Genomic DNA, 72,089 nt, shown 5'->3' on the forward strand with positions numbered 1-72,089 from the left:
ACTTTTTATATAAGTTTATTAATTTTAATTGCTTAAAATTAATTTTAAAGACTGGAGCTAATATTTTTATGAACTCCTTAATCAATATTTTGAGGGTATTATTATCAAGTTTTAAAAGATAAATGTGAAATTAATTCAAGGTACCATTTTTTGTTTTTTCTCTTCCCCCGTGAAGTACATTTTAATTGTCGACCGAGAAAAAAGTATATTTAATGTTGTTATTTGTTTTTGTTTCTTTTCTTTCCAAAGTTTTAACTTATTAACTTCTGTATATAGTACATCGTATGTAACATGGTGTACATAATTTTAGTTTAATTTTTAAATTGTCCACGTTCCTAAGAATCTTGTTGGATAAACATGATTTTTATTATTACTATTATTATCAATGGGGCTAAAATTAGTCCAATTAAGCATCTTAACTAAACAAATCTCATGTCATTTTATCTAAGAAGGGATATAAGTTGGGGAGAGGAGACAAAAGATCATCATTTAGTACTTGATAAGCTTAATTAGCTAAAAAGTAATACAATAATTAGTCTCTTTGTACGCATGTTATAAAATAACTATTCTACAAAATTAAATTAAATTCTCAATCTCCAAAACTAAACAATATAACATGTATACAAGGGGAATATGTGAGTTAAACAAATGGACAACCAATTCGGAGTCCATTTCAATAAAAAATTCTTCCTAAATTAAGATTTGTAATTAGTTTAAGGTCGATCAAAAGGCTCTAAAGTTAGCAAATAACATTGATCCTTTTGACAAGTGGTTTTTAGTAAAATCAATTTGAAAATTATTTTATTTATATTTAATGAAGCCCTCATAAGTAGCCTCTATGTTAAGTTTATAAACATATTCATCCACATTAAGCTTGAATATGTAGAAACGAGGTGCAATCTAGCCGATCGAGAATTCCTTTTTTATAAGTCCTATAAATTATGGAGTGATCCAAAACAAAATCAGAATTTATGTAATTCACGTATCTATGCATTTTATAAAGAAAATCCTTCAAATCTATTGTTTTCTTATTAAAAACTCAATTATTTCTATTTAATCATAAAACTCATAATGCAACATCAAAATAAATATTCTAGTTATAAAATCTATTTAAATTTTTTTACTCAAATTATAAAACAACTATCTAAAGAGAACGAGGCTAAAAAAAATGAACACCAATTAGTATCGGAAATTAACATATTCCACATATCAAAAGTAAAATAGCAATCTCTAACAACCTGCATCACAATTTTGAGACCAACACTTCGAGACAATACTACATTCAATGTAAAAATCAAAATTTGAAATTCTTTTTTTTTTCTTTCTTTATTTGTTAAAAATTTTCCATGGACCACCTTCTAAAGAAAAAGCTTTATTTTTAGAAGGACACTGACATTTTCAAATTAAATTAAATAAAACAAAATAATAAGTAGGCAACAAAACAGAATCAAACATAAGACTATAAATTGTTTTTAAAAGAGAAATTTTCATTTGTTGAAGGTTACTAGTTAGCTAGTTCAAAGTTGACAAACAGTTAGGAAGGAATTAACTTGCTAATTAGATGACAAGATTTTCATATGAATAAAATGAATAATTTTCACCTAATCTCATTGATTATTTGAAATAAAACAAGTCACGTGAAAATTTAAATAGGATTCAAGAATCCTAGAGTCTGGAAGGTCATCTAAATTGTGGATTCCTATATTTCAAACATCACTCCATAATTTAACTTTTAAATAACTCTCAACTACCCAAAACAAATCTTATTTAAAACTATCCAATATCCTAACAATCCCTTTACAACACAATAGAAACTACAATGAGAAATAATAGGGTAATTATCAATATTAAAATTGTATTTCACTAATGATACTTTCACCCAAAAACTATTAGGATCTTTTTATTAGATGTCAACTCAATTTTATCATATAAGTTAAGTTATCCTAATGAATATCTTTTAATCCAAATTCTCCTTGAGATTTGGACTAATAAATCTTTTTTTTATGAAATTAAATGACACTTCATATCAAATAAAAATCCTAATTATCTAACCAACTAATTTCTAATTCAATTTCTTATTATTTATATATCAACTAAATAAAAAGAAAAACAATTCAAAGGAATCACTTTACTAATTTGGTATAAAAAAATTTACTAAATAAAAAGGTCTTTCCTACGTATGTCGTTATATTTAATTTTAGTTACCATCAATTTTTTAATTTAATTTTATTTTAATTAAGTTTAAAGTTTATTATTTCAAATTTTTACTCAATATTTGTATTTTACTTCTCAAATGTTTTAATATATTAATAGTTACAAACAATCTTTATTTGTTTACACTGATTTTGATTGTTTAATAAAAGAATATTACAACCTTTTGATATATTAAAATGAAAAAAAATATTCAAAGTTTTCAAAAGTAGAATGTTATATTTTTAATATTGTCCCCAAAACTTCAAATTTCTAGTTCCATCATCGTATCTAATGACATTTTACAATGGAGTTAAAATTCATAAAACGAACACGATGTTACTGCTATAAAACAAATTGAGAAGGCTAAGTACTAAAATTTTATTTCTTAACTTTAAAGACTAAATTAATTAAATGGTACATATAAATTTAGGAACTACATTAAATGATATCTGTAATTTTAGGATTAAAATAATTAATTTTTTTATCATTTTAAAGATTAAAAAATCTTTTTCAGAAATTTAGAACTAATAAATATTTAAATTTTCATGAGTAAAAATGACTAATTTTATTAATTTTGAAAACTAATTTTTTAATATAATTTTAGAGAATAAATAGAATTTCTTTTATATGATGTAAAAGTGTAAAAATTTTATATTATCATTCAATAGATTATGATAGGAGTGAAAATTATTAGTTTTTATAATAATTAATGTAAAAAATTCTACGTCTATTTCAATTATTTAACAACGTATTAAAGTTAAATTCAATTAAAAATATATTAATTTTTAAATTATTTTTAACTGTTTAATATAATTTCTATTTTAAATTTCTCTCATTTATCACATGTGTGGAAAATATTTAAAAATTAATAGAAATAAGTGCATAATTTAAAATAAAGCAATTCATTTTATTTTAAAGTTTCAAAAGAACAAAAACAATAGAAAAACATCTTTCATAAACATACATTATTATATTAAAAATACAAAATTCATTTAATATTTATTTTTCCCATAACATATATTACCCATAAATCTAAAATAGAACCATAAATTTAATTACAAAATATAAAATATTTTTAAAGGATTTTACTAACGTGTTAGTGATTAGTTGAGTTCTTTCAAAATATAAAGACAACTGAAATAAAATTTCCCTATTAAGTAAAGAATGCATTATATTAAATCTTTTTAATTGTTTTGAAAGAAATGTGAAATAAATTTGCATTTTAATATAATCTATTTATTTTTAAATTAATATATTTAATATGAATCTAAGTTAGATACACAATTAGTATAACTTTTTTTTATTTTTTACATTATACATCTCTAAAATTTTATCAGTAAAATTATAGGCACTCATCTGGTTAGTTTTTAAAATTATGATAAAAAAAATCAATTTCTAAAATCTTTTAAAAAATCTTAACCTCTCCATTAATTTCCATCAAATTAGTATAACAATATGTTAGATGTGGTAGATTAAATATTAAGGATTTATTTTATTAAGCGTTAACTTGACGCTACATGACTATCTTTGTTACTAAATAGCATAATTTTATTTTATAAAAAGTATTATTAATATAATATAACTGTGCCAAAATTTTTAATATAATTTTAAAATTTTTTAAATATTTTTATTCATTAATTTCTTATTTAATACAACATTGATAATTAATGAATATGATCCTTTCTTTTATTTTTAACATCATAAAGAATTCTTTATGTTCAAGGGAATTTAATTACAACATTGCCATATATTATATATCTTACTATAAATAAAAGGTAATGTGATTAGTAAAGAAATTAATAAATAAATATTTTTTAAAAAGTAATTTAGACATATTTTTAAAATTTTGAAAAATATATAATATATTTAATAAAATATTTTAATTTTTTTATAGTATTTAAAGCATTTAATAGTATTTGCCTAATTAAAAAACAATTATACTTAAAATTAAAATGAGAAAGAGGATGGTTCGGTTATATTATAAATTAACGAGTCAATGTGACAGAACAGAAACCGTCGTCGCCGATTCCCTTTGTCTCTTCCGTCGAAAAGCTTCTTCTTCTTCTTCGTCGTTTCACATTTGACGTTTCTCCCTCATCACTGCGCGCCGAAAGCCATGACCAGCTCCTCAACTTCCTCTCGCAAGGTTTGCCCCATAACTTCCTCAATTACAATTATTGGTCTCTTCATTTTCATTCTCATTCTCATTCTTTTTGTTGAAACTATCACTGCATCAAAATGGTGTTCAGAATCTGAGTAAGATTGCCTGCAATAGGCTCCAGAAAGAGCTCGTGGAGTGGCAGCTCAACCCTCCTACTGGTTTCAACTACAAAGTTTCCGATAATCTCCAAAGGTATTTTGCATTTTTGAAAATCATATTTTTATTTTTATTTTTTGTATATTTTTCTATGATTATTTTTATGTTTGTGAAAGGTGGGTTATTGAAGTGACGGGTGCTCCTGGGACACTTTATACGAATGAGAAGTACCAGCTTGAGGTGGATTTTCCAGAACATTACCCAATGGAAGCTCCACAGGTTAGTATTCAGTAACAAGTAATGGGATTTTCTTACCGCTATGTAACTAATTTTCTTATGGTTTTAACAGGTCATTTTTTTGCATCCCGCTCCGTTGCATCCCCATATCTATAGTAACGGACATATTTGTTTAGGTATGTTGTGTCGTTCACTCTTTGTTTCATCGTCTAATTTTATTTATTCTATATAATGATGTTCCCTTGGTTATCGTTGTTATTAATTATTATTTTTTTTTGGATGTTCTATCACAGCCTTTCATTGCAGGGTTCTGTTATGAATTTAGTGTCATTTATGAATTTGTTATTACTTGCTAAGAATTTGCGAGTGATTGATGGATTTGAAATTGAAAATAAAAATTCACTCCTGAAATTGAATATTGAAGCCTATGTTTTAGAAGTTAATTAACCGTAGAAAATGTATGGAGCGAGTGAAACTTTTTTAGCGAATGGCTTTTTTATTTTGTGCAAATGTATGTCTTCCTGTGATTTTTCAATTTTGAATATGGTAGCATTGTGAATTGAGTGTAACTGAGCAGGGTTTAGGAAAACATTAAATGGGCGTCGGGAATGGTTGGAAATTTGGGTCGTGCATTCCTTTGCATTACCTGCATATCTTGTTTTGCATTTTTAAAATTATATTTTAACCTTAATAATCATCTTTATGAGTGTCTACGCTTCTGCAGGGTAAATTTGGAGAAATTATTATGTATTCATGGAAGGATACATCTCGCTAGAGTTTATTAAACAGTTAATTTGATTGCATGGATTCAATTTCTGTGTCACATGTTTTGATTGGCTGGGTTTATTTCTCTCAGAATCCATAAGAATTTCTTCTGAATTTTTGTATGGAGCTTCTTTTCTTGTTTTATTGTTTCTCCCGATGAGTTCTGGGAGGAATTGAATGACAGTTATTACTACAAAGTGTTTAAGAGACTTTCTAAATGGAAGATGGATGTTTAACTTTACATGGTTGGCCAATATTCAGTCAATTGATCTTTGTTATTTTCTCTGTTTTTGCTTATTTGAAAAGTGCTAGTTGATTATATTGGGATGTTTTTGTCTGGATTCTTTTTTTTTCATATTAATTGAGATGGAACTATTAAGAAGGGTAACAACATACAGTGGGAATGGAAATTACAATGCGTTGTTATTTCCTTTATTCCTTCAAGCTCTTCTTATCCAGTCTCCAGATATTGATAAACAGTATCATGTGGTTTATTTTTTTAGTAGCATAGCATCTGGCATTAGTACAATACCCTGTTTAGAGAATAGTTCTCTCTATCACTCTCTTGGAGACATGTCATGTTGTGAGAGAAGATAACTGAAAAATCCCGTTGAATTTTTGTCTATTATGCTCACAGGTAGGTAGCCAAATATAGTGTATGATTTGAACCCACTTTCTGGCAACAAGCTAAAATTTGATGTGCGTTATGAAATTATGCAGATATATTATATGATTCATGGTCCCCAGCCATGACAGTCAGTTCTATATGCATCAGCATTCTCTCAATGCTTTCAAGCTCAACTGTAAAGGTGTGAATCTATTCTAGTTACTGTTTCATTTGTTTTACATGTTCTTTAATTTCAAAGTTTCTATGTGGCGCTCCAGTGTGCATGCACCCTAGCAACTACAATAATCCCGATGTTTGAAGGACATCTATACAGTTTTTTTGGGTCATATATGACATGTAATTAAGTTACATGTGAATTCAGGTGTGTTCTATCACCCAATGGGCCTTTGTATCTATACTTATTTAACAAATTTAACTTGGTCTATTATGCAGCAACGCCCTGAAGATAATGACCGCTATGTAAAGAATTGCAGAAATGGAAGATCTCCCAAAGAGACAAGGTGGTGGTTTCATGATGATAAAGTATAATAGCTGGTAATGAGTTCACAAAATTAGAGTAGACATTATCCTTTCAAAGCAAAAATGAAGATATGGATAGTCATTTGGAGAATCTGGGACCCATTTCAACGCATAGTAACTCCTGTAAATTGGAACTAATCATCATATTTGATGAGGAAACAAACTCAATATTGCGTTTGCCCCTCATATCTGATAGCTGTTCGTTTTTAATGCTTTTCTTATGGTTTCATGTGGTATATATCTATGAATTGCAATATGTATTACTCATTTCTAATCTAAGTAAAGATATGGTAAAAAAAACTAAATGTTACATCCTCTGTCTCATGGATGATGCAGGAGAGTAGGTAAGCATACTTTAGTCATGTGATCTTGCTTTTGTTTTGTTTTTCTATTTTCATTATTTCTTATACCAACTTCTACAAATAGGAAATCAAATAAAAATAAGGTGATAATTTTATAATTAAAACTAGAACATGAAATATAATTATAAAATTAAATGACCCACAACTTTCCTTTGGTCATTGTTTTTCTTTCCAAGTGACTAGCTCTTTTTACTCTGTCATTATCTTGTTGAAATTTAAGCATTAAGTTTTTGTCAACTTAATATGGTCCAAATGAAAGTACTGTTTCCAATTGAGTATAAAGTCAATATTTAACTGGGGCTTAGCTCCCCCCTCCTTTGTACCAAAAGAGGAGCCCGTATCTAAGATATGCTGCTCTTACAAAACTTGTTTTTTATTTGAACCTCATACTATTGTGTGATAATGTTGTAAATTGTAATAATCTAGGTGTTTTGAGGAAAATTCTTTGTAAAATAGTCTATGTAACTTGTGTAAATATATTTAATCCATAATCAACACATGTAAACTAATTATATGAGGCATTAATTTATTTAATTATTTAATATAAAACAATAATGTGCAAATAATTGATTGGTTGAGTTTACTTTATTTATATATTATATATAGTGTCTTCAAGTATTTTTCATGTCTAGGATATGGTATGTTCATTGTCAAAGATCCTAGGATCAGTGAAGTTTTAGCATTCCAGTCATTGTTGTTGCCTAATCGGGCCATGCTCAGCACGCATTGCAAAATTAGCACATTAAAAGTAAATACTGATATTCGAAATTTGTTTATTTACAAATTACATTATGCTAGTTTATTTTTAACTTTCTTAAAAATTTGTTTAGTAACCCTTAAAAATCGTGCATATTCAATCTTCTTTTTAGTTTTAATCTTTCTTAAATCACAGGAATGCCATTTTTCGTCAAACTTATCTATCACCCCGGGAGAGAAATTTACGGATTTAATTTTTATGCTCTGACTTTTGTTAAGTTAATTTATTGTGAATAGATTTTATATAAGTAAATTTATGAACATATATTAATGTTATTAGATACGAATTGCATTGTTGGTCTAAAGTTTTAATATCATTTGAACTAGAGAAGCTTATGTAATTACGTTCTCAACTTGCGTTTTTTCTCATTGATTAATAGGGGCAACATGGATAAGAAGTTAGACGATAAAAGGAGACATAACATTCTATTACCTAAAAATAAAGTTGAATCTCCAATGATCTAAGGCCATCTCCAACAACCGTTTCATGCATAATTTCTTAAAATGAGATGTGAAGTATTGTATTTTTTCACTGTTGGACCAATCTGACATGACATTTGCAATTTCTTAAATAGAATATATATTCTTAATATAAAGAACGATTTCTTCTCATGGGCGGTCTCATCTCTATGGCGACACCTCTATCTGCTTTGCCTAGTTCTTTTGGAAATAAAATATATAAAAGGTGAATTTCTTGATATTTCTTACCATTGGAGTGAAATTGAGTTTGAGTTGCTTAATGTTGACGTGTAGGGACCATAAAACACATATTTCAATGCAAGAAAAAACTTTTTCATGAAATCAATTAAGTATTCTTTTAGCTATGTACTCTTTTGATAAACAAACAACTGATACTCTTCTTGAGTAACGTATTTTTTAGACTAACAAACAAGGAATACTTCCGCTAATAAGACATTCTCATTATTAACAAAATTAGAATACTCTTCTGACTCAAATTTTGAATAGTTTTTAGAAGAAACTTAGAGCATGCTTATTCTTTATTTTTAAACTATTTTTAAAATGGAAAATAAATATACTCTAAATATCAATAATAAATATCTAAAATACAAATTACTTGAGGTTAAAGAGTATTTATCAATAATGACAGTTAGCATTTAGGAGTTATTTCTCTGTTTCAAGCCCCAACTATAAATAGCAGTTGGGAGAGTGAGTTAGGGATATTTTTTTAAAGTTAGTTTCTAAACTTGGCAAAGAAAATTCTCTAAAGAGCATTACTCCAGGATACAGGATTGTACACTGAAAATTCACCAATTCAATAAAGATTGTCTTTTCTTCCCTCTTTTCTTGTAGACATAACACTATGACAGAACAAGTCATACAGAATAACTTATACAATGTAATGTTTACAGGAAAAATAACAAGTCTTATCTCATTAGGTAAGGTTGGCTATATAGATTACATGACGCCATTGAGGTCAATCAAAAACTAAATTATTAGAAATATTATTTATCAATAGATATCTTTTTATAACTCCTAAGGTTTTGTCGTATCTCCCCTTACTTTTTATTGAACTAAAAGTCACATCATCCACTGTCTTTACTGGTACCTTCAATGATTTTCTTTTCATGTGACAAAACTCCCTTAGACAATTTTCAATAATTTTTTTTCATTATAGGTACAAATTTAATATCCTCGCAGTATATGATTATTTCTTATCATGTCATTTCTCGTGTAACCACTCATCCACCTTAACATTCTTACTTCACCAACGTTCACTTTTTTCTTTTGTTGTTCTTTTAAAGTTCAATATTCACTACCATATAAAAATAGTTGGTCATATTACAATATGCTAAAACTTCCTTTCATCTTAATTGGTACATTACGATCACAGATAACTTATAACGTTTTTCTTCACTTTAACCACTCAACTTGTATTTTATGAGTGACATCTTCAATCATTTTTCCATCCTTTCATAGAATCATCTTATTTTTGCTAAAATTGAAATAAATATACTCTATCTTGCTTTTACTCGAACAAAAACCCTTATATTACAAAATCTCTATCTATAACTCAAGTTTAACATTAACTTATTTTTTAATTCTTTAACCAACACTTATCCATAAAGAGCTTACACTTAAAGATAATCTTTTCTATATCACTCGTAAGCATATCTAAGACTAGATTAAACAAGTAAGAACCCAAAGGGGAGCTTTGATATGAGTCCTTAGATATACTTCCAAGAGTTCTCACACATGTAGTTACCCACTCATACTTGTCTCGTATAGCTTAAATATATACTACATAAACCCTTTTCTTTTTTAAAGCTTGCCACAACACTACTCTTAGTACACAGTTATATGTCTTTTTCAAGCCAATAAAAATTATATGTAAATCTTTTTCTTTGTAGAGGTATTTTTTCATCAACTTTCATAAAAGATACATAACTTATGTTGTAAACCTGCTATTTATATCAATAACTTCTCGTCATGCATCAATAAACCACGATTAGATGAAGTAGAATTGTGAATACACACTATTTCTTTGACCTGAGACTTCAAAATTATTGAAATTTATTATTTTTCATTTTAACCCAAATCGTGTGGCATGCATGAAATGAAATAAACTTTATGTATGAAAGTTAACAATAACCAAAATGTACATGCAGTTGCTTGAAAGTTAAATTTATAATAAATTCACTCTCTCTTTCTCTCTCTCTCTCTCTCTCTCTCTATATATATATATATATATATTCTGGGAACTCCTTTTATTAAAGCTCTTTTCCCACTTCAAATTTCAAAAGAAGATATTTCTACTTATCATTTAGGTAAGCAGATAACCTTTAAATTTTCAAGCAAACCTTTTACCAAAAATATTAATTTTATCCAAAATAAGATTAATCAAATTAATTTTCTGAAAGAAAAAGTTTCTTTTGCTAATATTGAAACAATTGAAGAATCCATCACTATAGAAGAAGATTAAATCTCTTTTAGAAATTATTCAATCTTCTATCTATTCTGATCTGCCGAATGCATTTTGGAATAGAAAGAAGCATATTGTAGATCTTCCCTATGAGCTTGACTTTAAAGAAAGTCAAATCCTTACCAAAGCGAGACCCATTCAGATGAATAAGGAACTCCTCCAATACTGTCAAAAAGATATTAAAGATCTCTTAAGCAAAAAGCTCATTAGAAGAAGCAAAAGCCCATAGTCTTATTCTGCCTTTTATGTTAATAAACAGACAGAATTAGAAAGAGGTACTTCTAGGTTAGTCATAAACTATAAACCACTTAACTAAGTTCTTCAGTGGATTAGGTACCCTATGTCCAACAAAAAGGATTTTCTTAACAGACTCAATTCTACTAAGATTTTTTTAAAATTTGACATGAAATCTGGATTTTGGCAAATCCAAATCTGTGAAGAACACAGATACAAAACTGCCTTCACTGTCCCCTTTGGACATTATGAATGGAACATAATGTCCTTTGGTCTTAAAAATGCTCCTTCTGAATTTCAAAAAATCATGAACGATATCTTCAATCCTTATTCTAAATTTGTCATTGTCTACATTGATGATGTTTTAATCTTTTCCCATTCCATTGATCAGCATTTTAAGCATATAAATAGGGATGGCAATGGGTAAAGTACCCGATGGGCACCCGCAAAATTTACTCACAATGGGCAGAGTATTTACCCGCTATACGAGTACGGGTATGGGTATGGGTAAAAACCCGCAAATTTTAATGGGGATGGGTGCGGGTATGGGTATCTAAGTACCCACCCCGCCCCATACCCGCATATATATATATATGCTTGAACTTTATTCTACAATTATGCATTAAATTTTTGTATTATTATATTACTTATGTAAAGTTATATAAGATTAATATAAAAATATATTTAATAATAAAGTAAACCAAAAAATTTATTTTAGTTTATATTTTTAATAGAAAAATTTATTTACTATTTTATGTCATTTAATTAGGCTAACACAATTTAATTATTACATAGTTAATATGAAATTGACTTTTTTTAAAATATTATTTATATATGACACACATAAAATATTTTTTAGACAAATATTTTTGTTAATAAAATCATATTGATGTTTAAATCATAAAGTGAATGATAAATAATAAATATATTATAAATATTTTATAAATTTTACAATCACCTACTATTACCGTAAACTTATTATTTATTAATAAAATTTAAATTTTATTTTTTATATTTTAATTAAAAATAATATTTTTCTATGCAACATATGTATTACAAGCACAACTATAATCTATTGAATCTAAATAATATTATTCTTACTATTTATTCACATTCAAAGAAGTTTTTGAAAAGATATAAATATAAAAAATTATTGTTAATTTTTATTTGTTAATTTTTTCAGATAAAAAAGTATAATTTTTTTAATATACAGGTATATTTCTTTATTATAAAATTTTATTGTAACTATTTATCTTTTATTCAAATTCTTTCTTTTAAAATTTATATACATTATAAATATTTAATTCACAAAAATAATTTTTGAAAAATTTATATTTTTGATAAAATACTTTCGTATAGTATATGAGTTAAAAAATACTAGTATTAATATATATATATATATATATATATATATATTAATTATATTATATTATTTTAATTAAATCTATTATTTTTCTTACAATTTCAAATTCAAAAGTTAAAAAAAAATATTTTATGTATCCACTTTCTGTTGTTAGTATTGAACTTCTCTACTCTAACTCTATTCTCATTCTCAATGTCTGTCTCACTAAAACTTAACAACTATGAAACGTTATTCATTAGAATTAGTTGTCAATGTCGTCACAAGAAGTTACTAAGTGATACCACACGAAGGGACAACCATTGTACAGATCTATTTCGTTGTTGCTCTGACATTACCAATCAATCAAATCTCACACAAGATAGGATTATCACTGACAAATAACTTGTGTGTTTAGTTTTGCTTATTGTTTCTAAGAATTTTAGTTTAGAAAATTATTATATTAAGATACATTTAATGTTTATGATCTTTGAATATTTGTTTGTTATCTATGTTTGTACCTTGTTCGGCAACTACATGTTAAATTTTTGTATTATTATGCTACTTATGTGAAGTTATATAAACATATTTTTCTTTATAAATATTTTTTTCTCAAACAAGCGCAGGTAATGGGTACAAGACGGGTATGTGGGTACCCAGAGGGTACGGGGATTAATGTTCATACCCACGCGGGTATAGGGCCGGGTACGAGTATTTTTTTAAAACGCGGGTATGGGGATGAGTACTGTAGTACCTTACCCATACCCTACCCATTGTCATCCCTACATATAAAGGTGTTTATAAATGTTGTCAAGCAAAATGGACTTGCAGTTTCCAAATCTAAAATCAATCTCTTTCAAACCAATATAAGATTTCTTGGTCACAATATCCAACAGGGAACTATCATTCCTCTTAGCAGATCCATTGAATTTGCTAATAAGTTTCCTGACAAAATCCTTGATAAAACTCAACTTCAGAAGTTTTTAGGATGTCTTAATTATGTAGGTGAATTTATTCCTCATCTCAACAATATAAAACCTTTACATGATAGGCTTAGAAAGAATCCTCCTTCCTGGACAGACGTCCATACCAATGTTGTTAAAGATATTAAGAATAGAGTCAGAAATATAAACTGTCTCTATCTTCCTATTCCTCAAGCTTTCAAAATTGTTGAAACTTATGCTTCTGATATAGGTTATGGTGGCATTCTCAAACAGAAAGTAGACTCTCATGAACACATTATTGCATATACTTCAAAACATTGGAATTTTGCACAACAGAATTATTCAACTATTAAAAAAGAAGTTTTAGCAATTGTTTTACGTGTTTCAAAATTTCAATCTGATTTATTAAACCAAAAGTTTCTTATTAGAGTAGACTGCAAATCTGATAAAGAAATTTTACAAAAGGATGTTAAAAATCTTGCCTCAAAACAAATCTTTGCAAGATGGCAAGCAATTTTAAGTGTTTTTGATTTTGATATAGAATATCTCAAAGACACTTCAAATTCTCTTCCTGATTACCTTACCCGTGAATATTTACAGGATAAGTGAGATGCCTAAAAAGGCAACAACTCCCTCTAGGGGTGGCGGAACATCCGGAGGAAGAGTTAGGCGAGCCCTAACTCTTAATAAATCAAAATCAAAGTCTGCCTCTGCAGACTCTTGTTCAAATTCTTCGGAGTCATCTACTCTTACTGAGTCATCTACTCAGAAAACTATCCAGATTGTAAAGTCATCCACTCAACAATCTGCGATTCCTAAAAAAAACTCATTTAATAAGGCTGATTCTTCATAAAGCCAAACCAAAATTGTTAAACAATCTAAAGCAGACTATGTTTTTCCTATTAACACTCTTTTAGCTATCCAACAAGGAAGCTTGAGCAATTTACCAAAAAAAAATCTTGGGCAGATATTGCTTTTGAAGACGACATGAAAATAGATTTAGCAAGTCTAAACACTATAATCCAGTCTTTCAGCCAGACTCAAAAGACAATCAGTCTCCCTGATAAAACAGAGAAAACTATTAGCCTTCAAAAAGACAAACAAAAAGTCTCAAATACTAACCATTATATGGCAAAAAGAAAATTTTCTTCTGTTATACAAATGGAACCTGAGTTTTGAGATAAAAATCCTTACAAAGCCATCACCAAAGTTTTTCCTCCTGGATTTCAATTTAGACCTTATGCCATGAACAAAACCAGACAATTCTATGAATTTATTTTAATAGATTCAAATTCTATTTCTATCAAACATTATAAAGATAAAAAAGATCCTTCCATTATCACCCACTCCACAATTCAAATTCTTAATGTCCTTACGCCAAAGAAATTTGGAAAAAATTTAAATTCTTATAAAAAATTCACCCAACCATTTGACCCAGTAGGATATAATTACTGGGATTATATTGATGCTTGGACAAGAACTTTTTAGTTTCAAAATAAACTCAATCAACATTCTTGGTTGATATATTTCAAAAGAAATCAAACTTATGATTTTTCAAATTGGTTCCTCCAATGGTGGGACTATTTCGGACCAATTGATGATATACTTCCTTCTCCTGTGAAAGAGGGATATACAATATTCAAAGAAAGAATTTTGCAAGACTCAAGAATTCCTGCAGACCTAAGATATTTTTCTGATTTTGCTTTGACATGGGTATTCTCTTGGCAGTACATATATAGCAAGACAGAAAATGAAGAAACTCTTCCTCTACTTCACAGATATTCCTTTGTGAAATGATGGAACCAATTCAATGCAGATCATGCTGGACCATTTGGTGTTGCTGAATACTTGAGAAAAAATCCAAAGTTATTAAAACTTGCCAATCCAGCAACATTTCAATTTATGAATAAAAAATCCAAAATAGCAGCCTTCTTGTCAGGATGTGATTCAAGAGAAAAAATGAAACAAAATTTGAAGGATGTTCTTCTTCTCCTAAATCAAGAGGAAGCTGAATCATCTACCAAACAAGAAAATCAAGATGACATCTATCAAAATGAAGATGAATGTTTCGAAATAGATATTCAAGAGCTTTGACTTATACTATGATTAATAGTTCTAGTAATCAACCGAAACTGTAGAAATAGTATTTTAATTTTCTATATAAGGAGTCCTCGACCATGTTGTGAGACACCCTTTCATTTACACATTCAAGAGAGTTTTAGAGAGAAAAGCTCTGAGTGAAATAATCCCTGTAACCCTTTCCTCTTTGAGATTTTCAATAAAAATTTGTTGTTTCAAATTAATTTTTTCTCTTCTCCCTCTCATCCGGTTCTGTTTGGATTACCGTCGTCCGACTTTCTTTTCTTCTTCCTCCACTAGATTTGTGCTGGTTCTATCGCCGTTCTAGTTTCTTATGTTTTAATATTACATCTTTATTTTTTGCATTTTTCATTCTGCATTTCATTTAGTAGTAATCCTACTACTGCCTACTTTCCTTATTGTACTAATTTTCTTCCTTTGATCCACTTTGGGAATTCTGCATATATATAAAATATGAAGAATTAAATTACACTTGATATATAGGCTTTTTTACATAAATAAATTAAAAAAATTATTATACCCTAAATGTTCTAAAAAAAAATTTATGTAAATATCTTAAAAATATATATAATAGAAGTTGATTTAAATTGAGTTTTATTTTTATTTTAAAATTTTTTATATAGAAGTCGATTTAAATTAACTTTTATTGTAAATTTAATTTTTTTTTTACATACAAATCGATTTTTATACTGCTTTTGAAATTTTTTTATTTAGAAGTTGATTTGTAGATTGCTTATTTGCATTGAAAAGGCTTTATGTACTAATGTATTTCGCATCAAAATTTTAAAAAATTGGCCACGTATTGGTGCATTTATTAATACTTTAGTATGTCAAATTCCTAAATATTGTCAGACGAATGAAGTAATAAAACTAATAATTCTGATGGTTGTCTATTGGCTTGGACAATCAAACAGTGAAATGGATCAAGTAGTTCTGCCTATCCCATTGCGCAATTACAATACTACTGTTGGATAGCATCTCATTATGAATTTGGAACAGGATTTGATATATATACTTTTGACTTTGTCATCATATGTAACCAGGTTGTTGAGAGTGAAGGCAAGAACATAGAAGTTGCTGTAATGACTAAAGAGCATGGTCTGCGTCAACTAGAGGAGGCTGAAATTGATGCCATCAATTTCTATATAAAAAATAGAATGAAAATCAATTTAAATTGAATATAAAAAATTTCAAAAGTAGTATAGAAATTAATTTAAATCAATTTATGTGTAAAAAAATTTTAAAAGCAAAATAAAAGTTGATTTAAATCATTTTTATGTAAAAAAAAAAATTAAATCTACAATAAAAATTTGATTAAATTATTTTCTGTTTAAAAATTTTTAAAACAAAAATAAAAGTCGATTTAAATCAACTTCTATTATAGGTAATTTTAAGATATTTATGTAAATTTTTTTAAGACATTTAAAAAAAATATTTTTTTTAATTTATTTATGTAAAAAAGCTTGATATATAAGTTACATTTGTATTTATATTATTAAAATTTTAATATAATTTTTTTTATTAATCTAACTGTTGAATTATAATTATATATTCTTTGATTATTCATTTCAGTTGAATATAAATATAAAGAATTTAATTAATATATTAATTTTAATATATAAATAAAATATCAAATAATTATGAATTTATCTAAAATTTTGTAAATGTAATTTATTTGATTAAAAAAATTTATCTAACAATTAATTTTGTTAATACATTATTCAATAAAAAGTTATTAAACGATGTAATGTAACTTACATGAAAAATAGATAAACGTCTAAATTTGATACTTGAACTTAATGAGTCTTTATATATATATATATATATATATATATATATATATATATATATATATATATAATTTAGCTGGTTGAGTACTGTCTTAAAAAAAAATTACATAATTTTAGATATAATTAATTTTTAAGGAGTTTTTGTATGATTCTATCATAAGCTTTTGATTGACTCTAAATTGCAATAAATTAGGCTTATGACAGTAGTTTTAAGGAATCAATTATTTATTTATCTTAAATAAAAATGAGAATGAGTTAGATCGAATGTTAAATGAGTATGTTCTATTACATAAAACTAGAGTCTGAGTTTAGGTTTATGACTTGACATAGATCAAATTTTTAGGTTTGGCTTGACTTTTTAGAAGTATGACTTGACTCAATAACATATTTAATAGCCTATTTAATACTAAAGCCTTCAAATAGCACTAACAATTTAAATTTAAAGCTAGGAAGCTAATGAGCTAGTAACTAACGGGTTAGCAAGCCGAAATACCTATTATTAGTAAAATAGAAAACATATAATAAATAATTATATTTAAATACTATGTTTAACAAAAAAAAAAAAAACATAAATAGCTTCACAAATATCATATCTCAAGATGACCATAGGAATATGTCAATATTACGTAATATCAAATACAAAACTAACAATTAAAATGTTTATTACGAAAAGAAAACAAAAAATGAAACTAGAACATATAACCCAACGAACACTTGCCAAGCCATTGAGTAAGATATCAAATTTTCAACATGATCACTTCAAGTTATGTATTTACCTTGAATACTCTAATAGTATAATTATAATTATTATATTATTAAAGTATAAATACTAAACTATGTTATACATTACATAATATATATATATATATAGGAGAAAGATCTTCTTACACTAGTATAAGTATAAAAACTCTTACATTCAATATGAGTCTTTCATTTAACTTAAATCTAACGGCTAATATTTATATCAAATTGTTACAAGTAAATAAATAATATAATTATTTAATTAAGCCGGCTCAATAGATCTGAAAAACTTTTTTTAAAGCTTAAGTCTGACCTTTTTATTTAAATAAACTTTTTTAAAAGTCTAAACCTAACTTTTTTAATAAATAAACTAAGCTGGGTTAAGTTTTAAATAGGTTAGGCCATAGGCCTCCGATGAGTGGCCTGACCATTCTTATCCCTAATATCAAATTATAAGTCTTAAAAGTATAAATCAACTTATTATTGAACTTGACTTGTTAAATGATAAATTAGACTCATTTATTTAATTAAATAAATAAACACAAACTTAAACTTAAGTTTAATTATTTAAACGAACCAAACTCAAAATTTACAAGCTTGACTATCAAAACTCATGAGTAGCTTTTATATATATATATATATATATATATATATATATATATTATAATTATAATTTAATTTATTATATCTATAAAAAATTAAATTTATTATTATTATTATTATTTATCTAGTTTTAATTTTCAATAGTTATAACAAGTGGCCATAATTTTTTTAAAACTTTTGCTCCCTATGTAATTGGTTTTAGTTTTGATATTGTTTTGAATTATTGCGGATAACTTTTTGAAGGTATTATTCACTAGGTTTTGGGTATTCACTGTTCATGCTGAAAAACATGTATGCGGTTTCACATTGCAAAATTTATTTCTCTCTCTTTCTTTAGAGTGAATTTTAGACGTTATACATGAGTTTGTGGGAGCACTCCCATGAATTTTTTCTTAAAAATAAATGTGATTTTAGCCATATTTTATATAAAAAAAATTATGCTATATTAGTTTAATATTATTAGTATTATTTGCTTTGTATATTAGTTGAATAGTTATCCTATATTTTCTTTTCTTTAGTATTTTATAAAATGTATATTGGTTGTAAATTTCATAAAATGTTTTGTATAAAGATAACAAAATATATTTTTGCACAAGACAAAGGTCTACATGCATGCTTATACATAAGGGTGGCAAGCTCGACTTTGAAGGTAGTTTAGAAGTCCGATTGCTCAGAGCTCAAGCTTGAAATGGGTCCAAAATAAAAATCGTGTTATACTTTTATGTGGAAAAAAAATTTCTAGTTCTTATTTAGAGTTTGCAGTTGAAAAAAAAATAGAAAAACAAAAAAGACTCTTCAATTCTTCACAATTCACTTGTCATAAACATAGTTGATTCCTTGACTTCTCCATATTCAAAATTTCATTTAACTCTCAACTTCTACTTTTTTTAGCATTAAAACTCATGGAAAATTTTAATTTTCTTCAAAAAATTAAATAGTTCTTGAGTTAGTTAAATTTATAAATTGCTATCCAAATATTTTAATTGGTTATAGTTTTTTTTTTTTATAGTTCCTGTAACATTAGCTGAAATAAGTTTTTTAAAATTAAAGTTGATCTAAACCTACCTAAGGTGATCAATGTCATAGGAATAGTTGAATAGTCTCACAATTTTATCGATTGAGAAGAAATTTTTAGAAAAGATTTATATTAAAGTTATTATTAATGATTTTGTATTTCAAAATACTTATAGAACTTATTTTTATAATTTTTTGTATTTTTGTAGTTGATTATAACATAAGAATTGTTTAAATAAAAGAACATTTTATTTTTTATAATTTTATTAGAAAATTGTATTCACTTAAAAAAAATTGTATTATTTTAATTTATTTTATTACATTTTATAAATTTTTTTTTTGAAAGGAGTCTTAATTTTTTATTTCGCTCAGAGCTCCAAAAAAGACAAGAATGGGTGGATAGTTTAATCACTTGTTTGATAAATATGAATACATAATTTTTTTTTTCTTGTAATTTTGTATTTTCGTTGTTTATTTAGTAAACATGGCATGATAAGTTTATACCTATAGGTTTATCTTATTTTTCTCTCTAGCATACATTTTATTTTATAGGGGGTCTGAGTTAGAAATGGGCAGGATGTTACAACACATTAAAGCTTTCTTATTATTTTGATATACAATAATTCTAAAATAAAATAAAAGTCTATTATACTTTTATACTGTCATTTTCTTATTCAACTCTCAAATTTTATATTTTTTTTATCTTAAAAAAATTAAAATTTTGAAGAGACTTGATGTCTAATCCACTACATATATCTTAGTAGACCCATAAACCAAAGGATTTTGACTCATAAAAATTGAGAGTTGAACTTGTTTTATGCAATTGATTAGTTTAATTGTTATAGATTTATTTATTATTTTTGTTTCTAATGATCCGAGTTTTAGGGTATGATAAATAGTGTGTTATAGATTATTAAGTATGATGCATGTTATTTTATGTTGGTGCATTTTCTTGCCCACCATGATATTCCTATTGATTAATTATGGACATAATGGTTAATTATTGTATCTTGACCATGGAAAATCTTGATACGGTAATTGTCACAATTATTTGACATTATTGACTGTATTTGTTGGGTCAATTTGAAGGTACCCTTGGAACATTTTTTTTTTAATTATGTGGAACATAAATAAAATCAATTGTTAACTACCAGTTTTGTCCAAAATCTGTCAAATTTGTCCTTGCTCTAGTACCACAACGAAAACCAACATCACAGGTGTTTTTTTTTTAAAATTAATCAGATGGTGTTAGACAGCATTGTTCTGATTCTGAATAAGGGTAGCACTTAGCCTCCTTGATTTTGCAATTTTATCTTACTATCTGCTGCAAATCATTGGCATCCTTGTCCCAGCAAAAACATTAAAATTTTCCATGCTAGTTGAATTAATTCTTTATTCCTTTAGGCAATTTATTGGTTATAAATTATAAATTTATTCTTTATACTTGACATGTTTTTCTAATTGGTCCCTACACACACACACAAAAAAAAAACACTACAATTTAGTCTTTACATTATATTAATATTTGCTATTTAAAATTATGTTGATAATGTTAGATGAAACAGACCAAAATGTTTTTTAAAAAAAATACTCATATAGAAACTAAAATGTAAGTTTTAACTATAGGGACTAATAAAACTAGATGTGTATTGTAATAACATATTAAAAAATTTGACTTGTTTAGAAGAAAAAATAAGTACTAAACGAAAAATTTTCAAAATTTTAAGAGACAAAACTTATGTCATCAAGCAAATATCTAGTGTAATTTCATATTACAAAAATATCAAGTCTTTTCTTTTTTATAAATAAAAAAAATTCAAATATTGATGTTCAATAAAAATAATAACACTAATATTTTTTCATTCATTTGAAGATATGATAAAAAATAAAAACATAAAATAAAAAATGTTAATTTTAGTCCTTAGAACTAAGTTTAAGCAACTAATTATAGTAGAATTTCATTGAAAGAAAAATATTTACTATACTTTTATAATTTTAATATAATAACTGCATTCTTTCTTAATAAAAACTTTCTACTTTTATGCTTAAACTCAATCTTAAGGATTAAGATTTAAAAAATCCTATAAAATAAGTATTTTTTAGTTGTTAATTAAAATCAAATGTGTTTTGAAGATAAGATTGAAGTGTAATACAAGTTTTTTTTTATTTCAACCAAGTATGGTGTTTTGTATTCTTGTAAAAATTACTATTAATTATAATACATATTTAGTTCTAATAGTTACACTTATTAATAAATTAATTTTATAGTTAAAAAAGACTTAAATTTTAGTCTTCATAAAATTTTTGTTTTTTACATTTTGGTCCCTCTGTCACCGTCTAATACTGATCATGTGTGTTAAATAACAAGAGCTAAATTTCTAACTTTTTTTTTTATAAGAATCAAATCAAAACAATGTGTAAAGTATATAGACTAAATTTATAATTTATCTATTTATGTATGATTCAGCCGTGCAGGAGAAATGAGAAAAATTAAAATTCAAAACGTTTGACATTGTTAGATAATATGTAGAAATATCCAATCATTGGCAAGAAAAATAAAGAGATACAAATGCTTGCTTATTACAATGTCAAGTTGATATTCACTACATGTGCTTCTTTTGCAAATAGGACCCTTGTTCCTAATTTCCCATGACTCATATTCAGTCACAACAAAGCCTAATGCATTTTGAGTCAAACATGTATTTGAGAAATAGAAGAGCACAGTGGTGAAGTATTGACATTGATCTAGTTGTCTCTTTTCAAGCCCAGTTTGAAGGCCAGAATGTGAAGTATTAGTGCAAAGTAGTTCAGCCTGTATGCCAATCTGAGGAAGTCTTGCTTGAACTTACTCCAAGGAGGGTACCTTGGCTCAATTTCAAGGCATAGGTTTCTATGCAATACAGCTTTTTCATGACTGAAAGTGTCAAAAGAGTACTTTCCATGGTACCTTCCAAAACCACTCTGGCCAACCCCTCCAAATGGTAGTGTATCACATAGAAACTGCACATCGAATAACCCTATTAATTAGACTTGATTTCTTTACCTTATATTTTTCTTGATAACACAAAAATTAAGTCAGGGAAGGAAAGGAAAATAAAAGCAGTACTTGAACCAATGTGTCGTTAAATATGACACTTCCTGAGGATGTTTCTGATAGAATCTTGCTCTTGAAAGTTTCATCTTTGGTGAAGGCATAAATGGCAAGAGGTTTTGGCCTTGAATTGATAAATTCAACACTATCCTTAATTTTATTTATCTGTAGAGGCCAAGTTTAAGAGTTGATTGAGACAATGACACAATATATGGAAGAATTGAAAACATAAAAGGAGATTTTTGATTCTCACTGTGATTATTGGAAGCAGTGGGCCAAAGATTTCTTCCGTCATTATCTTAGAGTCTAGTGGAGGATCTAACAAGATTGTAGGCTCAATGAAGCTGAAAAGTTGTAAGAAACTGATGAGTAAAACAAATTTCACTAACTAACCACTTCTATTTCCTTGCAAGCAGAAATTACATTCTAAAAAAGTTATTAGAGTAGAAGATATAGAAAGAAACAACTATTACAGGTTTTCTTCATCGATTGAACCACCATGAACAATGGAAGCCACGACAAGAGGATCTTTGAGAAGATTGCATAATCTCTCAAAGTGTTGCTTGTTTATTATTCTTGAAATTACCTTTGACTCTATTGGGTTTTCACCATAAAATCTTCTGATTATCTTCTTTAATAGTTCTATCTAGAAGAAAACCAACAACTTACAATTAGAAAATAATTTTTTATAATAAATAGCAGCTTGTGATGTGTAATGAATACCAGAGCCGATGAGAACTTTTCCTCAACAAGCAAATAGTCTATTCCTATACAAGCCTGTCCACTGCAAGGTCCCCACTTTCCTCCTACAATTCTTTTGGCTGCGAACTTGATGCCACAAATGTACAGAGAATAAACTGAATTAGTCCTCAAAATTGAATGAGGCAAGCATAATTAATCACTTGTGAACTACCTTAAAGTCTGAAGGATTGGGAAGGGAATCAAGTATGGCAGGGCATTTTCCACCAAGTTCTAGAGTAACAGGAGTTAAATTCTTAGCAGCAGCAGACATGACTAAGCTTGCCACACGTGGACTTCCTGAAAGTTTCAAACATCATGGAGAAATTATTCTAGAACCAGAAAGCAGCTAATATTTGTCTTTATATAATAATATTTATTCTTAAATGAGATTATAAGCAAAGCACAAAGCAACAGGAAATGAGTGTTCAGTCAATTGAATCAATAACATGTTGGATATGGTTTGGATGCCTCAAACGCATGTCCTGACACTATGAAACACCACCAACTTATGTCGGTGTTGTGTTGGATGGAAAATTTTAGACTAAGTTTACTACAAACTTACTTTGGAGATAAGAATTTCTAAATATAAATCACTTTAATTACAGCTTACTATTAACCACAATTAAATTTCCCAAATCAAAGTTCGTATAAAGTCAAGTTTATAAATGTTCACTCGGACACACAGTAAGTTCGATATACGTAGTAAACATAATGTATATACCACAATTTATAGAAATGTTTCCTAGCATGGAAAATAATACCAGTGAAGAATATTTTGTCCCATTTCGCTTGCAGTAGTTGTTCGCAAACATCTGCTCCGCCCTCAATCACCTTGATGGCATGAAAGTCCAAGTATTGAGGAATGGTATTAGCAAGAAAAGAAGAGCACGCTGGAGCTTGCTCTGAAGGTTTTATGACTACAGCATTTCCAGCAGATATTGCCCCAATTAATGGATCCAATGCTAACACTGCATACAGTAAATGTATTTACATTTTTGCATTAATTTTTAAAACACCAAAATATGACAAAAATTGAGGCATTCCTGAGCTTATATGGTGCTACACAGAATTTTTGAGGCAGATAATACCTTAATCTTTGATCATTGATAATTCCATAAATGTAGAATGGATTTCACACTTTTGCAATATTCCCTTAAATACTAAAATATTATTTGTCAATATTTTGTAATAAAAATGAAGAGATGTGCATGAACATGCCTCTAGCAAACGTATCTACTTTAAAGGACGAACATGGAAACCGATTCATGAATAGTCCTGAAACCTAACAGATATATAAACAAGATGGGTTGATAGGAATTTTAAGACTCACTGATTGGGAAATTCCAAGAAGAAAATATGAGAACCACACCAAGCGGCTCTGACATCACTTCTCCTTTTGCTGGGAAGAAAAGCAGGGGAATATGACTCTGCAATAATATCCAAACACGAAAAGAAGTTACCAACTGACACAAGTCCAAACCATAAAAGTGGGGAAGAAGCAGCTGAAAACCATGACTAGAACAAGAACAAAACACACACACACACACACACATATATATATATAAACTTACACTTCTTTGTGACATTATAATTTAGGACAAAACTTAAGCGCAATGCAATGCATAGGTACTTTCGATGTTATTCATTTAAGATATTCATTTAAGATTAAAGTTTCGTCTTAGCGATCTATGTAATAAAGGTCAACATTAAAAGTTGTCACATATTAAAAAACTTCGATCAATATAAAACATGTATAGTTCTGTCCTTATATACTTTCCAATCAAGTTTATATAAAAAATTCCAACACCTCTACTGCAGTTCTGATAAATTATGCAAATTTTGAGCTATTGATTCTGAGACCGATGCTCAGATTACATCCATTTGTCAAATTACGTGCAAAAGAAAAATGAGAAATAGTCACAATGTTAGTGAGAAATTAAAAAGAAAAAAAAATTAGTCAACCTTTTTAGGGGCCATCCATTTTTCAACGCAGCTCAAAGTGTTGGTGGCTGATTTTTCTACCCCTCCAATCTGCAGAAAAGAAGCAATCAACAAGCAAGAATAGAATATAATAAATCTGATTGTAATTTAAACTACATTTGAAATAATTAAAATTGCAAAAATTTTGATGGTGTTTAATGATAACCTCATCGCGGTAAGCCTCAGCAGGGTGCTTCCCAAGATCATGGTGAAGAGCCTTAAAAATAGCATCTTCATTGTCATGAATAAGGTCTAAGAGAGCTGTGAGCTGGGTTTTCCTCCACGTTACACTTCTTGTTCTTCCAGTGTTGAAGTATTTCCTCAACTCTCTCCCGGTCTCTCTAACTTCCCCACCAATATCCATCTCAATTGAACTACCAATCTTGCTCTACCAGCACAATTCTATTGATTTTCTTTTATTTTAATTGTGATTTTAATTTTCTCAGGGATGTGAAGTTTTCAAGTCTTTTAGTGCAGGAGTGGTGGTCTCATTAAATGCAAGGTTGGTTGGAGTTGTCAGTTACCTAACTCAGTGTTTGGTTGTTTAATTAGTGATACAACAATCACAGTGAAAACATGCATATAAAACAAGATAAAATATTTAGGTTAAAGAGAAATGGTGTCCACATATTTTTGGGTTTCCAGTTATCCGAATTTAAGACAAACGAGGCTTATTGAAAGGAAGATTGTGTTCATATGTGTGGTTAAGTTTGATCTTCGTTCCATGCGTACCAGTTGAGATCTGAATTGACTGTTGGATAGCGTGTTTGGATTTACGCTGTAACGTACATTCATTAAACATTATACTCGAAAAAACTACGTTACAATGCATGGAAAATTGGGAAAGAGAGCCTAAACACGGTTTTGTTGTGTTCGTTGCTCCTTTTCTATTAACGTCGGCAAGGAAGCAGAGATTTTTTTATTTTTTTTTATAAAACTTAAATACAGTATTATATTATTATATATACTAGTATCATAAATCTATGTAACTATTAGATATAAATTAAATAAAAGATTTATATTAAAAATAAAAAAATTTATACTTACTTGAGAAGATTCTATCCTTAGTATTATTCTTTAATTAAATTTAAAATTTTATTTATATAATGTGTATAGGAAAGGTTAATTCAATAATATAAAAGGCCTAACACATGTTAGCGTCTTAACGAGATGAAATTTAAAGTTTTTTATTTTGGTATTTTGAAGTTAGGAAATGTGCAATAAATGTATGGAACATGGTGGAAATGGAGTTACATGCATATAAAACAAAGAGGGTTGCGTGGGGGAGTCACGTTTTGATAAGACGATTAGGTCTCTATGATCACTTCCAACTGTCTAATGAATGTGGGGGACCATGCTTGGAAGAAATTTTTGACAAGAGGAGACAAAATGTTATAAACTATGCAAGTATGTTTGGTAGGTTTATTTTATTAATTAAAATGTTTGTTTAAATAAAGTGGATTCTTTTAGTAGTTTGCAATATTTTTTGAAATGTCATTTAAAGTGACATTTTATTTTTCAATTTTTTATTTATATTTTTATAATATTTTCTCTATTAATTTACTTTTAGAATTTTTAAAATAATAATACAAACTCATGTATATTATATTATTTTATTTAATAAAATAATTATAAATAAGAAGAATGTTAAGAAACTAGTATCTTATTTTTTAAGACGATAAATTATTTAAATATATTAAAATATGAAAATTTATATCATTTAAAAATATATAGTTTCCAAAATTTAAGTTATGATCCAGTAATTAATTATATTTTTAAATGTATTTTACATTTACTAAAAATATTAATAGCTATTTTATCAAACATCTAATTTAAAATTGATTTGTCAATTTTTGTTTAACTTAAATTACTTTTTTAAACTTTCAACTATAATATTCATTGATTTTGACAAATAAATGCATAATAGATGACATGCTCTGACTTATAAGTAGGCATTTGGTTTGGGCCTGGTAAGCCCAACCTCTTTCAATACTGTTTGGAGTTTAAACCTTCTGTCGAATAGATATTTCGGCTCTAACTATCAATTGAGTTGGAATGTCGGGCCACCATGAAAAGAAGGTGCTTTGAAGAAGTTTGTAAGCCAGAAAAAAAAAAAAAAGAAACAAAGAAGTTCATAAGGAGCTTATAAAGATTCGGGGTCGATAAAAAATAATATAGATTTATGAAAGTTGTTTAGTTTTTGACTTTGTTATAACTTTTTTACTTATTTTAATATGTTTTATGTAATCAAAATTAGTTTTTTAATCAATTTTAATAACTTGTATTAAAACTAGGAGGAACATGCTAAAATTGTGTATAGAAAAAATGGTTAACATCGTGGGCTAGGAATATTTAATTATTTATTTTTTGTTATATTTTTTCTTCAGTTAATTATTTTTGTATATCTATGTAAACCAATTAAATTTGTTTTACTTAATTAAATATGAAATACAAAATTTTTAGACTTTTTATATTAAATTTTTGGACAGTTCTTAGCACAAACTTTCAATGTACCAATTTTGATAAAGCTTGATAATGGCAACTATTTGATTTGCCAATAGTAAGGGAAGGTCGTAATTCAAGAGTTAAAGTTCACAAAATACACTTTGAGCTATTAAATTTTCTCTAAATTCATCTCAACTAAACATAAAGAAAATGACGATATTAATGAGGATTACCTAAATTATGAGAGAATCAAGATCAATTCCTAGTTACATGACTTTTGCATTCATGTCACAACATGCCATTGACAAAAATTGTTGGATTAGAGTTTTCACACTAAATTTTGAATAAATTACAAGTTCATTTTGCCTTGTCAATAAATTAAAGTTGCAATTGCAAATCGCAAAGAAAGAAAATGAGGTGATCTAGTTTTATACACACCACTATGTAGTTAGAGATCCCACCCTTAACCATTGTCTAATGACTTAACATTAATTATACAAATAATCACACTAATCACTTCATTATTATTGAACATCAATAGCACAGAGCTAGAGGGTTACTAATTTGATGTCAAATATGGTTGTGTCCATTTAGTGAGTGGCTTTACCTTAGACTATGCACCACAAGCATTATTTTCACCTTAGTCAGGGCCACTCCAATTTGACTAAAGACTTACACAACTTCATCATACGACTAAGTAGGTATCTATAGGACATATCCCATCGGTCAATATGTATCATGCGTTTAACTCTTAATTATCGAAGGGTTTAACCTCCTAAAACTTAATAAAAAGTGTCCAATCACAGTAAGGGATAAATGATTACGTGATAAAAATTAAGAAAGTTGTTAGTTTCTATCTCCAATTAGTGCTTCAATATCTATTGAAGATCACATCAAAACAAATCTTGATGACTTGCTTAAGGAGCATGATTCTTTTGTTATGTCAATCACTTTAAGATTTGATTTTTATTCATTGAATTTGATTGAAACATTCCTCTTATACAAGAAAATCTTGCTTTAAGTCCCTCTCATGCTTATGGCATACCTATGGCAGAGATAGAGGAAATCAATTTCAACATTATGTAATTGGATTTGTTGTCATGTATTTATCAATTTTGGTCCAAGTGCCACCATTTTTCCTATGCTAGTGGAGATTTTTCTAGCACGGTGAAAAACAATATGTTGTGGTATACCATATGTTCTAAAAAAAAGCTAGGGAATGATAGGTTTTTTAACTTTCTACACATTTAAAATGTCACACTTATAGTTTTAGGTGTCATTAACTTGTTGGGGATGATGTTTGTTTTTTCTTTTTTTTTGTGCTTGAAGTTAAATGAAAAATATTTAGAAAAAAAAATGTATGTATGGTAAAGTTGAGGAAGAAATTAATGTTATTAGAGAATTACTAACGAGTCTTGAAGTTAAGACTCTTTCTATTTTATTTTATAGTTACTTTCTTATATTAAGTAATTATAGGCTTAAAATTTTCTGCACTCAAGGGCTTGTCTTGTAGGATACAATGTAGACATTTTTTTTATAACAAATATGAGAAAGAAAAAATGTATTTATATGATTAAACTTGTAAAATTTTAACAAAATGTTACATTTTATTTCAACAGTTATTAATTATGTTTGGTGCAACTACCTCAAAGTTGTAAATTTATAATTTATAGTTGTAAATCTTACTTTATAATATTCAAGGATAACCAATATCTTATCAACTTTCTTGAACCTTATAATTTTAAAATACTTTATTAAGTCTTTCATTAACAATAAAGAATATACTATCTACTTTCAAACAACTCACAATGATGCCCTACTTTTTTGAAACTACAAAAAAAAATTAAAAAATAAATCATATTTTATATAAAATATTATAATTTAAAACTCTCACAAGATAACTTAGTAGAGATCTACTAAAAAACTATTTCATTGATACATTTTTAATATGTTTCTCATATATCTTTCACATATTCTCCTCTTAAGCTCATGTGTTATAATAGGTATGCGACCTAACCATGTTAAATAAGATAAAATAAAATAGAACCAGATAGTTAGTTAGAATTTTTAAGTTCTTACTTTAACTAAATGATTTAAACTTAGTTTAGATAAACTTTTGGAATGTTCTTATTAAACAAAAAGATCAGTGTAAAATGAATAAAATTTATCTTTTAAATTAAAAATAACTTATCTTCTCAAATTGTAGAAGAAGTTAAATTAGAGAGTTTTTTTTTTTAAAAAAAAAATATAGAAGTATAAGTTGTTTCTAATTTATATAAGAAATTTTATTCATTTTTTATACCAAGTCTTGTATTTTATAATGACTTCTTTAGAAGTTTACTTAAACTAAGCTTTAATTTATTACAAAATTGTATAATTAATTATTTTACTTATATAATCTATTAAGTATATAATGGGATTAGTTAATTTGAATTTAGAAGTTTCTAAAATATAATTTTAGAATAAGGTAATCAATAAAAATGTTATAATTGATTAAATTAAGGAACAAAATGTTAAGTTTTTGAATCTTTATTATGTAATTTGGTGCATTACTTTTATAATTAGTTAAATTAAATCATAAAGATTCATAGAAGATGTAGATTTGATGAATTGTAGCACCAAAAAGGTCAAGATATGCAAAAGGAACCCCACGAAGAAGATGATCTTGCATATGTAGGAAGATATGTGTTTTGGAGATTTGAAAGCAAATCAAGAATAATAATACAATGGAATTTTGTTGGCTGTGGTCTAAACAACTTACTAGATGGCATCCTCCTATGAGCTTGCAACTAAAACTCAATGTTGATAGAGCTATTTTTCAAGCTGCTAGGATGGCTAGTTGTGGAGATCTCATTAGGGATAGTCATGGTAAGTTGATTGCTGGTTTTCACAGAGCTTTGGACTTGTGCTCCCCCTAGCTGTAGAGTTTTGGGGAGTTTACCAGGGTCTTCAGTTTGTCATATCCAAATATGGATAGAATGTGATTCCAAGAAGGCTCTTTCCTTAGTAATTAACCTCTAAAGTTATAATTATCATCTTTTTCCTATAATCAGTGAGATTAGAAGGTTGCTAAAAGAGATTACGTTTATTAGATTTAATCATATATTAAGAGAAGTCAATCAAAGTGCTGATTGGATAGTTAAACTTAATGCTGAGTGTGGGTTACCCTTTCTTTGTTTTGATGAGTCACCTCCTTCCTTAGTGCCTTTATTAATATTGGATTTCTTAAGTATTTGAATCCATAGATTCCTAATCAAATTTGTTTGTTTTAAACTTAGCCTTCTTTATCAGTAAAAATAATAATAATAAACTATGAAGGAAATACTTTTGTTTTGTAATCTATTGTCATTTCTTTTTATTTTATTAAGTCTAATAACTACTTAATATTTTTTACATCCTTAAAAACTTAATCATTTTCTAAATCAAATTAATATTTAAGTTTTCATTAAAATATTTTTTAAATTATTTTTAGTTTTTAAAACTAAATTCTTTAAACCCTCTAGGGGCATTAGGTAGGGGGACTCCTTATCTCCTTACATTTTTGTTCTTTGTATAGAGAGATTAGCTTATATGATTCAAGATAGGGTTTTGAGTAGAGACTGGTTCCCTTTCAGGTTTGGTACCTAAAGTCTCATTATTTCTCACCTTTTTTTATGCCGATGACCTCATTTTAGTTTCAAAAACTGATGTTAACCAGGCTAGGATTATTAGAGATGTCCTTGAGGGGTTTTGTGCTGCTTCAGGTTTAAAAATTATTACCAATAAATCTTCTTTATTTTTCTCAAAGAATTATGACCTTTCCTTAGTGCAGTCCATTTCTGAGTGCTTGAGTTTTAATATTTTCAATCAGATTGACAGCTATTTAGGTGTTCCCATCCTACACACTAAACTTACTAGCAGGCATTTTTCTTTTCTCATAGATAAAATTAGGAAAAAAAACTCTCCTTGTGGAAAATGAATTCTCTTTCCTTCGCTGGCAGGGTAACTTTGGCTCACTCCAGTCTTATGAGTATTCCATCTTATGTCATGTAAACTACTTTGATTCCTCCTTTTGTCTGTAATGAAATCAACAGTATTTGTAGGAATTTTATTTGGGGTTCCCTAAGTGGAGAAAAAATGTAATTTGATTAGCTGGTAGAAGATTTGCAAACCTAAAAATGAGGGGGGTATGGGCTTTAAAGACTTAGAGCTACTTAATAAGACTTTTCTAATAAAACTTTGTTAGAGATTAGTCACATCTCCTTCTAATCTTTGGGGTCAAATTATTAAACATAAATACAGATTTATCCTGGGCCAAACTCCTAGTTTTAAGTCTAGTTAACATGCCTCCTGTCTCTGGAAAAGTATAACATCTATTTGGCCCAAATTTTCTCACGGTCTTGCTTGGTCAGTTAAGAATGGTTGGTCTATTAAATTTTGGACTAATGACTAGATACCTAAGGTTAGAAATCTGGTAAATTACTCTAAATATCATGTCTCTGATTTAGATTTGACTGTCCTTGTGACCTTGTTCTTTGTTGATGGACACTAGGATTGACCCCAAAATTTGTAATGCTCTTCCTGAAAGTATATGTAATTCTATAGTCCTGGATACTGGTTAGTCCTCCAATCATATCTAGTGGATTTGATACAATATTCTGGTCTCTAACCAATAATGGTATATTTTTCATTAATTCTACTTAGATTTTGCTCTCTGCTCCTTCTAGTATTCCTTCCACAAGTAATAATATCTTTAATCTAGTTTGGAGCTAGAAAGGTCCCTCTAAAATTGCCTTTTTTCTTTGGAAAATTAGTCATGGAAGGCTTCTCACTAATGAGGAAAGGTTTAAATGGAATATGTCTAACTCTTCTACTTGTCCTAGGTGTGATAAGACTTCCGAGTTTGTTATGCATGTGTTGATGGACTGTGTTTTTGCTAGAGATGTTTAGGATTATTTAATTTTCCCTAGTCAATGGATGTCAATTTTTAGTTTGGGTTTGTCTGAGTGGTTAAGGCTTAATCTATCCAACTCTTCCCCAAGCTATTTTTAAAACTGGAACTATTTATTTGGTTATGTTGTTTGGTTCCTCTGGACTAATAGAAATACTTTTATTTTCATGAATCATTCTTTTCGGCCTAAGGCCATTGTTTATAGGGCTATGTATGAGACTAATTACCTTATATATTGTTGCAGGTTCAATTCCAGAACCATTCCTAAGCTGGCTTCTGATCCCAGGTGCTTTAAATAGTGTCCTCCTCTAGTAGAACAGTTCAACTTGAATGTTGCGAAGTGGCGGCCAAGTTTGGATTTGCTTGCTCTGCTTGTGGTGACCTCATTCGTGATGATCGGGGGCAGTTGATTGTTTGTTTTTACAACAACATTACTCCTTGCTGAGCTTTGGGGCATTCTCTTAGGGATCCAACTAGTTATTCAATTTCACATTCACACAATTTGGATAGAGAATGACTCCAAGGAAGCTATTGGTCTCATTCTCAACTTGCAACAATCATCCCATCCCCAGTGACATATTATTAATAGAATTCGGGACAAACTTAAATCTGTTTGTTTTATAAGGATTATGTACATATGTAGAGAGACTAATATGTGTGCTGACATGTTAGTCAAATTAGATTTAGAAGAATTGTCTCCCTATACTGTTTTCACTGTTTCTCCTAATTTCCTCCTTCCTTTTTTGTTGCTAGATGCTAATGGTGTGTGGCATCCTAGATCTGTAGCTTAATTTCTTTTTGTTGGGTCCTTTGACCCCATTTAATGTATATAAAAAAAAACTAAATTTTTTAGTTGATTAACTTTATTTAACTTAGATGTTAATCTTTAAAATTGAAATTAGTTTAACTTTCGAGCATGTTTTAAACTATATTTTAGGAGAAAATGTGTCAATTTCAAATAACTCTTACGCAAGTAAAATTTTATTTTATTTCATTTGACTAATTTTTACATATCAAAATTATTTTTAAAAGTTTATAGTTAATTCTACTAAACTTTAAAATAAAAAAATTAGCAAAAGTAGATCTATAATCTCTTCTCTTTTTCACCCTGCTGTAATTAGCTTGAAAAAAATTATTAATATTATTTTATATAAATTTTAATGAAAATGAAATCATGATTTCAAAAAATCAAAAGTATAAATGCGGATAAGAATAAATTTATTCAGTTTACGATAGTTATAATTTTAGTATAATAAAATTGACTTTAAAGCATTTATCATTATAATTAAATATATATTAATTTTGAAAGGAAAAACTTAAAGAGTTCTATATATGATAACATTTCCTTGAAACCAATTAATGTTATAATTAAATATATATCAAATTTGATAGGAAATATATAATGTTTGTTATTTGAAAAATTTGGATCTAAGGTAATTAATTGTATCGATAAATAAGCATTAATTTTTTAAAACGAAAAGATAATTATTTCAATTGTATACATACATACATTCATAATTGATAATATTTTTATTTTAAAATTTTTAGGGAAACAAAGTAATGATTAAATTAAATTATAATTTACGATATGAACAAACTTATTCAAGTTAATAGTTATAATTCATGTTTAAAAATGTTTCCTTGAAAGTAATTATAAACGTCATAAAATATCTTATTTGAAAAGGAAAAATAAAATAGTGTAAGTTTAATTAAATAATTAATTCTAAAAATATTTTTTTATAATATATATATATATATATATATATATATATATATATGATTTAGTCTTTTTTGCCAGGTATTAAAATCAGATGCTTATTTATATTTTTTATGAATTAAAAAAGAATGAAATTGTTATAATATAGTATATTTTTCTTAATGAACTTAATCATATTTTTAAATATATACTATTTTTTTAATCTATGGAAATAATTATATGGATCAATAAATTTAATAATTTTTAAAATTTATTCATTAAATTTGCTGATTTATCTTTTATTTATTGCATTGCATTATAATTTTTGACGGTTGAATAACTCAAATAGTATCAATATTTTATTTATTGTATTTAAAATTTTATATAAGTAAAACGATGTTAATAAAAAATAACAATGAATAATATATAATAAAAATATTTTTTTCTTTGTGAAAAAATAAATAAGACTAAAGGAAACATATTAATTAAAAAATAAAATATTTTATATATGAGTTGTTGATATTTAACAGTGACATAATATTATATTCAATTATGCATAATTTAAATATTTATAAATATTATTTAATAGTTTAAATTTATTTATATTTAAATAATATATCAGAGATTATAATAAAGTAATGTGATAAATTATTTTAAATTTTTTATTTAATATAAATTTTTGTAAGTTTAATTTATTTAATAACAATATTTAAACCACGGTTGATAGACATCATAATATTTAGTATTATCAGATCATGACCTTATATATTACTTCTTTTGGTTCTGTTTTTTTTTTAATAAAAAAAATACTAATATTTTTAGTTGAAATTATAAAAAATAACTATTTATTTTAGATACTTTGATTTTTTTTATTTTTTTATTTATTATAAGATTTGTATTAATAAAACATTCATTTATTATATATTCATTTATTTAATGTGTTAGTTACTAATTTGACCATTTATTATTATAAATATTTTTAAAATATACTATAAATTTATGATATATAAAATATTTTTTCTATCATTTTTGGTAAATTAATTATTTACTTATTATAAAAGGATTAAATGGAGAAACAAATTTGACTAAAATGTAATCAAATATATTAATAAATTATATTAATTTTTTAAAGGTGAAATAATTTTTTAATGATAACGAATATATTTTTTTATAATATTTGATGATGCTATTATAATAATATATTTACTTTGTAAAATTAAAGTATAATATATATTTTGTCCGATGAAATTATATTGTTTTGCTTTAGGAGGTCTTCTAAGCTGTCAACTTCGAAATGTGAGATTATTGGTAAGCTGCATCTTATGCATCAATATGTTACAATAAGCATTTAAATTGAAAAGAAAAAAAAAAGAAGAAAATTGCATGTCCCAACGGTGTTTGAGGAGAATAAATACTGAATTGAGCAACTGAAAGAAAAGGAAGCAATATGTTTTGCCTTTTTAGGCCAATAGCCAAATAAGTCAAATACTTAAAAATCTGAGGAGTGAGAGAGAGAGAGAGAGAGAGAGAGAGAGAGAATAATCTTGAGCATTAAAAAAAAAAGCTTTGAATAATTGTGATGGTACTGCGGCAGCAGCGGGAGGAGGGAATCATTTGTGCGAATATGTCGTAACAATGGGGACGATGGTCACGAGGTTGTGAAGTGCGAACCCACAAACACACACACACGTTGCCCCCTTACCCGCGCTCTTCCCCTTCTCTCTCTCTCTCTCTCACTCACTCACTTTAACTACTCTCCCCACTTCGCTTCTCTCTCTCTCTCTCTCCCTCCCTCCCTCTCAATTCCAAACCATGGACCCTGTGGAGGTCCTCCCTCCATGGGTTCCCGAAGACGACCTTCTCTTGAAGAACGCCGTCGAGGTATTCCTCTCTCTCTCTCTTCTCTCTCTCTCTCTCTCTCACACACACACACACACAATTCTCATGAACCCTAACCTCTTCTCCCCTGTTCAATTTCTGCTTCGTGCATGTTTCCGAAACATTAACTCAGGAAATTAATGATTATTTCTTCGTAATAAGATAGATTAAATACGGAATTGGCAAAATTAAATAATTATTTTCTAAAACAAGCTTAATTAATGAAACGTCGTACTTGAATGTTTTGTATAGGCCGGTGCTTCGTTGGAATCGCTGGCCAAAGGAGCGGTTCGGTTCTCACGACGCTATTCCGTTACGGAATTGCGAGATCGGTGGCGCTCTCTGCTCTACGACGCTGACGTTTCTGTTACCGCTTCCGCTTCCATGGCGATTTTGGAGCTCGCCAAGTTGAGCGGAAGCGGAAGCGGAAGCAAGGAGGGTTCGGGAGAAGGTAGAAAGAGGAAAGTTCAAAGCATTCGGAAGCAGTACTACGCGATGCGGAAAAGGCATGGCAGGTGCAGGGAGGGCGTGAATGTTGAAAAGAACGCGGTGGTGTGTGACGGAAATGGAAGTGTGGTGGTTGATGGTAATTTAAATGATGATGTGAATAATTTAGTTAATTATGGGGATTACTCGGGGTTAGAGGGAGTAGGAGTAGGGCAATCTAATTCGATAAGTGATGTTCCTTTGTGGAAAACTATAGAGGATGTTTCTGTGCCTGATATGCCTGTTCAAGTTAATGTGCTTGAAAGTGAAAATCGTTGTTCTGAAGGGAGAGAAATAGTTTCCCATGGTTTGAGTTTGGAAGGTAAGTGTGAGAATGGTGGGGTGAATGCTCCTGATGCTGTGTTGGGAGACGATGCTGTGCGTATTTCTGATTCTCTCTTGGACTTGACTGGGGATGAACTTATTTATGTGGATATAGATGGGAAAGATGCGACAGCTGCGGATAAGCCGTGTTATGATAATGTTGATTCGCTGTTGTTAAGTTCTCCTTGTGATGTTCAGGGTAATCATGTTGCTGGTGTTTGTGAGCCACAGAAGTTGGATGCGGAAACTAAATTTGCTGTGCGTTCTGGGTCATCTTCCACCGTGTTGGAGGGTGTTGCTAGCTCGTTAGGCAGCAGTCGTGGTGATCAACATTTTGTTTCTGATTCTGGAAATGATGTTGGATCGTCTGTGGCAGCACAAAGTTCTCACCCGGAACTTCGTGAGGACAATATGTTCTGCGTATTGAATACTGAGGACCCTGTGGTCCCATGCAATGACCATATAACTTTATCCATTTTAGTTCCTCATTCAGTTGCCCTGAAATCCCGACCAATTGTTAAAGAGGTGGGTTATTCAGAATCGGTTATGAATAATCAACGAAGAAATGAACTGGTTGGAAGCTTGAATAAAGAAGACGTTCTTTCTCACTCTTTTGCAGCTTCACAGACAGTTCGACAGGGGTTACTGTCTAATATAAATTCAAGCTACCCACCTGTTGATCTTGTACCTAAATCTGAAAATCCTGGAAGAAACTCTATTTCTGCAGTTTCTAGACAGAGTAACAATGTCAATGTCAACATCAACCCAAGTCATAGCAGATTAGTTAGTGCAACTGTGATGCCTGCCTCAGATAGACATCTAAAACAAGAGGTTAAATGTGTCGATTCCAGGATACTTCATAATTGGAAAACTTTTTGGGGAACTAACTTAGGATTTTACTTTTATTAAGAAAATTTCATTGAAGTTGTATGTTATAAACAGGAAATTGTTGCTCTGACTTCTGCTGAAGTTTATGCACATACAAAGGTTGAGGAACATAAGGTTTTACCTAAATCAGAAGCAAAATCATTCTCTCTCGATCAGGAAGAAGGTGATGTTGATGATGATGATGACGATGATGAAATTCCTGACTTTTCTGATGCTGAGGCAATGGTAAGTATTATATGTTGCACTGAATGGTAATAATTCTCTATAGTTAGTGGTGTTAGGTTTTCTCTGACTCTCACATATTTGATGTTGCATGCTCAGATTCTTGAAATGGATTTATGTCCAACTGATCAAGATACAAATGCAAGTAGAGAAGGTAAATCATCTGACAATAAAATAAAATTGTCACACTTCTGTTTAAGGTTTTCAATTTAAAAAGGAAGCCAGGAATTCGTTCTTGTTCATGAGTTTGGCTATACTTGAATAAGTATTTCTTGTATTAATGATATACTGGTTGGTCTCCACTAAAGTTTCAAATACCAATAGCTGTGGTTGTTTGTCTTCTAATATTATAGTCTTTTATTACAGTCTTGAGATATCAACATGAAGAAACTAAGAGGACTATCATGAGATTGGAGCAAGGTGCTCAGTCCTTTATGGGAAGAGCCATTAAATCTCAGGGTGCATTTGCAGTATTGTATGGGCGCATTCTGAAGAAGTATATTAAAAAAAGCGAGGTATATTTATGAATTTGGACCTTGTTTCCCTTTAAAATATATAAGAATGAATTCTTCTTTATATTGTCTTCCTCCAATGCCACCATAATGAATCTTGTGAATTTTCCTTGCAAAGAAATGTTTGCATGCCTTTGTGATTTCCACACTATGATTTGTTGTTTTGCATAATAAGGTTTGGTTATCGTTGCAATATCATCAATGCATAGCTCTGGTAATTGGGGAAAAAAAATTGAACAGACTAGCTTTAAGTGGTCTTGTGACTTGAGGATTTTAATATTTCTTTCTAGGAGTTTCAATGTTCATTGAGGATCTCATTTTAGTTGTTCATTCCCTTTATAACTACCTTGGTTTTAATTTCAATTTTTTTCTAAATCAACAGATTCTGTGGTTGCATCTGGATCTCTGATAAATTATTGGCCTTTATTAGCTTGAACTGTAATACAATGAATGACGACGTCCTTTGAGTGTGCCTTAACACTGAATATAAAATTCAGATTTTGGTGTTTGCCTAATTGGTGCTGTTCTATAAATTTGTGATGTTTATGCATGGTATAAAATATAAACGATTTCGCTACATTCTCTTTCTATTTCACAGGTTATACTTGGCAGAGCAACAGATGATGTACATGTTGATATTGACTTGAGAAAAGAAGGGCAAGATGCTAACAAAATATCTAGAAGACAAGTAAGATTTATCAGAAGCCTTGTGTGCAAAATTCCATGCATGTTTTGATTTTAAGAATGATTTAGGGTCCTCTTTTAGTTCACATATTTCTTTTTTGAGGAGCAAGGGGAGTTAGGAAGGCTTTGTTATTGTTTGAAAAAAAAAAAAAGATGTGTCTTTTCTAGTAACTAACTATTAAAGGATTGGTATATTTCTGGAGCAAGACAAATGACAAATTTTTAAGATGTTCATCCATTTGGAATGTGATGGTGTTCTTATGAATCTTTTGGTAATTGAAATAAATAGTGTTATAATGATGTCTGGATCTGTATCATTTTCACTATGCATGGGCACAATACAGAGCAAGGACCAGAATATTTGTTCATGGTAGAGATTTTCAGTTATATCCATTTAAATTTCCTCTGCTGAATTTGTAGTGTTATGAACTATGAATTACTTATTATCTGATAGGCTTTAATAAGGATGCAAGCAAATGGTTCTTTCGTTATTAAAAATCTTGGCAAGAGGTCTATCTTCTTAAATGGCAAAGAAGTTGCTACAGGACAAGTGCGGGGTCTTAATGCTAGCAGTCTGATCGAGGTACCTGTCTTTCCTTTCTATTCTTAAATAACTTTTACATTACAATGCTGCAATTTTGTTCCTTCCTTGAAAGCAAAATAATGTGTTAAATGGCTTCTATGCAGATTAGAGGCATTTCGCTCATCTTTGAGATCAATAATAGGTGCGTGAGGAGGTTTTTGGAAAATGTGAATGAAAACAGATGAAGATACAGAACACATTTACCTTGTTTGCCTGATAGAGGGTCTGTAAGAAGAGAAATGGCGTCGAAGGTTGAGTGTTAAGGATTTTAGGTAGCGTTCTCATGCCAGCCAAAAATAGAAGTTATACCAGCTATTATTTTGTATTAATTCAGAATCCAAAGTGTACATATAGATAGAAGATGAAAAAGCATTATAATAGATATATGATATGGCTGCTGCGCTATGGGAACTTGTTAGCCTTTGTATGTTTCCTTTTTTCCCCCATAGGGGTAGTGGTTTTTCTTTAATGCAACAGACATCCCCGGGTAGGAGTTGTCATCAATCAATAATTAATTTATGGAATGATTTCCAGCAAATTTAACAAGTCTCTCAATTTAATATAGGGTTTTCGATTTCACCTTATTTTGTTGCAGTTTTCCACTGGCAATTCTGGAGTCCTCCCTTTTTATCAATTGATTTGTAGGACTGAGTAACGATTTATAAACTTGAATTTGAATGAATTTAATTTTATACTACAAATTTTGTTTTATAAAGTAAGGTTTGGGGGATTGATTTATGTTAAAAACAAATATTATAATAAAATTTAGGTTAGTTTTTTATTTTAATTTTAAAGTTATATAATTTACGATTTTTTTAATTTGTATTTCAAGGTATACAATAAAATCTGTATAATTTATCATGTCTATTTAACAGTAAATTTTACGGCAAAGATTTTATTTTGACTTTAGACTAATAATTTGGCACAATAATTAAAGATAGTATTCAACAACGTGATTTTGGAAATGTAAACATATTTTCAACTACACGAGGAATCCAACATTCTTTAAGCCATTGATTTATTAGTACAAAATTTGATGATTAGGATAATGTTTAGATTTACCCAATAATTAGGTAATTAACAGTGTTAACTATGTCACTTTAGTTTGGGCTTTTGAATTTTTTTAATATTTTTAAAAAATGAATTATTAAAATAATATTTTTTTTCAAACGAATTTTATGATAGCATTCTTTGTCAAAAGAGTTATGTATAAATCCATGACATGTGAGGCAATTTCGTCCCTGCAACAGCCGAAAGTTGTTTAAAAAAAAAAAAAGAATCAGATTCTGGAAAAGTGTGTAAGTGAACTAGATGACTCCCAGAGGATCCCGGTCCCATTTGAAGGTTTATGGCCTCTCTTCCACCTTTTCAGAAGTGGAAACGAATACAGCAACAAAACAATAGCTTTCATCTTCTAGTCTTCCATTACTGAGAAGGCAGATGAAGATAGATGAACCAATACCAGTTACCAGAGATGCTTCAAGCCATTTGGGAATTGAAAAATGGAAGTTGTTCATTCTCTTCTTTCTCCCTTAAACGGTGGCCCATGGCCCCTGGCTAATTGCATTTTCACTTTCCCCTTTTTGTTTCCTATTTTTATCTAACTTTCTCTTCCTCTTCCTCTCTGGGTATATAGGATGGTCTGATGATAACACATTTACCTCCATGTAACTCGAAAACTGCACTCCTTTTTGTTTTTTGTTGCTAAACAAATTTCTACGTTTCCTTTTAACATCCGATCTTCTCCCCAGTGACAACAAAAAGTTAAGGTTTGATGTTTTTATTTTGTTATTAAGCTATAGCTTTTTATAAGTAAAAGTTTCTTAATGACAAATGAGGCCTTGTTGCAATATCTTTGCATTTTATCAAGATACAAGACCAGTATTCCCACGAAGCTCAACAATACTCCCTTGAAACATGAGCTAGTCACACACATAATGATTATAAATGAAGAATAGACTTGACATTGAATAACATATGCCATTTGGAGTTCGACAGTGAAGATAAATGTATGAGTTTATTATTCCTATGATAAATGTCGTGGATTTATTGTCAGAAAATTTAAGATGCATCCAGATATTAAGGAAAATATTATAATGCATCAATTTTTGTATGCAATGGAGAGGATTTGAGGAACACAAAACATTTATAAGAGTAGATAGATGAAGGAAGTATAAATTAATTACTTATACTAAGTATGAAGCAAAGCTTGAAATATACTTAAATTATAAGACGTCAAAATGGAAAGTGATATTTTTTGTGGAATGTAATAACCATAATTTAATACCTTCTAAATCTGTGCACTTAACTCCGTTGATTTAAATAAAGCTCAAGTAGATAGATTGCATTCATATGTTGTTAGGAATTGTCACATAACAGGGTACTTATTTCAAAGGGGATGGAGGGAGAGAGAGAAATATATAGTGGGTTTGTTGAAAAAGAACAACTATTTTGACCTAGAAACATGCTAAAATTAATGATGAGAATGTATGTACTACTTTTAAACCATCTATAGTGCAAAGTAAACAATGTTACATATTTTATTCAAAATATACATCCATTAAAGATGGTAGATTGAAAATTTTTTTTTGGGTCAATAGAGGTAGTAACGTTTATTTTTAGTATTTAAGTGATGTTGTTGTGTTTGATATAAGTATAAAAAGATTTTGATGATTTTTTTTACTACAATCATCATTTACACCTGATTATATATGATTGTGCTTTTGTTTGTTATGAAACAATTGAAACATATAAATGAATTTTATAATATTTTTTAAAGTAATGTGCAATAAATAACAAAAAAGAATTGTAAAAGATAGTGATGGTGCTATGAGAGAGGCAATCAAATGTATGTTTCTTGATGCATCACATCGACTTTGCTCATGACACTTGCATAATAATGCATGTGAAAATGTTAATAAATCTCCTTTTCTACAAGAATTTAAGATAACTATTTATCATAATTTTACTCTAGAAGAATTTGAAGACTATTGGAAGAAGATTGTTATGAAATATGGAGTAGTAGAAATTACAGGTTCCTAAAATATTTGAGAACAATCACTTATGCGCTACTACATATTTTCGTGAAAAATTCTTTGGACATATAAGAACTACTTCATAATGTGAAGCCATTACTTCATTAATCAAGACATATCTTGGGAAAAAGAACAATATTCTTCAATTTATGCATAACTTTAATTAAGCTTTGAGAAAACATAGAAACAATGAATTAATAGCCAACTCGAAGTAATTTTTTCCCAAGACATGCGATGACCACATTTCTTTATAAGATTGAGTATGAGGCTTCCAAAGTTCACACATTGAAAATTTTTAAACAAGTAAAGCACATAATAGAGGAGATGTGTGCCTTAATTGTTGTTCAGTTTAGTTTCTATTGTTTATGATACAACAAAGTCAAATTTATTATGTAATTGTGAAATATAGAATTTTGATATTTGTGATCATTTTTTCAGTCACACTGAGATGATTTATATTTTATTTTATATTTTAACAATGCTAAGATGCAAAGATATTAACTTTGTTCCTTAATTTATTACATTTATAACATTCTCTTAATTTTTTCAATGAAAGTAAACTGAGATGTTGTCTTATATTTTCTAGTTTAATGGAGCTGAAATATTATCACTTATGTGTAGTTCCTTTATTGTCTGCACTTATCATCTTCTCTCTATTTTTTTTAATAACGGTATACTGAAGTGTTGTGTTATATTTTCTGATTTAATGAAGTTGAAATACTATATGATTGGTACATTGTTCCTTAATTGACTATAATTTTCATCTTTTTTTTTCTTTATTTTTTTCATGATGGTAAATTAAGATGTTTTGTGTTTTATTTTGTACTTTCATGATGCTAAAATGTTGAGATATTAGGTCTATTTCCCTTGAGATACTATATTTATAATCTTCTTTTCTCAATTTTTTTAATGATGGTAAACAAAGATATTTTTGTGTTTTATTTTTAATAATAATGATGCTCAAAATGAATTTTGGTTATATTCTTTGATTTACTACATTTATGATCTTCTTCTCTCAATCTTTTTTTTTTCTTTTCCTGATAGTAAACTGAGATATTATGTTATGTTTTCTAGTTTAATGAAGCTAAAATGTTATGATTTGTGCTTACTCCCTTTTTACTCTACTTCACCTTTTTGTCTCTTTATTTATAATATTCTTTTCTCAATTTTTTAATGATGGTAAATAGAGTTATTTTTCTATTTTATTTTAAAAAATAATGATGCTCAAAACCTAAGATGTTAGTTATATTTCTTGATTTACTACATTTTTTATCTTCTTCTCTCAACTTGTTTTTCGATGATGGTAAACTGAGATGTTGCATTATGTTTTCTAGTATGAAACTGAAAATGTTATGATTTATGCATTGCTCTCTTTTTTACTCAACCTCTCTTCTTTGTCTCCCTAATTTTTTTCAACGACGTTAAATTGAAATGTGGTGTTTAATTTTGTATAGTAATGACCTCAAAATTTTAGGATATTGTCTCATTCAAATTTGAATACTCATTTCTCCTTAATCTTTACCTATCCTTATTAAATTATGTGATAGGTTGAAGTCTTGTCTTCTCTAAGTTACTCCTTAGTGTTCTGTAGTTTGTTGTTAGTCCTTACCTATCCTTAGTCGTTATTTGTTAGTCCTTACCTATTCTTACTGCCTAGTTGTTACTACTTATTCCTTAAAAATTACAATTTAGGGATGTGTATAGATAATGGTTTAAGAATTTAGGAAATAATTTTTAAAAATTTAAGTTCATAATATGGTAGGTAATGTTTGACTAAGACCTTTTCATTGAAACAGTAATGGAACAACTTAGTCTAAATTTTTCTCCTACTTTAACTAAACAACCACCAAAATAAACAAAAACTGAAGGGGTTGTTAATTCCATCAATTCTACTACATCAGTAGCATTTGGTGGTGGAAGTCAGCCAAATGATGTACTTGTGTTTAGTAGAAGTTAGCCAAATGATATACCTCTAGAAAATACAAAGAAGAGAAAATCTAATGCTAGTGGTCGTTGAAAAGCATTAATAGCTTGGAATCACTTTATAAAAATACCCTAAAAGTCAATATAAAAAATCAATGACAACTTGTAAATATTGTAACAAATTGTGTCATTGTGATATCGAGGTATCAAGGTACATAGTACTTCAAACATGCTTGCTTACCTTAAAATTTGTTTGAAATATACATATGCTATTAGTAATGACCTTACACAAACAATTATCAATTTTATAAGTGGAGCGAGTATTGTAGTGGCACTAAGTAAGAGGTTTAATGTTGAAACTTTTAAAAAGACATTAACCATGTTTGTGATTATAGATGAGTACCCATTTAGTTTAATTGATGATGAGAAGTTCAAGTATTTGTGTAAATAGTCACCGTCACAATTTACAGTACCTTTTAAGACATACTTTGATTAAAAACTACTTTTTAAGCATCTGTGAGAAAAAAAATTTAAGTTGATGAGATTTTTTTTAAAAAAAATCAAATTGCAATGGGTTGCATTAACTATTGAATAGAAATATCATAAAATAATAATTAATTTCTCCACAATTCCCAGTGTCAGAGGAGCATCCATAGGCAAATACGTGGAAATATGTGGAGCAGTTTCAAAAGAATGAGGTCTTGGAATGTGTTTACCATCACTGAAATTTATCCTATTTCATTTGCGTTTTATTATTTTATTTTATAGCATAGAATATTTGTAATTTGCACAAGCTTGAGTAGCTTCTATTCAATTCACATTATTACATATTTTTAAACTTTAATAGCTTAGAAAATAAAAATAAAGGGAAATAAAAAGTATGTTTTAATTTACTATTTAAAAGGGATGCTGTCTAACATGGTCATGTAATTCAGAACCATGATGGTCCAATTGATCAATAGCCGTGAGATATAGTATTGTTTATTTGATTGGATAGATGATTACTTATAACATTCAGTTACTCCCAACTTTATATAATTATGTCAATTAGTAAAAGTTAAATATAATTTTGTGAATATTTGAGTGCTACCCGTACATAGTTACGGGTATTTTTCTTGTGACGAATTTTTATCTGCAGATATTTACGGGTGTAGGTAACTTTGTCATTTCTGGTTTTCATGGGTGTTATTAAATAAAAATATTTTTAAGAGTAATTTTCAATAGAGATTTTTTTTTTTTTTTTGCTAAAATAGAGAAATTTTTTAATCATCATACCATGTGATTTTTTTATCTTAAGTATTTATTTTTTGATTTAAAATTAATTTAAAATTTAAATTTTTACACTTTATATTTAATTTTATTTAATATAATAGACTAATTAATATTAATAATTATAATCATTACAATTTGAAATTATAAAATTTATTAAATTTAAAAATAACCATACACTGTATTTTTATTATTTATGTTAAAATTTAATTTAACTTAATAATGCCGTGCAATATAAAAGAATTACTAACATGATAAAGTCATGGTTCAAAAAAAAAAAAACAGACAGACTATTTAATAGCAATAGATTAAAATAAGGTTTAAAGTAAAATAAATAACTTATTTAAATAATTTAAATGAGTTACTTCAGTATGAATAATCTAAATCTTTTAACATGTGATCTAATGTGTAGTAAATATCTTAATTAAATCATCCAATCATCTATCTAATCAACTAGGTAAAGATTTTGGACAAGTAAATTGGCATAAAAGTTTTCTTTATCTTAAACTTGAAAACAAACTTTTAGTTGGAGATAATTAGAATGACGATTGGATTTTTCTGGGACTCCTTTTCCAAATTGAGAAACATCAAATATTTTGACCTATTATTTCTCAGTAAAAGTAACGGAAAAAAGACAAATAGGGTATGGAAAGAAAAGTCATGTTATAACAAAAACATTGAGAGAGAAAATAAAAAGACAACTCATTGTTATATTTTATATTGCAATTGTAGATTGATTTACCATTAGAACATTTTATTTAGTTGGATCGTTAAGAAAACTTTTAGAAAAGAAAAAATACCTATTGCAATTTTATACTCTGCAATTTTAGTTTTTTCACCTTCTCATTTCTTATATGTGAGTATTAATGTTTTATTTGCTTTGACTGCTTGTAAGAATAGTTTGTGCACTCTGCAAAGACCTTCTTGTATCCTTTACTGATTATAGTAAATTATTTCTTTGCTTTAGACAACTTGTATTTATTTATTTTTATCACAAGGGGTTTTCACATTAACAATTATTTATTTTTTGTGTTGTTTTTGTAGTTCTATTTTTTGCTTTATTTTTGTTAGTGTTCTACTTGTTACTCGTCTATCTTTTATTACGTTTGTGTTAATGCATTCACATTCCACTCTTAGCTATCCTTGTCATTTTCCACCAGACTTGGAAACATCAATATTCCTTATAAATGATGGAAGATATAATTATTAAATCCATATTATAAAAAACTTGTGAGCTCCAAGAATCCTAATGCCGTCATGCTTTCTTCTTTTTCAACTTTTGTTGAAACCAATCAACTAGTGTCCAAGCCACTACCTTCCAACTCTTGAGGTGGCCGTTAGAGGCACATGGCTTGTCAAAACGGTGCATGGAGCATGATTCAATAACCCTTACGCTCTCCTCTACAATGACATTAACATATACACCAACTAGTTGATGGGTTTCAACTCAACTATAACCATTTTCAATTCTCAAGCAGCTCCAAATGGCCAATCATACACTGCGTGAAGCCATCATCATGTTATTGATCATGTTCCTTCTCCCTCTTTGGGAGGCCTGCCACGTGGTGGACAAAGAAGCATTACTAGAATTCAAGAGCAGGATCAGCTCAGACCCTTCAAAACTGCTTCATTCTTGGACATCTTCCTCGGACTGCTGCCACCACTGGGAAGGCATCGAATGTGGTTCCATGGGGAGGGTCATCAACCTCACTCGCAATGGCCTAGTTGACAACATTGACGCTGACTTCCCCATTGAAACATTCATGTCTGGAACATTATCACCTTATCTAGGAAACTTGTCCAAACTCCAAGTTTTGGACCTTGGCAATCTGAAACAGTTGCACGGTCCAATACCTCCAGAACTCGCCAATTTATCTCACCTAAGAAAACTTTTCCTCTATTCGAACAATTTCACTGGTGGCATACCAACATCTTTCAAGAAGCTTTCCCAGCTTGAGAATTTGTACCTCGACAACAATCACTTATCTGGTAATGTTCCTTCCTCTGTCTTTTACTCCTTCAGGTATCTTTCAGAACTTGGTTTGTCAGGGAATAAGTTTTCAGGGGGAATCCCATATTCCATTGGAAGCATGGTGTTTCTCACTAGGCTTGATCTTCATAGAAACAATTTCCGTAGCGATATTCCTTCTAGTATTGGTAATCTTATAAATCTCAAGGATTTGGATTTGTCTTATAATGGAATTAGTGGAACCATTCCAGAATCAATTGGGAGTCTTTCACAATTGGTTTTTTTAGATCTGATGCATAACCACATTACGGGAAGCCTCCCTTTTTCTATTGGGGACCTAAGTTCCCTAACATTCTTCAGGTTATCAGAAAATAAGGTAACAGGCATTTTACCTTATTCCATTGGAAGGCTCAAGAATGTGCAAAGACTAATTCTTGAGAACAATAAGCTCACTGGGAAGTTGCCTTCTACTACTGGAAATTTAACCAGTTTGACTGATCTGTTTCTTGCAAACAACCGTTTTGAAGGAAAAATTCCACCTTCCTTTGGCAATTTGATCAACTTGGAAACATTAGATTTGTCAAGAAACCAACTTTGTGGTGAACTTCCTTCTCAGCTTGCTAAATTAAAGGCATTACAGACATTAGACTTGTCATTCAACCCACTAGGACTAACCAAAATACCCAAATGGTTTTCAAAATTGAGAGTTTTTCAGTTGAAATTGGCTAAGACAGGGATTAAAGGTCGACTTCCAAAGTGGCTATCATGGTCCTCTATAGCAACCCTTGATTTGTCAAGCAATGCATTCACGGGAAAACTACCATGGTGGATTGGAAACATGACTCATCTTTCCTTCCTAAACCTGTCAAATAATGGGTTTCATTCGTCGATCCCAGTGGCATTCAAGAACCTTTCTGCTTTAATGGACCTTGATCTTCATTCCAATAAGCTTACTGGCTCCCTCAGTGTGATACTTGAAAAAGAGGTACAGTTTTCACTAGGCCATTATAATTCCGTTGACCTGTCTAACAACATGTTTTCTGGTCCCATTGATGCCAACATTGGAGAAAAGGCCTCGATGAGTTCAATCAAATACCTTGCATTGTCGCATAATGCATTGGGAGGATATATACCAAATTCAATTGGGAAACTGAGGGAATTAGAGATTCTTGACCTTGAGGACAGTGAGCTCTCAGGTAATATACCTGCCGAGCTTGGTGATGTTGAAACATTAACAAAGATTCACCTTTCAAGGAACAAGTTAAGAGGTAACATACCAGAAAAGGTCCTAAATTTGAAGAGCCTTCAAGAGTTCGATGTGTCGTGGAATCGACTCAGTGGGAGAATCCCTCCACATAAGGCCACGTTTCCGATATCAGCTTTTGTGGGTAATCCTGGTCTGTGTGGCCCACCCCTTCTTCCTTGTAAACTTTCTTAGTATATATAGATTTCCTCGTCACAGTTCAAAAATATTGTTTGTATTTGTAACAAAATAAATGAAACCATGAAAAGTACAATCAATGACGTAACTTGATGTCACGACCATATCCCCCACTCAATGACGTAATTTGGCTGAGATAGACGAGTCACATTTGCATACCAAAAACTCCATATACATTCAAGGATTAAAGGTTTGTTACACACTTCGTTTTAAGTGAAACATCAAATTCGAGTGGTACAATAGTACTTGCCACTGCACAAACCCCGTTTCCATTATGAAATGGTAAGCTTCACTGTCTCAGAATTTACTCCAAACTGAAACTACATTTGGATGAGTAGTGCATTCAGTGATAAGAAAATTAAAATTGTATCATCTTAAAATCAATTATGAACATCATCAAACAGGACCCAGAGACTATTTATGCTTGAAGTCGAAAATATAAAGTTCATGATCCGATATTTTATAATAGTCTGTTCAATATTACATATGATAAGAAATTAATAAATAGTAATTTTTGAAAAAAATTCTAATATTTAATAGTTATACTGATTTATTAAGTTATATTAAATTTTGTAATTTTTAATAAAATCTTGTTATATATAGAATCTTATCTTATGCAATATTGTCCTCAATAAAAAAATTGTTTTACAATATTCTTCTCTTAGCAACTTCATAAAATACATAATTAAATAAAAAAATATATTTGATACTTTTAAAGAAATGCACTTATTTTTCTCTTCATTCAAAAAGTAAGACTTTGTGTAAAGATGTGGATTTTTTGCCTATATGTGGTGAATGGAGAAACAATTTATCCAAATAGTGTGAATGTGAAACAAATGTCATATTTGGGGTGAAATAAAAAAGTATCATAAAATTTTTAGCCGACACAATACAGTATCGGCTTATGATATAATGACACTAAATTAATTTAATATAAAAAAAAGGTGTCAGCAAAGAAATTACTAACATTGATTTAGATTTTTGCCACGTGATAAATGTGTCGGGCTTACAGCTGACACTTATGTGTCGGTTGGATTTTTTGCAACACCTGTGTGTCGGTAGGTTGAATTTTGACACTTACAATGTGTTGGTTACTTTAACACTGACACTTATCTTGTGCACCATACAGTAACTCACGGATTTATCTTGCAGTTAAACCAAATTACACTCTTTTATCCACAAGTTTTTACCCAATTTAAAATGTATATATATATAGATCGATGGGTGTGTATTGGTTGCAAAAAATTTAGAAAAAGCTGACGAGTAGGAGAAGTTGAAGGTTATAATTTTATTAATTTATTTAATTTTTGCAATTAAGTTTGAAATAATAATATTAATATTATTATGATAAAAATATTTGTGGTACTATGTTAATTTATTTAATGTAAATATAAATCTCTTTTAATTTAATATTCTTGTAATATTTTCTATTAGTATTTGTTTAAGTAGCTAATTTATTTTCGTAATATTTTTTTTGCATTTTTTAATTTGATATGCAAAATGACTGAAATTGTGGTTATTTTATATTGGAATAGAAGAGTATATGAAGGAAATGAGGTTATAATGTTTGAAGGAAATAAGAAGATGATTAAAATAGAACGTGAAATTACTTTTGTGATGCTGAAAAAAAAAAGATACATACAAAATTGAGATTGTGCAATAGTATTATAATTTCTAGACTAATTTCACGAATTTTAGTTGATACAAGGAGTGGAAACCATACAATTTTAAATGTATGTGATGATGAAAACATTGACTGTATGATAAGTGCATGTTAACAATAACATCAAAAAAATGTAGTTGACTTATATGTGGATATTACAGTTGATGAAACTTCTCATGTTGTTGAACAATTGTTAGGTTTAAATTTATCACTCTCAGCTGTTAATGTTAGTGACAATGAAAAAGAGTATGCAACGGAAAAAAAAAAGTAATGTATAATATTTATTTAAATAATATAATATTTAAAATTTACTAATTTATTAATAAATATGTGCTGCTGCACTTACAGATAAAGAAGATGACTACGACGATGACTATGAAGATGAAGAATAAATTCCTTTAGACAATTCTTTTGATACTGATTTGGATGATGATTTTGATTCAATAATCAATATTCCAAACATTGAAAGAAATAGCGATATGCAAGGACAATCAACAGGTATAATTTTACATAATACATAAATTATCAATTTTCTTAACCAACATTAGTTGAGTTTACTATAGATTTTTTAATACCTTTTTGGAATATAAGTTCACACTACACTGCTATTAATTGAGAACATCTTGATTAAGAATTAGATTTTTATGAGTTGCATTCATCACAATTATGGATACAAGGAGATGCATTCTACGTTGGACAACACTTTGACTCTAAAGAGGAGGTTAAAATAACGATAAAATACTATGCAATGAGAAAACATCAAACATTTTTTGTGGTTGAGTCAAAAGCATCAACTCATGTTGTCAAGTGTGTGAATCATAATTTCGGGTGTCTTTGAAAAGTAAGAGCATTGTTACCCAAAAATTCAACTAAGTGGAAAATTACAAAATGAGGTGGTACGTATACCTGCGTAAATACTATGATTTCTCAAAACTACAAAAAGTTATATTCAAATTTTATTTGTTAATGCATTTTTGATACGTGAATCTCAATTGAGGTTATTTTGTTTATTTTTTAAAATGATGCTAAATTGATCATTAGCTTAGACACATTATTTAATTTTATTGACAGGTATGGTCAAAGAAGAACCATTAGTTCCCATTTCATTAATCTAAGAGAAAATAATTGGACAATTTGGATATGTAATTTCATACAAAAAAGCATGGAAAATAAAACAAAAAACAATTGTGACAATATTTGGTGATTGAGATGAATCATATGCAACATTGACAAGATGGTTAGAATACATGCAATTACATGCTCCGGAGTTAGTTTACAAAATTGAGTCCAATGATTATGTTAGAGGTAATGTAGTAGATAATAGATCCAGAGTCTTTCATCGATTGTTTTGGTCATTTAGGCAATGTCATGAAGCCTTGAAGTTTTGTAAGCTTATAATACAGGTAGACGATACCTTTTTGTATGGTAAGTACAAACAAACATTGTTAATTGCTACAACTTAAGATGGCAATAATAGTGTACTTTCTATAGCGTTTGCCATTATTGAAGAAGAAACATTATCAGCATAGGAATGATTCTTAGCAATGATTCGTATGAATGTTACTAAGAAGACTAAAATTAGTTTGATATCTGATCATCAAAGTATTAAAGGTGTTGTGTCTAACTCACACATTGGGTGGCAACCTCTCAATGCTTACCATGTGTATTGCATTCATCACATTGCAAGCAATTTCAATAGAAGATTCGAACATATCACTTTGAAGAGTGTGCTTATCAAGTTAGGTAAGTTTTTTTACAACATTTGTGTATTTAGATTAATTATCAATATATACTTATTGTTCACCATTAACCTTATGACTTATTTAAATATAGCATATACACCCTACAAGCAAAGATTTGAAGTGAAACTTAATATATTTCATTCGTATTCCCCTGAAATTCAAATTTGAATTGACAACATATCAAAGGAAAAGTGGAGTTTAGCTTATGATGATGAAGGACGGTGTTATAGCCATATGACGACTAATTTGTTAAAGTCAATCAATAAGGTTTCAAAAGAGGCAAGAAATCTCCCAATTACTGCCCTTGTTAAAGCAACGTATGTTAAATTGGTCAAGTATTTTGTGAAGTGTGGTGAGAGCGCAATCAATGACATGAACAATGGTAAAATGTATTATCGTAAATTAATTTAAACTATAGAAAAAAAATCAAGAAGAAGCATCTTCACATCATGTTTGTCGTTATGACATACAAAGAACAAGATTTGAGGTTGAAGAGACTTTTAATCCAATGACACAAAGGGGTGGTCATAAGTGAAGTGTGATATTATGTACACAAATTTGTGAATGTGGCAAATTTCAGACATATCAATACCCATGTTCACATGTCATAGTTGCTTGTGCTACTCTAAGTATAGACTTTTGGCAATATGTTGACCTGTTTATACTTTGCAATATGTTGTAATGAAAATAACACTTTACAAAATGATGAGTGAAACACGAGGTAAAGGACGATCAAAGGCTTCTATAATTAGAAATGAAATAGATTAAGTTGAGTCACAACCGCGACAACAATGTAGGTTATTTCGACAACCAGGTTACAATCAACGTCATTGTCCTCAACAAAGCAACGCTAATAATACTGATGAGTAATATTGTCACCAGTTGGTAGACGATCTTTACGTTTTATTTATCATTGTAAACATATGCTAGATTAATTAAAGGTACGTTGTCCTTTTAGTTTACATTGATGTTATGTCACTTATTTAAGCTACGGACAATGTGAGGAATGTGCAAAAGTATAAATCATTTGTGCATGTAAACTAAATAAACCATTCATTAACATCATCTAAAGTTATAACAACTAACAAAAAAAAACTAATCACTAAAATAGTCAAAATGACGATGTTTTCTAATATAATATGATAACATATTCTCAATCAAAATCTAAGGACTGTTCATGAGGTCCCTCCTCATGAGGTGTGAGAATGCACTGTCGACAAAAATCTTGAGCTCCGCAGTAAGGGTTACGTCTCACATTAGGTCCTACTACATCTGAGGCTCCAATGAATTCAACATTAAGATCAATTCCACGCTTCTCCCCAGGTAGTAATGATGTTGTTTGCCCACCATGTCCACTTTGATAAGCGCCTACATCGAGTGCATTCAGTGTGAAGAATATTGGCTCATATAGAGGAGGTGTCATGAAAAGGGTAGCATCAGGAACATAGTATTCATTAGTGGAAAATGGAGATGCAGGAGGGACGTAGTGTGTTGTGATGAGTGAACATAAAATGATTATATCCCTTGCAAAGGGTGAAATGAAAAAGGTGGAAGGACATAATAAACACCATCTCCTCGTTCAGGCAAAGCGGGTAAGATAAAATATGTGGCCTGCAATTTTAGAAACCGAACAATGTTCAATAAATTAAAAAAAATTATTTACAAATGTTTAATGAAGCATAACAGCCAAATACTTGAACTGACGTTTGCCGACGTTGCAAACCTCTGCCTTTTTTATGTTGTGCACCTATACCAATGAACAATGTTCCTGCTCATTTTGCAAGGATAACATTGTCTCATATAACTCCTTCATCTCCTCAAACATTGCAGTATCCCTGCTCATCCACCATTTGGTATGAGTTATGTATCACCGCATGTGTTAGAATTCAAACTCAATAGACCAAACTGCGATTCATTACTCACTATCCAATCTAACCTCCTGTCCCAATGCTCTACTACGTTCTTGAACTTGGACTCCCAATTGTCATCGGTCTTCCGTCTAAGAGTAATGTTATGTAGTTGGTCTGGCTGATAAGGAGCATGAGGAATATGTTATACCATCCCAAATTGACGCATGACACAGTCGGGTTGGTGTCATTCACATATATGAAAACAAATAAGTGGAACAATTGCTCTCCAAATATGCATGCCCTCAGTGCATATGACAGGCAAAGTATGCTTTAAATCCATACTATATAGTTGCCACACAATCTACAAGTCAAAAAATAATTAATTTAGTTATTCATAAATATTCATTGATGATAACATAGATCATTAACAATTAACAAAATACCTCATCACGTTTCAAATGATCAAATTTGAATCTAAAGTATGCAAGATCCTTTCTCCTTTTCCTATAATTTTGAAAACCTAACTACCTATATAAACATAAATATCAGTATGAACGGTTGTTACAAAATACTTTTGTATAAATATTTAATAAAAAAAAAACATTGTAGGCATATCGTGCATCATAAGGAAGATAATTCCATGTGTAGGGGGATTATCCAAAACTAGAAATAGAAACCTATCCCACGCCCACATCATCACTAGTGGAGTCAATCCTCCAATACCAGACCGATCAATATTTGTGGACATGCATAACTCTCAGTAAAGGAATGCTAACGCTACAACTCCCCAACTATATTACCCAGTGATTTTCAAATCCTCAAGTAATGGAAGGTACCTAACTGGGATCTTGCTACTAGAATGATTAGCTAACATAAATCCACCTATCAGTCTCAAAATATAAGTTCTAACAAACTGAGTTAGCTAAAGGGCATTTTGGTTGTGCAATCCAACATGGGAAAAATGTTTATCCAACCAAGTAAGTTTCAAGTTGTTCCCCATAAATGAGAAACTAGGTGATCTAATTATCAACAAATCCTCAATAATCAGTGCCCTGTCACCTCCTGTAGGGGCAATAACTGATCTTTTATCAATACAAAGACCTATTTGAATAGAAATGTCTTCAAGAGTAATAATACACTCTCCAAGAGGCATGTAAAACGTATGAGTTTCCAGCCTCCATCTTTCTACCAAAGTTGTAATCAACTGCAGTTAATATGAATACTAGCCAACTATGCTACTTTGGCAAATCCTGCTAGTGTCAAATGAGAAATAATCTCTACTAGAACTCCCTCCATGCTAGCAAGTATGAAATGACCTCTACTCACTCTTAAAATTAGTTGTTCATGGTCATCCCAAATATGCTCTGAAACATGAATAGACTGATAGCACAATAATGAGTCATCCTCACAGTTGAGATTTAACACCCTACTACGAAACGAAGATGATGCCATTTGAAATCTGTTTAAACAAGTAAACCATAAACTTCATATTTTCAATATAAGCAACAAAATTTAACAAAAATAATTTTATTTTATTATTAAAAAATTTCTACCTTGAATAGACTCTATTAATTATTGTATTAACAAAAATAACTCTTTTACTAAATGTACCTACAATTAGTGAATCTATAGCACATATTTCAATAATAGCTTATAAAAAAATTATTTATTAAAAATATTATAAAAAATATATTAATATTTATATCAAATATAAATTAAAATAACTTTTTCTTACCTTACAAATTTTTAAAATAGCAAAATCCTATAAAATGATATCTTCTTCTACTACTATGCATTTTTATTTTTTTTTTGGCACTTTCTATTGTTTTCTCAATGAAGAAGATGAAGCGGAGAACAAGCAAGGGAGAGAGGAGGTGTGCGAGAAATTTATTTGAAAATATGCCATGTGTATCAATTAGCGATGTGTCGATCCTTAACATGTCGACATCCATGTCATCTCAACCAGTGCTGACACCAAAGTCGGATCTAAGCCGTCTGACATATTAGGAAATCTCTACATGTTTGGATTGCAGTTGTAGATCAATTTTTTAAAAATCTTCTCGTTATGGTGTATCATTTCAAATTTTATAATATTGTTTGATTATTGATACAAATGTATAAATTGATGTTTGAATGTGTATTTGATTGTGTAATGATTTGGATGTAAATATGGTTGTTAAGATGTGCGTATATGTGGTCAAAATGTGATGTGGACTTGTGCTTGAGCATGATTGTTAATGGTTGACTTGTAATTAGGCTGGAATCATTTGAAATGTAAGTTGAGTATGTGTTGCAAAGGCATTCTTGCTGTATCGAGAGTGACCTGGACAAAAGGTGTGATTCTGTTACGTTCTCGCTGTAGTGAGAGGCCCCTTGCGAGAAGGCAACAAAGAGAGATACATTTTTTGGTACAGTCTCGCTATAGCAAGATTTTGCAGAAATCAGAGTGTAATTTTCTCTAAGATTCGCTGTAGCGAGAATGTCGTGACCAGAAGGGTATTTGAGGGGTTTAAGGTCTGGGAAACACATCCTCACTCTTTCCTCTTCATCTTTCTTTCAATTCTCTCTGTTCCTAACCTGTTCTTACTGATTAAACTGCCTCCAAAGTCGTTCGTAAGTTAGATTGAAGGCTGAGATTTATGTTTAGGATGCTTGGAGGTAAGTTCTAAGAGTTACGGTTCTGTTTTTCCATTCCTGTTTCATGTGGGAAGCATATTCTTTGTTGATTTCGTGTTTGGGTCTTCGATTTGAGGTAAGGGAGGACTCTACCCTATCTCCATTTATTTTGAAATCTAAATATTTTCTACGAGTCACAATGTGGTTGAGATAGAATGTAGGAATGTGTGTGTTTTAATAAAAGATTCTAGATTGATCTTGATGAAATGAATATTAGACATGTGTGAGTATAGAATGGATTGATTGTGGTGAGATTCTAGGAAAATAGGATATTTGTGTGTAATGTGATTGGAAGTGGGCATATGTGCTGTGTGTGAAAGTGAATATTGTAATGTGATTGAGATTGTGGATGAAATTATGTGTTAGCATACAATTCCTGGATGTTGAATGATTTGAATGGTTGAAAATTTGTGTGAATGGCATTTTAGATGCAATTGTGAATGTGTTTGAATATGTTGGACAGCTATGAATGGTTCAGCGATATATTGAGGGTGTGATACATGGGGCGGTAGAAATACATTGGAGAATAGAGGGTGGTAGTAACACCAACAGTGAGCGTGGGTGCACCACAAGCCACACACTCTCCTCCTGACTCGGCATCTGACTAACACATTTGCTAAGGCCCGTGACCGCACACGTATCCGTAAGGCGGGATTATCCAGCAACCATCTATAGTGTGAAACTAAGTAAGTCTCTGAGGTTGACGACATTAGGTATATGTGATCATAGTGCCACACTGAGCATGGCTAGCGTGCAGTGAGCGCACGTGGGTGTGAATTGTTTGATTGTGTAGTGAGCGCACCTGAGTGTGAATGAAAATGAAATTATTGCTTTGTGTTGTGTGATGAATGATTTATATTATGATGTAAATGTGTGGAAATATGTTAAGTGAGTCTGTATGCTTGTGCGTGTTTGGTAGTGTACAGTACTCACCCTTACATTTATTTTTCAGGTGAACAAAATGAGCAGCACCGGGCTCAGTGGAGGGATGGTTGAGACTGTTATAGGACTTTGAAATTTATTTGAAAATCTTGATGTATTTAAATTAGTCCTATAGCATTGATTTAATATGAATTGTAATCCATTCTTATTTTGAAAGACTTTACTGAACTTATGCATTGGGAAATTATTTGAATGGAGTTTTATTATTCCTAATTTTGTGAAATTTATTTGAAAAATAAAATTTAGGCATTACAAATGGCACGACACGTGTCCTCCTTTTACTAATATCGATAAGTAGTTTGACGACACTTTTAATTAAAAAAAAGTATTTTGTGTTTGTAGTGCATCTTCAAACACTTCTTCCACTTGGCATTCTTTGCCCCACACAACGAATTTGTTTTGAAAATATCCTATTTGAAGAAATTGTTTCTCCGTTCACCCTATATAGGCAAAAAAGTCGAAAGTTGTTGGGGGCAGGATTGAAATTTATAAAACATTAATTACCTTAGACAACTAGCTTATCTACCTTTTGCGTATAATGGGGCATGCTTGTGTACCTGTCACACAACAAACCCTTTTGCTTGCTACTTTTTGCTTAATACATGTGTCTCATTTAGAGGCATGTTATAAATGTGTAACTTTTTCTCACTTTCTATTATGGCAGCGCTGGAAACAAAGTCCAGTTAACCTTTAAAGTTTAACTATCACTATTTTGGGGACCAACTTTTATTATTATTGAATTTAGATGCATTATTAGTTGATTTGTCGAAAGATATAACCACAATAAAAATGAAACTTATATAATGTCCATTTGAATGAATATTTTATAGTATTTACCATGACTAACTAGTATCTATTGCGGTATTGTAATTCCCTATACATAATCCAAACACTCCATGTACGGAGATATATTTGTTTTCTCCATAAAACTATTGTTACATGTTTTAGTAATTTTTTTAAATATGGCTTTATAAAAAAACAGTATTAAGGTTCACAAAATTATATAATATGTCATAGAAGTATTAAAATATCTTGTACTTGAGAAGACACAAAAATTATTTTTTATTTATATTATACTATCATTTGTAGTGAGCCAACAAAATGTTAACTAAGAAATAAATAACAACAAAGAAAAATGTGAATAGAGCTTAACCTACCTATATGATGCGTTGGCTCATTGGCTCACCATTTTTAGAAAAAAGAAAAACTATAAAAATTTTCATTGGTTAATGTGCTCACCACAAGTTGACCTATCTAATTAATGTTTTTAAAATCAAATTGAGAATCGAAGCAGAAAAAAAATACGAATTATTAGTTCAAGCATGATTGAATAGGTAAAAATAAAATATTTAATTTTAATGTTATAGAACATATTAATGTATATTTTTCTATTTTATATATACAAAAATAATTTTCTATTTCTTATAATTCTTTTAAAAAACTAAAGTAACTATGAAAATATAAAAAAAAATTAAGTTTAAAATATTGGTATATAACGACAAAAAAATAGTTAAAATAAATTTTGAAAAATAAAAATTAAGAAAAGTTGTTATGTCACTTGGAGAGTGTGGAAGATATGCCAATGCAACTCTTTAAGCTAAAGAATTTGAGTATACAAGTAAAATTAGTATATTTAACCTCTAACTTTACTCTAATTTTTAATTTCATCTTCTAACTTTTTTTAATTAATTTTTATGTTTTAAGTTTCTTTTTATTCTCACTTATTCTCACGTTCCTTTTTGCTACTTCTATTACCCAATCTAATATAGACATTCTATATAGCTCATATCCCGTACTAATAATGTTAGAGTTATTATAAGACTTTAAATATTAGAACACATGGACGTTCATTTTGGGAGAAAAACCATCACTACTTGAGAGATAGAAATTATAAAGTTTGGAATGAATAATTAATCAGTGAAGTATAGATTTAGTGAAATTAGGACAAAATATTTGTGAAAGACTAGAAATTTAAAGCAAAAGTCAACAACAAGGTTATAAAGTATGTCCCTATATTCATATTATTATGTATTGATTGTGTACAATTTTTTTTCATGGTTATTGTAGTGTTGGGTGGGCTTTGTGGTCCTAAGATGCTACAACATTAGATATTTTCAAATATTGCCTTTCAAAGGTTTAAGTTTATTTGTTTATTAACAATTTTGAGTTATAAGCATAAATAAGTTCTATATATAAAGTTAATCATGAGAGAAGTTTGAAAATTTATCCAAAACAAAGTATGTTTGTGGGAGGAGGGGACACCTATATATGTAATTGTAATGAATATTTCTAGATTTATTTTGACTAAGTGGATGCAGTACATGATTTGGTATATGATATTCTAGATAGTATGTGATACAAAATAGGTGGTAAAAGTCTAGATGCTAGATTAAAATACTAAAAGATAATAATTAAGTTATAAAGATAATAAAAGTATTTAAGTGTTATGAAAAATAGAGTTATGTGCATTAAACAATCTATCACAAACCTAGCTCTTGAATAAAGCTTCATTTCTAAAATATCCCATAAATGTTAGCATTGGACTTGACACAGTTATTGATGAGAAGCAATATGATGTAAAAAAAAATGAAGAGGTTAATTTAGGTGGTAACAAAAATAATGACAATATTGTTTTCAAGAGAGGACAAGCTAAAAAGAAGCAAGATGTTGATTTAGATGGAAAAGAGAATACTATCAGCATTACTATTGAGGAAAAATAGAGAAGTGGTAATTTGAGGACCTTGATTTTGGTGGTAAATATGAATGGTAGGTGAAAAATTATCAATGGATGAAGAGGTTATTACTAAGGGAGTTCAAGGACCAAGCATAGATGAATTAAGTGGAGGTAATAAAAAAAGAAAAGATGAAGAAGATAAGGATAAGCATAAGTCAATTATGTAGTGAGTTTCACTTATTGCATATATAAAGGATAAGTTATATACAAAATTTAATTTGTTGCTCTTATAATTTATACTTGAAATATTTGAATTAATAAAAATTCAATTTTATCAATTATAAAAAGGTTATAAACCACTGTTGAGTACGTGAATTAATTAATGGAAGATTTTTCTAGTTTTACTTATGGTATTAAGTTTGAAATTTAGTGAATATAACTATGTTAAATCTTTAAAGAAAGAGTTTTGCTACTTATAATTATCTACTGCGTTTAAACATAATTATTTTTAGTGAAAGATTAGTGTGGTTTAGATAATAAAAAAATTATAAACAAAATTCAAGTCAATGCCTTTGTCATCTTATAGAAAATTAATTTAAATATTTACATTGATTAACTCAATTAACTTATTTCTTAGTTGTAAAATAAAAATGTCTTAATTTGATTAAGTTGCAATTACTCTTCAAAAGATCATTCAATTGTAAGATTGTTTTTTTATTTTATACTGAGTTTTTTTTACTTTGTTAAGAGAAATTTTATTTATCTCGACAATATTTTTACTTGAAAAAGAATATTTTCTAGTGTAAATTAGAAGGTACTCTTAGTACATCTAAAAATAAATAAGAAAAATATTAACCAATAATTTTAAAAAGCACTATTATATAATAGATTTAAGTTTTATTTTTTACAAATGCTATTAATGAATTCTTATTATAATTTTAATGTATCTTCAACATAATTTTTAATTATATTTTTGTATTTATTAGTTTCTTAAACTATGTTTAGGGCACTTGTTATCTAGATCAAAAATATATTGAGTCTATTTTATTATTATTATTATTATTATTATTATTATTATTATTATTATTATTAATTGCCACTTGAAAAAAAAATGATTTGATACATGAGATGAGATGAGACTAGTGAAGCAAATGACGTGGAAGATTCAAATTTTGGAGAATGCTTAAGAAATGGAACAACGATTAATAATATCCATTATAGTGAGGTTTTGAAACTAGAAAGTAACTTCACCAACAAAATTTGACATAACTCATAGATAGTTATGTTCTATAAGCTTGGTGATAGTACTGTGAAAAAGATTCAATTCTTATCAACGTATACAGTAGCAACAGGCAAAATTAACTTCAATAAAAAATTTTACCTCTTGAAGGAAATAACCTCAAACTATTTGCTGGAGATGATTAGTATTAATAAAAAAGAAACTACTTCTTCAAATTTGATGAAGAATTCAAAAATTTGTTCCAACGCCGCAGCAGTGCATTGGGATGAGCATGAATTGTTAGAACTTTTAATTGAAACAAGAAAAACAAAATTTACCACAATTAAGACTTGGCGATATAATCTTCTAGGCGTGAATACACACTTTCCTAAAAGTAATATTTTGTCTCTTATAGGAGTGTAGGAGTATCACGAAATTTACTTTTAAGATATAAAGAAGATTGACAACGATAATTCACGCTCTATAAATTAACGTCTAATAGGAACATAAGGTAAAATTAGTTTATATTGTCAGTGTTTCAAAGAAGAAATAGTTTTGCAAGTACTTTCTTACTTTGTTGTGTATTCTATGATTACGTTAGAACCAAATTTCATCATCATCCATAATAGAACATGAGTTATATATATATATATATATATATATATATATATATATATATCTAGAGGAATTTCTCAGAATAAAAAATAAAACATAACTATTTGGTGGTTACCATAAGAAATAACTAGTAGTTATCTTTAGAATTAACTTCCTCTTTTCTTATTTATAATTAATATCAAATACCATATTCTAATGATATTAATTATATAATCATGGATCAAAACTATGTAAATACTCTAAAATTCCAACAATCATCTCTCATTTAGAGTATTCTAAAATTGGTTTATTAACACAAACACCAACTTGACACTTGCAATTTCATGCATAAATGACAGTGTGCATAGACTTGAACTTTCACTTAGTATAACACATATTTCAAAAATTTGTATTTCAAAGGTGTCGAAATGATTGAACCAATGTAATACATATAAAAACTTGAAGATATTATACACACAAGATTAAATATATGTTCATATTATAGTTGACACAATAAAGGTCATGCGTCCATATCCATTCATCAGTGCATCAAAGCAGTGCCCCATTGGCTTCTTGAAGTGGCCAAACTTCGCACTTACATAGGTAAATCTCTAAAAGAGATATACTCTTGCGACAAAGCATAAAGTCAATAGATCTATTAAGAATTAATCAATCTCTTTAACATCATAGGTCTAAAGCACTCTTACCTTGAATTTATTATTTGTGCTTCAAATCATCAAATAAGAGATTTAATCTTATTGAACTTAAGCCTTAATGTCATATTAAGTGTTAAGTTAAGATTCCCTTAATTGTGATTAATGGTGGGCTCTAATCCTATCCCAATTGTCATTCTTGCAACTGAATCTTTAGCTAATGCCTTAGTAAGGCAATATGCTAAATTAAAATTTTGTTCGTACATAGTCAACTATTATAATCCCATCTTTCATAAGTCCTTGAACATAACTATGTCTCAAACTAATGTGTCTTGACTTACTATTATACACTTGACTATAAGCTTTTACCAAAGTAGCACCGCTGTCACAATGTATCGCTATAGGCGATATTGGCTTTGGCAACAACGGTATTTCAAACATGAGATTCCCTAACCATTTAGCTTCCTTTTCTGCAGAAGCTAGAGCTATAAACTTTGAAGCCATAGGGGAATCTGTAATGCAAGTTTGTTTCTTGGAAGACCAAGAAATTGCACCTCTCCCAAGAAGGAAAACTCAACCACTAGTTGAAGAGTGATCTTCTTCATTTGTAATCCAACTTGCATAAAAAAAAAAAAAAAACCTTTTAATACTTCAGGATAGCCACTATATGTCAAACCATAATCTATAATTTTTTTTCAAGTATTAAGTACACGACATATAACTTGCCAATGAGACAAACTAGGATTATTAGTGTGTCTACTCAACTTGCCTACAGCAAAAGCTATATATCTGGTCTTGTACTTGTCATCACATACATCAAACAACCTATTACCTTTGCATACTCAAGTTGTGAGATAGTCTTACCACCATTAGGCAATAACTTTAGACTTGGGTCCATAGGAGTTGAAACAAGAGAACAATTATAAATATTGAATTTCTTGAGCACTTTCTCAATGTAATGAGATTGTGACAAGATCAACTTTCCATTATTTCTCTTTATTTTTATACCTAGGATGACATCAGCTTCTCCCATATCTTTCATGGAGAAATTTGATGATAAAAAGAATTTAGTTAAATCTACTTATTCTAAATTTGTTCCAAAAATAAACATGTCATCCACATACAAACAAATTATGATACTATTACCATTGTCATCAAATTTGTTGTATACATATTTGTCCGAATTATTTAATTTGAAACCATTCGACAACACAACATCATCAAACTTTTGATGCCATTGCTTTGGTACTGGCTTCAACCTATACGAAGATCTAATAAATTTGCAAACCTTGTGTTCTTGACCTTTCATAACAAATCCTTTTGGTTGTTTCATATACACTTCTTCTTCTAGTCCTCCATTTAAGAACATTGTCTTGACATCCATTTAATGAATCACAAGTTTATGAATAGCCGCAAGAGCTATTAATAACCTTATAGTGGAGATCCTAGTTACTGGTGTATATGTATCAAAATAATTAATTCCTAGTTTTTGTGTAAAGCCTTGTGCAACTAAACGAGCCTTGAACTTATCAATAGTTCCATGACTTTCATTTTCTTCTTAAAAATCTATTTACAACCTATTGGCTTACACATAAGAGGTAAATCAACTAAAATCCAAATGTTATTTCCTATGATAGATTCCATCTCATTATTAATTGTCTCTTTCCAAAAAGTGGCATCGTGAGACCTCATGGCCTATTGATATGTCAAAGGATCCTCTTCCACATTATAACAATATGTAAACTTTGTTATAATATAATCCCTTGTACCTTCAACTAAATACACATAAAAATTCGGGTCAAAAGATTTCTCTTTCCTTATTCTTTTACTTCGTCTAAGTTGTGAAGTAGAACCATCATTCTTATTAAGCGTTTGATCATCTAAAGCTTGATCAATTAAATTTTGACAATATCTTGAACATTGGTATTAAGAGTTAATTCCTTTGGTCGAGGAATTGAAGAAAATCTCTTTTCATCAAATATTGCATCTCTTGACTCTATGGTCGAATGAATTGATACATATTCATTTTGTTCAACTACATAGAACCTATGGACTTTGTTATGTTCAGCATAACCTATAAAAATGCATTCAATTCCCCTTTTACCTAATTTCTTACACTTGGGTTCCAGCACTTTTACAATTGTCCTACAACTCCAAACTTTGAAATAATTCAAGTTTGGTTTTCTTTTATACTAAAGTTTATATGGGGTTACCTCATTCCTTTTCATTGGAACTCTATTTAATATAAAACAAGTTGTTAACATAGCTTCACCCCAAAAACCATCACTTACACCTGAATAGGATAACATTCAATTAACCATTTCTTTTAAAGTCCTATTTTTTCTTTCTGCTACACCATTTTATTGTGGTGTATAAGCTGTTGTTGTTTTATGTATAATGCCCACAGATTGAAAATAAGTTGGATTATAGTATTCACCACCTTTATTAGTCCTTAACTTTTTTATTTTAACACTTAGTTACAATTCCACTTCATTTTTGTAGATTTTAAACATTTCAAGGGCCTCATCCCTAGAAAACAATAAATATACATAATATCATGTATGATCATCGATAAATGTTACCAAATACTTCTTATTTTCTAAGGAAGGAGCATTATGAAAATCACACAAATCACTGTGCACTAATTTAAGCAATGTTGTAGTCCTTTCCACATTAGGAAATGAATTTCTTGTTATCTTTGTTAACATGCATGTTCTACACTTCTCTATATTTAAATCAAAAGAAGAAATCAAATCAAACTTAGACATAGAATGTAATTTTCTATAATTAACATGCCCAAGTCGAAAATGTCATAGAGAAGAATCATGATCAATAACATAAACAGAGTCTTTCACACCATTTATAATATTTAATTTGAACATGCTATTACAAAGATAACCTAATCTAACAAATACACCACACTTAGATAATATAAATTTTTGGCTTCAAACACCACTTTAAAGCCTAATTGATTCAAGATAGCACCAGACATTAAATTTCTCCTAAGTTCTGGAGCATATAATACATATCTTAAAATAAGAGGTTTTTCATAACTAAATATTAATTCTACTTGTCTAACACCTAGGACTTTTGCCATAGAATCATTTTCCATGTAAAGAACTTCTCCATTGTCAACGTCCTTGAAAGTCTTGAATAAATAACGATCCTTACATATACGTGCCTCTATGCTCCCGAATCAATCCACCATGATAAATCATCCTGTATACAAAAGATTTCAGAAATCATATCCACAAAATTCATACAAGAATTATGTGCAATTGTTGTACAATTACCTTTTGTGGATTAGTCTTGATTAGACTTGCCATGACCTTGTTGTATAATTACCTATTATGGCCTTCTTGACATAATAGGTACTTTTCACACTGTTATGTATTCTATGATTACATTAGAACCAAATTTCATCATCATCCTAGAACAAGTTCTATATATATCTAGAGGAATTTCTCAGAATAAAAAATAAAATATAACTACTTAGTAGTTACTAATATAACTATTTGGTGGTTAGCATAAGAAATAACTACCTAGTAGTTATCTTTAGAATTAACTTTCTCTTTTCTTATTTATAATTAATATCAAATATCATATCCTAATTATATTAATTATACAATCATGGATCAAAACCATGTAAATACTCTAAAATTCCAAACTAATCAAAAGAAGAACGTGATGGGTTTATGCAGTTTTGTTCGAGAAATGGATCAGGGTGTATGGCCCAAATCCAATTCTAGAATGGAGTTTGCTTTTTTCACTCCAAATTTTACCCTGCACCCTTTTTATATATTTTTTAATTTTAATTTTTCATATATCCTTAATCATAAAAATTTCTCGTGATAAAAATCTGTATAAGAATAAAATTCTGCACACCAAAAAAATAGTTTCAACAAGAATCTAAGAATTGCCATGTAAACTTTTTAATAGCTCATGTTTGAATGGTGGTGTTAATATAAGAAATTAAGTTCCTAACCTTTGCTTTTTTTCAATCTATTTTAATAGTTGAATTGTGATGCAGGATATGATGATATATCATTAAACAACAAATTTGATGATGATAATGCAAAATATAGTGAGGAAGGTTCTCTGGAAACAAACAGCACAAAAATAAAGTTCAGATCATTAACATGCATTCTGAAAATTAAGTTACGAATAAAGTTAGTGTCTGTAAAATAGTTGCAAATCGGAACCATATCGACTCCCTTTTGGATGTTTATTTTTGAAAATACCTATATGAATTCATAGTTAAATTTTCCATAGTTTTCTTATTGCACCACTTTTTTGACACCTATTAGTAAAATTTACTTATAATCTTGTTCTGAAACTTTTAACGTGTTCATTAAATTTCCCAATTTCTTTTTACAACACCCTACATAACAAGTTGGAGTGTCTTTTGTAAGCGCTAATAGACTGGTTGCTGGTGATTCAATGCTGATTATCTGGTTAAGTAATTTTCTGCTGTTTTCCATTCAGTGTTCCCTTATTTCTTACTCTAGGAGTTTTCTTCCTAAATGCCTTAAGGTAAATAAAACTCTTAGTGTAAGACCCTATTTATTATTCACTTATTATTGGGGTGATACTGCTATTTGTGTATGTGTGTGTTGTTGGAATAACGTCTCAAATTTGCTCCTATCAATTTCTTTTACTTCCTCTTACTTGCTTCAAAAGTATAAGATCAATACTATATTTTCATTCACTATCGTTTACTTTTCTATATTTCTATTATTTCACTTGTTATTCTAATATAAACTTTTCACATTAGGTTGGTGCTAGATGGAGATAACATGCTTCTTGTTGTCACATTTGAACATACAGGGATGTATAGGAATATGCTAGTAGATGCTATGAATTTTAACTTGGTGAATTCAGTTGGTATGTATATATTTATAGGCTTAAGATATATTCTGATTGCAAATAAAATAGCTAGATACTAATTACATACCTACTCAACTTTTTGCAAACCAAACTTGAAAGAAATATACAAGAGCCAATTGAGAAAATCCAACAAAATTACTCACCTAAATTTCTAATTTCTCTATTTTTTTAATCTTTCGTGGATTATTATATATCATATATTGGTATTAATATTTGTAATTGTTACTAATGATATATTTGAATTAAATTTATTCTCTTGAAATTTTGAAAACCAAATAGACTGATTAACATTTCATAGTCAATGTTTTTAAAAATATTTCTTTTACAATTAATAACAAAGGTAATTTGTTTAATTTTTAGTAAAACGTTGTTCATTATAACTTAATTTTGAAAACCTTTTCAAAGCAAGTCAACACCTACCTATCTCTTAATGATACAAATTTTATTAACACTTCTATATTTTAATATAAAATTATTAAGCATTAATTAAATATTATAAATGCCTGATCTATTATATGATAATATTATTAGTTTTCGGGGTCTAAAATTTGTAGCCACAGGCAAGGTTTTCTCATGATTAATTTAAATATACTAGAATAATATCCCTCTTAATTACCATGACACCAGAACTCATCAGTAAGCTCCTAATAGGCTAATACATTTTCCCTCCATAAAACAAATTAATATATTCTCTTGAATTTTAATAAAAAAACAAATATGAAAATATTAACACCGATGACGACTCAATACATTGCAACCAAAAATAAGCAAAGGAACAACTTTTTATTATAGAATTGGCATACAAAGTTTTGTATAACGTGAAACTCTCTCTTCACTATTTTCCTTTTTTCTTTCTAAATGTAACAAATGTGGGGAAAATAGGAAGCAAAATCAAAGCCACAACAACAGGGGTATTATTTGCAAAGCGGGAACTACGTCCAAACAAGGTCATCAAGAATGATGGTAAATAATAGAGAAAACACAAAAGTGAAACTATGAAAGCAGAATCAAAGCCACAACAACGACAATCCTTTGGTCATTTTTGTGTGCAAAATTATCCCTTGGAGTTGGAAGAACCAATTCTAGTCCTTTCCTCTACTTTCTTATCACCACATCCCCACACCCAACATCTAACATTGCCATTCCCTCCCCCACTCCCTCCACCCCAACCCTCACCACCACCACTACCTCCACCACCTCCACCGCCGCCGCCACCACCACCTCCTCCACCTCCACCTTCACCTCCATGACCTTTACCATATCCTCCACCTCCTCCTCCTCCTCCTCCTCCTCCACCCCCACCACCACTTCCTCCTCCCCACCCATGGCCTTGACCATTTCCTCCTCCTCCACCACCACCACCGCCACCTCCACCACTTCCTCCACCCCACCCATGACCTTGTCCATTTCCTCCACCTCCACCACCACCACCACCACCGCCTGAACCTCCTCCACCTCCACCTCCACCTCCACCACCACTTCCTCCATTCCTTCTTTTCCGCCCTCTCTGTCTACCTCTTCCATTGCCTCCACTACCGCCTTTTTCATCATTGCCACTACTAAACTTCCTTTCAACTGATACTTTTTCCAACGAGTTTGTCTCACTTCCACCATCTCCCTCCAAACTAGGATTTCCCCTAGAAACTTGAGGAATGGAAGCGTTAGCATTATTGATACCACCCCTTGTCTCTTGAAAATCATTTCTCACATTAGCCAAACAAGTACTTACCATCACACAAACTACCAAAACCACCCCAAACATACTCCTCATATTCTCCATACTTTGCATAATGCCTGATGATGCATAACACTTACCTGATACCACCTTTTTATACCGTTCGCATTGCAGAACTAGCACTCTTCCCATTCCCATCGAAAGTGCTAAATGCTGCACGATAGTCCCCACGCTAACAAACCCCAAGCTTCAAATGCCCATAACCCTTCAATAAGGCTGCAAAAGTTGGGCCACGATGATGATGAATTGTGCTTTGATTTGCCTTCAAGTGCAATTTGTCCCCACCTTTATTTTTCCCTGCTAATTCGCTTTGTAGGGCAGTGCTATAAGAAGTTCAATTGAGAATATATAATCATAAACCCAGTACTTAATATCTCTGTATAGTTCTTGTTTGGAGCACTTAATTTGCGCATATAACATTACTCAGTTTAATCATCATTATAATTATTTTACTATTTATAAAGTATATATTCAATGAATATATATTTTTATTTAAAAAATAATACATATACGATATTTTTTAATAATTAACCAAATTTAATAATGTCATATAATTTTCACCTATTGATATAAGTCTTAATTGTAAGTTAATTATTTTTATTTAATAATTGAAAATTATAAAAATAAATAAAATGTTAACCTCAACCTAACTAAGGATTAAGGCCACTAATAATAATAATGTTTTATTAAAATAAGTATTTATTATTTTTTATAAATTTAATATAATAAATGTATATTTTTTATAAAACTTTTTATTTATAAATACTTAAAGTCGGTCATTCTTAACAAAACACAAAGGACACGATCGAATATTTACAAGTATTCAACATTATTACTCAAAATGCAATTCATTCATTAATTTATTAGTTGACTTTACTTCCTTTGAAAATCTTTTGCATTAAGTACTACAGCACACAGGCATGAACATTTAATAGTGCTTTAGGATACCATTACGATGTCTTGATCTCCGCAACAGCTTGGACATACATATTGGCTTAAATGATAAAATAGTCTCATGTCTATTTTCGGTCAGGTCTGTATTATATGGAAGAGGAATGCTGGCTAGGAACATGTTATTTAACACTTTTTTAACTATTGATTAAAATTTATTAAAAATTATAAAAATACGATACAAAACATTAAATTAGAAATAAAAAAGAGGGAAACTTTATGTTTTTATAATTTCCAATAAATTTTAATTAATAATTAAAAGTATATAAATTATTAGCTAAAATTTATTAAAAATTAAAAAATTATTTGAGTTTCGTTCTTTTTTCACTTTTAATTTAATACTTTTGTCATTCTTTTATTATTTTTAATAAATTTTAGTATTTAGAGTGTGTCAAAAAGGCTGTTACTAGCATTCTTCTTCAGTCATAGTCAAACATTTGACGTCAGTCAAATTACTTTACCATCCCCACTCTGTCCAGATTGCCATCAAAGGAAACATTCATCGAGCTTACCACTAACCATGATCTTAACCCTACGACGGTCGTAAGCCATCTATCGACTTCGAGGAACCTTTGCCTAAACTAATCTTAGATTAAGTTATAACCTTAAGCACCAACCATTACACAAGTGTCTTTCCCTACCTGACCTTATATTTCTAACATGTTATCGACTTTATTGGATGTGTCATGCATACTGTGTGTAAGTGTTAGATGTACTTTTGTAGCTAATGGTTATAAATCTTACTATTCTATACCTATACTTTGGTTCAATTTCCAGTCACTTGCATGTTAGAGTGTTTCTTATAAAAACAACACCCTCTCAAGACCACTGGAGCACCATGAGGACTTCTTCAACTCCTATTACCAGAAGTTCAAGCCACCTTTGATATCCAGGTATTGACCACCTCTTATATTGATATTGATAGATGTGTCTTTTTTCTGAGCTTAATGTTTGCATATCTATTAATTATGTGCGTAACACTT

At 29.4% G+C, this 72,089-nt stretch overlaps 3 protein-coding genes and 1 pseudogene across 3 annotated transcripts; 3 read left to right on the forward strand and 1 right to left on the reverse strand.

The window, feature by feature from the left end:
• The first annotated feature begins 4,179 nt into the window (after nt 1-4,179).
• LOC113858681 lies at nt 4,180-6,752 on the forward strand (annotated as a pseudogene).
• A 15,144-nt stretch (nt 6,753-21,896) lies between these two features.
• LOC113858445 (aldehyde dehydrogenase family 3 member F1) lies at nt 21,897-25,753 on the reverse strand. Its single transcript, XM_027491106.1, has 10 exons — nt 25,402-25,753; nt 25,218-25,286; nt 24,586-24,682; nt 24,017-24,223; nt 23,428-23,552; nt 23,238-23,342; nt 22,988-23,160; nt 22,768-22,858; nt 22,530-22,679; nt 21,897-22,423 (listed from the first exon to the last, which is right to left on the reverse strand). Exons 1-10 carry the CDS (start codon nt 25,597-25,599, stop codon nt 22,169-22,171), a joined length of 1,470 nt encoding a protein of 489 aa, XP_027346907.1. The 5' UTR covers nt 25,600-25,753; the 3' UTR covers nt 21,897-22,168.
• Nucleotides 25,754-35,843: 10,090 nt separating this feature from the next.
• On the forward strand, nt 35,844-40,288 carry LOC113857393. The gene is made up of 8 exons (XM_027489222.1): nt 35,844-36,187; nt 36,437-37,825; nt 37,937-38,107; nt 38,204-38,258; nt 38,471-38,619; nt 39,215-39,304; nt 39,755-39,883; nt 39,988-40,288. The coding sequence occupies exons 1-8, from the start codon at nt 36,119-36,121 to the stop codon at nt 40,066-40,068; spliced, it is 2,133 nt and encodes a 710-aa protein (XP_027345023.1). The 5' UTR covers nt 35,844-36,118; the 3' UTR covers nt 40,069-40,288.
• A 7,306-nt stretch (nt 40,289-47,594) lies between these two features.
• On the forward strand, nt 47,595-49,517 carry LOC113859363 (probable leucine-rich repeat receptor-like protein kinase At1g35710). The gene has a single exon (XM_027492160.1). The coding sequence runs from the start codon at nt 47,595-47,597 to the stop codon at nt 49,515-49,517; it is 1,923 nt and encodes a 640-aa protein (XP_027347961.1).
• Nucleotides 49,518-72,089: the final 22,572 nt, after the last annotated feature.

The sequence above is a fragment of the Abrus precatorius genome, unplaced genomic scaffold, assembly GCF_003935025.1.
Source record: "Abrus precatorius isolate BTA unplaced genomic scaffold, Abrus_2018 Scaffold2, whole genome shotgun sequence".
In the NCBI taxonomy this organism is placed as follows: Eukaryota; Viridiplantae; Streptophyta; class Magnoliopsida; order Fabales; family Fabaceae; genus Abrus; species Abrus precatorius.

What these genes read in the sequence shown, in the direction of transcription:
- LOC113858445 (XM_027491106.1), bottom strand. Translation starts at nt 25,599, where the DNA reads ATGGATATTGGTGGGGAAGTTAGAGAGACCGGGAGAGAGTTGAGGAAA. An exon ending in AAAAGTTCTCATCGGCTCTG is followed by an intron (nt 23,161 to 23,237) that starts GTATTCATTACA and finishes GTTTTCTTCTAG; the next exon opens with ATAGAACTATTAAAGAAGAT. An exon ending in TTAACGACACATTGGTTCAA is followed by an intron (nt 22,424 to 22,529) that starts GTACTGCTTTTA and finishes TTCGATGTGCAG; the next exon opens with TTTCTATGTGATACACTACC.
- LOC113857393 (XM_027489222.1), top strand. Translation starts at nt 36,119, where the DNA reads ATGGACCCTGTGGAGGTCCTCCCTCCATGGGTTCCCGAAGACGACCTT. An exon ending in TCTTGAAGAACGCCGTCGAG is followed by an intron (nt 36,188 to 36,436) that starts GTATTCCTCTCT and finishes TGTTTTGTATAG; the next exon opens with GCCGGTGCTTCGTTGGAATC. An exon ending in TTTCTGATGCTGAGGCAATG is followed by an intron (nt 38,108 to 38,203) that starts GTAAGTATTATA and finishes TTGCATGCTCAG; the next exon opens with ATTCTTGAAATGGATTTATG.
- LOC113859363 (XM_027492160.1), top strand. Translation starts at nt 47,595, where the DNA reads ATGGCCAATCATACACTGCGTGAAGCCATCATCATGTTATTGATCATG.